Here is a 71461-nt window from a genome sequence, read left to right as displayed (position 1 = left end):
CTATTATCTTTTCTGCTGAGTTTACATTGAACAGGGCTGAGGTTAATTTTTAAACCACTTACAGTTTTAGAAATCCCTTTCTGAATGTTTTATCAAATATTTATTTGCATTGTAATTATTTTTATGTCTCACTGAGTAATTTTAAAAGTCACATTCAATAAAATGATCCAGACAGATTGGTCAAAACGTTTCCTATCTAAGGAAACCCAGTACATTGCATCAACTCTTGACAAGCAGCATTCACTCCTCATGAAAGAGCGTTGAGCCACAGTGGACAGCCATCTGCATTGTCCATGGCTTTGATGTCCTAAGCCTAAAGCTCAATATGTACAGGGATGGCTCAAGATAACCTAAGCCACTCTAACTATAAATTTGTCAAAAAGGAAAGTTTTAAGCCTAATCTTAAAAGTAGACAGGGTGTCTGCCTCACGGACCAAAACCTGGGAGTTGGTTCCACAGGAGAGGAGCCTGATAGCTAAAGGATCTGCCTCCCATTCTACTTTTAGAGACTCTAGGAACCACCAGCAGACCTGCAGTCTGAGAGAGAAGTGCTCTGTTAGGAACAAATGGGGTAATCAGAGCTCTGATATATGATGGAGCTTGATTATGTGAAAAAGATAATTTTAAATTATATACTAGATTTAACAGAAAGCCAATGAAGGGAAGTTAAAATTGGAGAAATATGATCCCTCTTTTTGATTTCCATCAGAACTCTTGCTGCAGCATTTTGGATCAGCTGAAGACTTTGAACTGCATTTTGTGGCCTTCCTGGTAGTAAAGAATTACAATAGTCCAGCCTTGAAGCAACAAATGCATGGACTAGTTTTTCAGCATCACTCCTGGACAGAATATTTCAAATTTTGGCGATATTCCATCCATCCATCTATCCATCCATCCATCTTCTTCCGCTTATCCGGGGTCGGGTCGCGGGGGTAGCAGCTTCAGTAGGGAAGCCCGGACGTCCCTCTCCCCGGCCACTCGGGCCAGCTCCTCTTGGAGAACCCCAAGGCGTTCCCAGGCCAGCCAGAAGACATAGTCCCTCCAGCGTGTCCTGGGTCTTCCCCTAGGCCTCCTCCCGGTGGGACGTGCCCGGAACACCTCACCAGGGAGGCGTCCAGGAGGCATCCAAACCAGATGCCCGAGCCACCTCAACTGGCTCCTCTCGACGTGGAGGAGCAGCGGCTCTACTCTGAGTCCTCCCCGGATGACTGAGCTCCTCACCCTATCTCTAAGGGAGAGCCCAGACACACTACGGAGAAAACTCATTTCGGCCGCTTGAGGGTAGGAACGTAGATCGAACATAGATTTGGCGATATTCTGAAGTGAAAAAAGGAAACTCTGGAAACATGTTTAATATGGGATTTAAATGACATGTCTTGGTCAAAAATAACACCAAGATTTTTTACTTTATTAACAGAGGCCAATTTAAAGCCATCCAGATTAAATGATTCATTAAGTTTATTTTTGAGGACTCAGGCCCAAAGATTATAACTTCTGTCTTGTCAGAATTTAATAGCTAAAAATTTAAGATCATCCAGGTTTTGATGTCATCAAGACATGTCTGTAGTAACTGACTAGATTCATCAGGATTATTGGATGATTATTGTTGAGTTTCATCAGCATAACAGTGGAAATTAATCCCTTGCTGTCTCATAATGTTAATTAACTCTTTTGCTGCTTTTTGTTGGATGTGTGCTCTTTTGGTTTCTAATGTTAATATCAAGTTTTTTAAGAACTAAAACAGCAGGTACTGAAAACATTCCAACTATGTTTTATTTTGTGCCCCTTAATATAGGGATACAAATTATTTACAGACAAAATACAAAATGAGATACACAGCTGATGACAGTTTTCTATGTTATTAAAGATGTCATGATAAGGTTTATTTCTCAGCTGTGGACCTTACTGGTGGCTGAGGCTGACAGCATGGTTTGTGAAAGATGCCTTCCAGGGTTTAGGTGTGTGCGGGCTGATAAATGAATGCAAAGCTGGGTGGGCTTAGCTGGCTGTTTCCCTGGGCGTTGACTTTTCCCAACAGTACGTAGTTCTGACCTGAAGGAGAGAAGAAAACAAGAACAAATGTACAAAAGTGACAAAAGCCTGGTCCTGTTCACATTTAAGTGCTAATGAGTTAAATCATGGACCAATTATGTGAAAACTTGATGCCTCATAACCCATCCAACCATCCATTTTCCAACACTGTTGGGGTCGTGAGGGGTTGCTGGTGCCTATCTTCAGCATTCAACGGGCGAGAGGCGGGGTACACCCTGGACAGGTCGCCAGTCAATCGCAGGGTAACACATAGACAAACAGGACAAACAACCATTCATGCACACACTGACACCTAACAACAATTTTAGAGAGGCCAATTAACCTAACAGTCATGTTTTTGGACTGTGGGAGGAAGCCGGAGTACCCGGAGAGAACCCACGCATACACAGGGAGAACATGTGTAGTGGTGGCAGAAGGGGAGTGTTGGCCTAGTGGTTAGAGCAGTGTGCTTGCACTCAGAGAAGGATGCAAGTACCCGGTTCGAGCCCAACTGCCTCCACCCTAGGTCCCTGAGCAAGACACTTAACCGATTGCTCCCCAGGCGCCACACAGTGGCAGCCCACTGCTCCCCAAGGGGATGGGTTAAGATGCAGAAGTGAATTTCTCCATTGTGAGATCGATAAAGTTCTATTATTATGTGGAAGAACATCTAGGATAGGACTGCAACCTAGGACCTTCTTGTGGCAAGGCAACAGTGTGCAGCCCCGCCTCATAACACAGAATTAATCAATTGTTTCCTACTCTTTCATATGATAGAAGATTAAGAAAAGGAGCAGGTGCTTTAGCCCCACCTAGTGTCTATCTGTGCACGTCCTTGGATGTAGTTACTGAACAGTACAAGTCAGATTGGATGAAGTGTGTCAGTAAACAAAACTTTTCAAGTTTTGGCACAGATTCATAAATTGATTTAGGTCTGGACGTTGACTAGGACATCAGCCCTCGGATACGTTATTTTCCAAGATTGGCCTGTCTTTTATTCATTCAGCGTCATCCATTGTCTGATCGATTCTGACCGGCTTTCCTGTTCACACTCAAGAAAAGCATCCCCACGGCATGATGCTACCACTGTCATGTTTTTTAGCGCTTTAGCCCACATGCAGAAAGTATTAGGGAGACCAGCACTCAGTTTAAGAGTTTTTATTAAAGGAACAGATCAAATACACGGAGCTATGACTGGACGCCTGGATCGAGGCCTAAACGTCTGGGCGGGGTTGACTGTAAAGGAAGGAGACCAAATGAGAAGATGATGAGAACAGCGAATTGTGGATAATGCGCGGCTTACCCTTAGTCGGTGAGTGTCGGACTGGGCAGGTTATGGTCAAGGTACTACTGTCTACTCTGATGTGTGGGTGGTGATTGGAGGGCGGCAGATGGAGTCTGGCGAGGAACCCGAGGCAACTACCGCAGGCTGAAGAGACAGATGGAATGACCAGAGGGCTGAGCAGGCGAGCGTCCGTGGGCATCCGGGAAGGGGGTCTCACCCCGGCTGGGTATTTGCCAACTAGTTTGAGGAGGAGAGCCAGCGCGAAAAACTGAGCAAAGGAATCCACGGATCACTCTTCACAAAAATCTCCGGAACAGGTATGTGCATCCAAGCACGCAAAACTGTAGCCAAAACAGGAAAAAACAGAAGATAATCCAATGTAGCAAGAAAACCAGAACAGACTCACGAATAGGTATCCAGGACTTGGTCGGCCTTGTCGTACCGCGACTGGTTAAGGCTCCGGCGTCTTCCATCTGTCACAGCTCTGCTTAAGAAGGCCGCAGATTCTGCTCCCGATGAGCCGCAGGTGTGGGGCACGCCCCCACAATCACCAACACCACCTGTGAGAAAGACTCAGAACCAGAGCAGTCAGACAGCACCCTGACAACCACCACCATGTTCGACAGTGACAAATGTGCGTTCAAGGCAAAATCCAGTATTGATTTCCCTCCAAACTTTCACACCTTCATTGTCACAGGAGATCATTGGCCATTTTATTTCTTTATCTATTTTGTGGCTGAATAACAGCTTCGTGAAACTACAACTTGTGCAGGGAGACCCTTCACATTTATCAATATCTGTCTCAAGACCTCTAAAGCCTTATATATATATATATATATATATATATATATATATATATATATATATATATATATATATATATATATATATACAGGCCAGCTGACAGCTTTGCTAGGGCCCGGGACAACACGCACTCTTTTTGGGGCCCCCCCTCCACACCAGCCACCACGACACACACACACCAAAGAAAGTCAACTTAACTGTATATTTAATGCCCTGGAAATCTCTGTATTTTATACTGGATATTTTCAACCCATCAATTGAATTTAGTGCAGTGGTTGATCTTTTCTTCATAAGAGAACAGCAAGCACTGCAACCAAAATATGGCCTTTTTTGACCTGCTGTATATTAGCCACTCCCTAAGATTGATGTATCATGAAACTGTTGACCTTTCGGGTTTTGTGATTTTTTATTTTATTATTACAATTAAATAATAATAATAATAATAATAATAATAATAATAATAATAATAATAATGTTATGTTCAGTGTTTTTTTTTTCGTAATTCATCTATTATATCTTTCAATCCTTATGTTATTTTGTCTGTATTGTGTGCACCTGCCTGTTGCTCTAATCCTATTATTTTCCCCGTCGTGGGATAAATAAAGAATTAGCTAATGTTATCTTAAATAACACTTTTTAATAGGATATATTATGTACCGGGTTCTTTCAAGGTCTCAATTACATTTTCTGTGTGGGCTCCAGTAACATATTATAGATAATATCTGCTTTGAAAGTTAACATGAACTGCTGCTGAAGATGACCACTCTGATCTACCTGGATGTTCTCTGGAGGACTGAAATGCCTCAGTCAGTGACGTCAGTCTGTGGGTCTGGGTCTGTCGGTGCAATGACAGAAGTTTCGTCTCCTCTGTCCGTTTCTTTTCTTACTCATGGTTTTTCACCCGCTTATATAAAATTGTTGTGTTTTCACTGAATTTAACCAGCTTTTTACAAAACATATAGCTCGATTTCATTTACGGTATTAAAATAGAGCCAAACGGTGCTACTTTCCCTCTTCATGTTTTTCCGCTGCTGTGGTCTCTCTCTCTCTCCGTGTCAGGAGCGCCCGCGGCGGTTGTTTGTGTGTGTTGAGTGGAGAGAGCAGAGTGGGCAGGCCAGGTTGAGCCTATGTGCTGATTGGCTGGCGCCGCTGAGCCATGTACGAGAGGGGAGGGGCAGCAGCAGAGCAGAGTGCTGTGACACAGACGGGGAAACTGGTGAGGCTGCTGCAGTCGCGCAGGCGCTGACTGACACTCTGACCATTTGCCCCCCCCCCCCACCCCTCTGTCGTGGGCCCTGGATAACTGACCCGTTTGTGTCCCCCCCTGTTGGCGGGCGTATATATATATATATATATATATATATATTTATATATATATATATATATATATATATATATATATATATATATATATATATATATATATATGTATATGTGTGTGTGTGTGTGTGTGTGTGTGTGTGTGTGTGTGTGTGTGTGTGTGAGAGAGAGGGAGAGAGAGTGAGAGAGAGAAAGATGGATAGATAGATATAGATACACATATACATATACATACAGATATTGAAGTTTACGGATGTAAGGTGACAACATGCAGCAGCTTGGTCGGATACATGTTTTGTTGGTTTTGCATGCCCCCTGCAGGTCAGAGCAGTGGCAGCAGCTGAGCCGGGCAGACAGGGAGAAGATGGGGATTTCTGATCGTGACTTTGGGGAGTTCTGGTACCACCTCTTTTAGTTAAAATCTTAAAATCTACCATAAACAACGTGTGATGAATAATTTTTCCTGCAAACATCCAAGTGTGTTCATGCTGATTTATCTCCAAACAGGATGGATTTCCAGGACTTCTGCTGCTACTTCACAGACGTTGTGGTGTGCCGGCTGGTGCAAAGGACTCTGCTGCGGCCGAGCTCACACTGGAGAGAGACGCAGATCTATGGGGAGTGGAGTCCAGCTCCAGCTGACCCCACCGCAGCACCTCTTTCATCAGGGAAGCACAGCAGCACCGCTCTGACCCTGAGTAAGAGCAATGTCAGGCTCGAAGGGACAAAACGGAGAGGGACCAAGGTCAAGGAGGGCAATCAGGAAGGAAGGGAAAGGGGAGAAGCTGCTGAGGAGATGAACAGGAGCGGTCAATGTGGGCGATGTATCAACCACAGGGACACCTTTCTGCACAATCCCCAGGTACAGCTGAGGATAAAACGAGTCCTAACAAACACGAGAATGCTGAAAGTACCCCTGACCTTCTTTTTTAGTTCATGTTTGAGGTGCAAAGCAAAGAGGAAGAGGTGCTGATCTGTCTGCAGCAGGAGGATCGAAGGGTCCCGAAGAAAAACGGAGGAGAAAACCTTCCAATTGGTTTTGAGGTACTGAAGGTGGGTAGACACCCTGAATAAAACATGAACTTTTCTCACTTCTTTAAACTTTGTTCTCTGTACAACCATCTCATCCCGTTAAGGTGGAGGCGAACCGCTGAAGGCGGGTGCGGCGCTTTGTGGAGCAGATGTCCAGCTCCATCTATATGTGACTCTGAGAGGCTCTGTGGGACCTGAGGAGTTTTCCAAACTACATTTCATGTTAGGGTGCTGAAATGCCATGCATAAAAATGGGTAAGAAGCTGGTGTCCTGCCAATATATCCCACCCATGCATTTAAAGTCATTGTAAGAAAAAAGTCCACCATCTTTAATTATAAGGAGTTTTAAATCTAAGCTCAAGATGTGTAAATCTTCAACAGTGTAAAAGCACCCAACAGATTCCACAGCAAATTACTCAACATCCCACAAACGGACAAACGTGTTGCAACAAGGCCAGGCACGTTTATCTTTATAGCACATCTCAGTAACAAGACAATTTAAAGTGCTGTACATGAACATAACGTAAGTAAGGGAATCATACAGAGGAAAGTACTTGCCATGGAATAATAGCAGCAGATCAATATAAGTTGGACTACAAACTTAATCTAATGAAGTTAAGCAAACTACAGCAGTTTAAATTGAACCTTAACATAGAAAGGCGACTCTAAACAAATAGGCTTTTACCTTTATTTAAAGGGACTCAGGGTTTTAGCACTGTTACAGTCTTCTGGAAGTTTGTTCCAGATAAGTGAAGCATAAGAACTAAATGCTGCTTCTCCATGTTTGGTTCTGGTTCTGGTTCTGCAGAGTAGGCTGGAGCCAGAAGACCTGAGTGGTCTGGGGGGTTGATACACAGATAACAAGTCTGTGATGTATTTAGGTGCTAAGCCATTCAGGGATTTATAGACTAACAGAAATATTTTAAAGTCTATTCTCTGAGATACAGGGAGCCAGTGTAAGGACTTTAGAACTGGGGTGATGTGCTCTACTCTCTTAGTCTCAGTGAGGACACGAGCAGCAGCGTTCTGGATCAGCTGCAGCTGTCTGGTCCACTTTTTAGGCAGGCCTGTAAAACTACAGCTGCAGTAATCAATTCTACTAAAGATAAACGCATGGATTAGTTTTTTAAGATCCTGCTAATACATTTGTGCTTTAATCCTGGAAATGTTCTTCAGGTGATAGAAGGCCATTTTTGTAATTGTCTTTAGATGGCTTTGAAGGTTCAGGTCAGTCAATCGCTACACCCAGATTTAAGGCCTGATCAGTGGTTACTGGCCAAAGCAGCTGAAGCTGTGTGCTAACTCTTGATTGCTTCTCTTTCAATCCAAAAATTATTAGTTCAGTTTTGTTTTCAGGGCCGGCCCGAGGCACAAGCAAATAAAGCGGCCGCCCAAATTTTTATTTATTTATTTAATTTTTTTTAAGGAAAAGTCCTGTCATATTCAGAATTCAAACTTCTAAAAGTACTTTGAATATGAAATTATTACATATTTTTCAATTAATTATAATTTTTTAAAATTAAGAGTAATTTTCATATGAATGTGCTTTACTGGAGGCATCCCTGTTCTTCAAAGAACAATACTGCCACCTCCCAGTTTGTGACGTCACGGTGCGATATCAGCTGTTGAGTAAGTCCTAATGCTCTTCAAATCCGACCCGTCCCAATGCTCTATCTGGTGTTTGTTACTACGCGCTATTATCCAAGATGGCAACGACCAGTGCACTATGCGAAGCAGAGAGTAATGGATTAAGTAGCGACAGCGATGGGAGTTCTGTGGATTTCGTCCGTCCGTCTTTTTCCGCTTATCCGGGGTCGGGTCGCAGGGGTAGCAGCTTCAGTAGGGAGGCCCAGACGTCCCTCTCCCCGGCCACTTGGGCCAGCTCCTCCGGGGGAATCCCAAGGCGTTTCTAGGCCAGCCGGGAGACATAGTCCCTCCAGCGTGTCCAGGGTCTTCCCCTGGGCCTCCTCCCGGTGGGACGTGCCCGGAACACCTCACCAGGGAGGCGTCCAGGAGGCATCCAAACCAGATGCCCCAGCCACCTCAACAGGCTCCTCTCAACGTGGAGGAGCAGCGGCTCTACTCTGAGTCCTCCCCGGATGACTGAGCTCCTCACCCTATCTCTAAGGGAGAGCCCAGACACACTACGGACAAAACTCATTTCAGCCGCTTGTATCCGGGATCTCGTTCTTTCGGTCACGACCCAAAGCTCGTGACCATAGATGACCACGTCATCCGCGAATAGCAGAGACGCAATCCTAAGGCCACCAAAACGGATCCCCTTAACACCTTGGCTGTGCCTAGAAATTCTGTCCATAAAAGTTATGAACAGAATCGGTGACAAAGGGCAACCTTGGCTGAGTCCAACTCTAACTGGAAACGAGTCCGACTTACTGCCGGCAATGCGGACCAGACTCTGACACCGGTCGTACAGAGACCTGACAGCCCTTATTAAAGGGCCCGGTACTCCATACTCCCGGAGTACCACCCACAGGATCCCTCGGGGGACACAGTCGAATGCCTTCTCCAGATCCACAAAGCACATGTAGACTGGTTGGGCAAACTCCCATGCCCCCTCCAGAATCCTGCTGAGGGTATAGAGCTTGTCCAGTGTTCCAGGACGAAAACCACAATGCTCTTCCTGAATCCGAGATTCAACTATCCGACGGACCCTCCTTTCCAGAACCCCTGAATAGACCTTACCAGGGAGGCTTAAGAGTGTGATTCCTCAATAGTTGGAACACACCCTCCGGTCCCCCTTTTTAAATAGGGGGACCACCACCCCAGTCTGCCAATCCAGGGGAACTGCCCCCGATGTCCACGCAAAGCTGCAGAGCCGCGTTAACAAACACAGCCCCACAACATCCAGAGCCTTAAGGTACTCAGGGCGAATCTCATCCACCCCTGGGGCTCTGCCACCGAGGAGCTTTTTAACAACCTCGGCAACCTCAGCACCAGAGATGGGAGAACCCAACCCAGAGTCCTCAGGCTCTGCTTCCGCAATGGCAGATGTGTTGGTGGGATTAAGGAGGCCTTCGAAGTATTCCGCCCACCGAAACACGATGTCCCGAGTCGAGGTCAGCAGCACACCACCCCCACTGTAAACAGTGTTGGTTCTGCACTGCTTCCCCCTCCTGAGACGCCGGATAGTGGACCATAATCGCTTCAAAGCCGTACGGAAGTCTTTCTCCATGGCCTCTCCGAACTCTTCCCACGCCCGAGTTTTTGCCTCGGCGACCAGCCGAGCTGCCTGCCGCTTCGACTGCCGGTACACATCAGCTGCTTCCGGAGTCCCACAGGCCAAAAAAGCCCGGTAAGACTTCTTCTTCAGCTTGACGGCTTCCCTCACCGCTGGTGTCCACCAGCGGGTTCGAGGGTTGCCGCCGCGACATGCACCGACAACCTTGCAGCCACAGCTCCGACTAGCCGCCTCAACAATAGAGGCGCGGAACATGGTCCATTCAGACTCAATGTCCCCCGCCTCCTTCGGGACATGTTTAAAGTTCTCCCGGAGGTGGGAGTTAAAGCTCCGTCTCACAAGGGACTCTGCCAGACACTTCCCAGCAAACCCTCACAGTACGTTTGGGCCTGCCCGGTCGGACCGGCTTCCACCCCCACCATCGGAGCCAACTCACCACCAGGTAGTGGTCGGTGGAAAGCTCCACCCCTCTCTTCACCCGAGTGTCCAAGACATGCAGCCACAGATCAGATGAAACGACAACAAAGTCGATCATTGAACTGCAACCTAGGGTGTCCTGGTGCCAAGAGCAAATATGGACACCCTTATGCTTGAACATGGTGTTTGTGATGGACAATCCATGACGAGCACAGAAGTCCAGCAACAAAACACCACTCGAGTTCAGATCAGGTGGGCCATTCCTCCCAACCACGCCCCTCCAGGTCCCACTATCATTGCCCACGTGAGCGTTAAAGTCCCCCAGCAGAACGAGGGAGTCCCTAGGAGAGGCACTCTCCAGTACCCCTTCCAGGGACTCCAAAAAGGGTGGGTAAAAAAAATGGGTGCGTCTGTGGATTTATCATCATCATTTGATAGCGATTTGGAATATATAGAAAACTTTCTTGGTAGCAACTTGACTTTTGATGAAATACAGCTATACCAATTTGAGCCAAGGAGACCAATAAGGGACAATGTGAGTTGAATCTGTCTGCTGCAGCTGCTTCATGAATCGGAAAGGTGAAATAACTACTGTTTTTTTCACTTTTACCCGATGTATTGCAATGGGTAAAATTGCCATGCAGGTGGACATTTCAATGGTGAAGTCCTCACAAAATCCGAAATAATTGTTGTTGATCACAGGTGTGTATTATAATTCCTATTGAATTTGCTTGTATAGGGTAGTTCACGCATGACGTCACGCGTGACGTCAGCGCTACATCTGGGTCCCGCGGGTAGGCAAAAAACAGTACTGTTCTCGGCTACTACATGACAAAACGGGTGATTTAGAGCATCCTTTTAGTACGTTTCTGTCGTTTACCGAAGGAGGAAGGACGAAGAAAGAAATGGATATTTTCAATGAAAAGAGCGCAGGCAGACACAATGGACTGGGGGAGCCATCATACCATGACAGAATTTGCAGTCTACACTTCATCTCCGGTAAATGCAACTTAATTCTGCTCTAGTCATTGTTCTACTTAAATAGCGGCGGAGGGGAGGTGGCGATCGCTACACGGGCCGGAGAACAGCAGGCTGCTGCTCCAGACAGCGGCGCAAGTACTTCTGTGTTTACGCTGCAATGTCGCCGACACCCCCACCCATTTTAACAAGACAAAAACACCAAAATAATCCGTACTGAACAATGTTTTTTTCTAACCTACCAGGCGGGTCTTCCTCTCTGCTGAGACGCGGTCTGTGTCCGACGCGGCTTTGTGCTGTTGCACAAACGTGTCAACAACATCCATCCATTTTCTGACCCGCTTAATCCCTCATGGCGTTGCGGGCGTTGCTGGAGCCTTTTTCCCGGTATAAGATAATTGTAGCCGTCCAGTGGTTTCAGGGTCTTTCATGCTCTCTCGTCTGTACTGGCCTGCCGTGTTTATAAGGCAGCTGTATATGTCGCCGTACGGAACACTTGGCCAGCATTTCACAGACTCGCTCCTTCCCTTCAGGCTTTTGCTGTGTGGATCTGGCAATCTGATACCATCAACCATCAACTTACTCTTAAAACGATCTTGTGATACGTTATCTAAAGAAGAAAAATATGTGGAGAACTCGTCAGTTTCTCTGTTTGCGTCCGCCATTGTGTTCGCCTTTTGCCTACCAGTCCGGCGCGCATGCGTGAAAAACCCGCATCAAAACAATAACAATGAACTACCCTATAGCGTGGAGAATTGCCCTTGACGTACCACACCGTGACGTCACTGCCAGAACATGTCAGGAGTGAGGTGTTACCATATTTGGACATTAATGGCCGCTCTCAGACAATTTTTATTTTTTTACTGAGTAACCCCAAATTCATTAAATCACCATGAATGTATTAGTTTTAGGTATAGATAATGATCCATTGATTCTTCCTTGCTGACCGGACTTTTCCTTAAACAATTAAATAACTTAAACAAGTGATATAAATGAATGAATGAATGATGATGAAATAATTTATTTAACATATTTTGTGACATTTATATTGTCAGAAGGTTTAATAAAAGAGTGAAGTATTTTAGGTATCGTTTATTTATTTATTTTGTATTAATACATAACCTTACTGTATTCGTTTATAATATTCTCTATAACATTATAGCGTGGAATTTGTGTCAATAATCTTCTAGCATAGGTGATTCTGCGTGGTGGGAGGGGGGCCCCCAAATCAAATTCTGCTTAGGGCCCCCAAGAGGCTCGGGCCGGCATTGTTTGTTTATATTCAGCTGAAGAAAATGATGGTACATCCATCCATTGATTTGTTCTAAACATTTACTTTCTGAGCCTTCTCTTCATTTCACCCAAATTCTAAAAGAATGGATCTGGTCTGCTGGTCTCTCAATGCAATTGATCAAATATTTTCGATTGGAAGGAAGAGTAAAGGGGACCCATCCTGTCCTGACGGAACACATATCGTGGGATACACCATAGACTCCTGGAACAAGTGGAGAATGGTGTGTTTTTCAATTTTGTCAGTCGAGGACTCTCAATACAAAAGTGTATTTTGGATTTTGGCTTCCCCCCTTATCAAAACTCCCCTGGATGTTATGCCGGAAAGGCCCAGAACTGCCCCCCCCCCCCCCCCCCCCCCGACACCTGTGGATGCGTTCAGAACTGTATCAGCGGTTGATAAACTTTCCATCATATCAAGAACAATGGACATGGACAGCATTCATGGAGAAACTGCACACACTCACTCACACAGACACCACTCATGCTAAATACTAAATAGTTTCACATGTGACACCTAAGTCTCCAAAGTAACCTTCTGAAATGTTGTCTCGTGATATGTGCTTTTCTTGTGGTGAGTTTTTTTTACGTATCTCAAACTGTACCCTGTCAAGGATAAAGTGTAAAATATGTCTGTTTTTCCTCTCCCTCCCCAAATGTTGCTCCTATCCTTCCACAGAGATAAAGGCAACGCCCTAAGGAAACTGCATCACGGAGGGCTCCTTGGCAGCCGAAAGAATGCGCCTATTGGCAGGGTTCTTTGGCACGCATGGCCTCAGTCAACCGTTCCCCTGTCCACCTCTCCCCCCAAGTTCCAAAATGTATGTGATGGACGGTTTGTACTGAAACTGTTATCCTGATTACAATGCAAATTGTAGTTGACAATAAAGATTGATTGATTGATTGATTGATTGATTGATTGATTGATTGATTGATTGATTGATTGATTGATTGAAAGGGTTCATAGTCACCTGGTGACTATGAACCAGGTGACTATGACAGTGATGGAGAGCTGTGTCGTCTGCATAGTTATTGTAACTGATGTTTTTGTTATCTAAGCTAGAGGGAGCATCTAGGTATTGAATGGGGGGGGGGAGGGGGGGGGACCCAGGATGGACCTTTGGGGAACCCCACATATGATTTTTGTGGTCTTTGATGTAAAGTCACCTACTGACACAAATAAATCCCTGCACTTCAAGTAGAATTTAAACCAGTCGAGTTCTGTACCACTAAGGACGACAGTTTTCCAGGTGATCTGATAGAATGATAAACATTGTTGAATGGTGCAGTAATGTCCAATTATACCAGCGTTGTGGTTGTTCCACAGTCTCCGTTTATACAGATGTCTTTGAACATTTTGACAAGGACAGTCTCTGTACTCTAATGAGCAAGGAAACCTGATTGGATGATATCAAAGAAGCTCATCATTGTTAAGCAGGTATTTAACTGTTGAAACAAAGCTTTATAATAATCTCACTAATGCAGTGGAGGTTGAGTTGAGCCCTTTAGTTCTGTAGTAGCAGCTTATCCAACAGAAAATTGCTGCAAAAGAAAAGTGCTGCAATCACAGGAAATAGAATGATGCAAACACCAAAACACACAAACAAATAAAACGACAAAAACAAATGCAACAGAAACACACTAGGGGGGCATTGACCATCACGTCAAATAGAACCAGACACTGAGTAAAGACATAAATATTTCCTGTCTGGGACCACATCAGATTACATTGTTACATTGTTTTTCATTTCAATAGTTTACATAAATCGCTGCTGAATCTTTATCCTGAAAAATAGTGCAATCTACTGTGACGTTTTAGAGTGATTTCTAGAGTGATGTTTCATTTTTTTTTCAAGCTGTATGCAAATGAAATTTCGTTCTGTGCATACAAAATGACAATAAAGATATCTATCTATCTATCTATCTATCTATCTATCTATCTATCTATCTATCTATCTATCTATCTATCTATCTATCTATCTATCTATCTATCTATCTATCTATCTATCTATCTATCTATCTATCTATCTATCTATCTATCTATCTATCTATAATTAGTTTCACGGACCGCCCAATGACAGGGTTTCTGTCATGGCTCTTCAAGCTGGACCACACAGAGCTCCACTGCGTGAATGCAGACTGAAACAGCAAAACAACAAACCTGTTCAGTCTTTGTTGTCCATGAGTCAATATTCTAATACATTTTCAAGTGGTACAGGAGAAACATATAGTTTTCACAGAGTGCCCTCCTGCGACTATCAACGGTAATGTTTACACCTTGGTCAATGTTGGTCAGTATTAATTTAAAAACATGTTTATTTTATATACATCAAACCTGCCTATAAGTTGCAGGATCAGTCAAACTATGAAAGAAAGTGTCACTTATAGTCCAAACAATATGGTAGGCCCTACCATTGCAACTTGCTCGCTTAGTTTCTTGCCACTTGCTGCAAGTTTTATAACTGGGTGGAATCACGGTCAGGATTAGAGATTCCTGGATAGAAATGTTTTAGAAACGGGCATTATAAACAGAATGTGACTGTTGTAATAAAACAAGGTTCCAAATCTTAATTTAATTTGATTACAGTTTGTTGGATCATATATTTCTCTTTGTAGACTAGATTTCATTGTCATGTAAAGAGTCTTCAGGTGCCATTTGTTGTGAATTGGCCCTTTGTGTAAACTGTAATAAATAAAAATTTCTCGGTGGCAGTTACTTATAGAGATGAGTTAATTTCTAGTGCTCATCTCAAGACCCTAAATCTTACTACTACTACTACTACTACTACTACTACTAATAATAATAATAATAATAATAATAATAATAATAATAATAATAATAATAATATATTTTATTTCAGAGCACCCAAAGACAATAATTCAAATTTTAAAAGGTAGAAGAGGTATCTTCTTATCTTGTTGTTTTTTTATCATGTGATTACGGGAAAAGGTTATGCCTAATTCCCTCCTTCCCAGACAACAACCAAGGATCAATCATATTCCAGTAAACAGGAAGAACAAAAGCTTCCTTTTTAAAGGTCCGTTGGTTGCGCTGTGTGACTAAGCCCTCAGGCCTACTTCAGGAACCCACAGGCCTGTCATCGCACAACTGTGAAAAACTGTCAGAACGCAGACACTTCTGAAGAAGAAAGCAAGAAGGTGAACTCTGACAGAGCTGCAGGTAAGTTTCTCTCCTTCCAGTGATTCTTTAAAGGAGGACCTCTCACTGGAGACTTTCAGGGCCCTTAAAGATGATCAGGGAAAAAGAATTGGCATAAATAAAGGTATAATGTCATGCCTTGATCTTAATTTAGTTTAGTGGGGTGTGAGGGGAGAGTCTATGCTAGGAAGTGACCATTTTCCAGTAAGCACAATTATTAAAGATAATTTATTCAGAAAAGGTGAATTTAAATTAACAAGATGGTGCTTTGATAAAATTAAATGGCAACATTTTAAAGCAATATGTGAAAAAACAAGTCATATATTAACATTACAGGAAAATATTGATCAATATACTAAACAGGTAACGGAACATACTAAATGCTGCAGAACTTAGTATACCAAAAGCAACAATTGAAGGAAAAGCAAAAATGGCACCATGGTGAAATGAGGATTGTAGTAAAGTCATTAAAGAGTGAAATAAAGCATTTATAACATTACAGAGAAATATGACAGGAGACAGTCTAATTTAATATAAGAAAAAGGGCTGACCTTATAAGACACTTAAAGATGCTAAGACTTAAAGTTGGTCTTCCATAGGAGCAGAAGTAAAATTACAAATGTATGTTCAATGTTTAAGAAGATGAGTGGGAAAAGAAGTCCCATTAGCGGTCAGAAAATAGAGGTATTAAATGAAGATAAGACAGATATTCTGGGTAAGGAATTTGCTGCAGTGCACATTGGGAAACATCTAGGAAATACACATCGGCTCCAAAAAGAACAAAAACTCAAAGTATAAAGGTAGATCTTTGTAAGCCTTTGATGAAGATGTAAGCATGAAATAAATTAAAACGGTAATAAAAGATACAGGATGCTCCACTCCAGGAGATGATAACTTATGTTACGCTCTGTTCCAAAAGTTTCTTGAAACAACATTAAAATTTAAATTAATATGCTTTGTAGAGAAGGTATAGTTCCAAGTATATGGAAAAGGGCAACAATCCTTCCATTTAATAAGCCAGGAAGAAACTCATCAGACACAGACAAATACAGACCAATAGCATTAACATCCCACTTGTGTGGATGGATGGAGAAAATGTTAGTAAATAGATCGGTGTTTATTATAGAACAGAAGCAGCTATTTAGTAGTTATCAGTGTGGATTCAGAACACGTAAGTCAACAATGGATTTAACAGTGAGGGTTAGTAACGATATAGGAAAAGCACAAAAAATAAAGGAATTGATGATAGCAGATATCTTTGACATAGAAAAAGCATATGACTCAATGTGGAGGGAAGGATTACAGATAAAACTGGAAAGTATGGGAATAGTTTGGAGAATGTACAGTTAGATAGCAAAATTCTTTACAGACAGGAAAATAAGAGTTAAAGTTGGGGATGAATGTTCAAGAGATTTTAAATTAGAATATGGCACTCCACGAGGGAGTGTAATAACCCCTGTACTGTTCAATCTTGACCTTGAACTGTGTGGGGGAGGGGATGTGAGCAGCGCTTACACAAAAGTGACTGACACTGCTAGCAACCAATCAGAGCCAGACATTCTGCCTTGCTCTCATTGGTTATTTCTGGCCGGGAGCGGTGTATTTCTGCAAATGGCAACACTGGGCTGGGCCAGAGGACCTTGATTTTTTTTTTTCACAGACTGTCTCATATTTTACTGTCAGGACAAAGTGACAGTTTTGACTTGTTAAAATTATAATTTTTTTTTTTAGTTAACAACATTGCAGTTATTTTGCAAAAGGTTTTGCTAAAAGATCCTCCATTATTGGAAAATTATATACACAAGTAATGTTTCTATTCACAACTGAACCTTATGGAATAAATGGGAGGATAGCAATTCACAGGAAGTCCCTTTCAATGAGAAGTGGTAGTAAGAAAATATTTTGTTTGTAAATTATCTATTGCACTCTGACGGTAATCTAATGGATTATAAGGCATTTTCTAATGAATGAAATCTAATCCCTTAAATCCAGAGGGGTTTAGGAGCAATTTCTGTCCGAAATTACATCCTTGAAATAAATCAAGTAGAGCTGTACAGTTATAAAGTGTAAATGTACGTAAACCTTTAGTATTTGTGTAAAGCTAAGGCATTGAAGAATATTATTCATGTGGATCCACAATTGCAAATGCCACTATGTCTGATTTATAGGTGATTACACAAAGAAAAAAATAAAATTTTCTAAGACTTGCCTTAATATTTTTCAAAATAAATATTGCAAAACTAAACAAAAACCTTTGTAAAATATAGGAGAAGCCACAGACTTTGTATATCCACAACTTGACTATAACTGCAGCAAATCTGGACCGAAGCATATTTTTTTTCACAAAGGTTTAAGTGGGCACACTATTTTGGCACAATTTAGCCAAATGTGCCAAAACTGTCCCAAATGTGTTTTTCACTGTATAAAAGGGAACCTAGTCAAATAAAAGTGCTGAATGCCATTGTAACACTTCTGCACATGACAAAACCTTTAATAATAAAATCTACCCTGTGTTTCTTCAACATGTACTATTGTGTACAACATGCTTCGGTAAAACGACTAGAAAACTCATAAATCATAACTCATCTCTTCTTAAGGGTTACAAGTACTCACCATGCTGTTTGGTGTGTACCACGCTGAACATGGATCACAGGAAGTGAAGGAGAGAGTTGTCTCAGGAGATTAGAAGGAAAATTATAGACAATTATAAATTATAGATAATTATATTTAAAGGTAAATGCAACCATCTTCAAGCAGATTCATCTTCCTATGACTGCACTTGCACACATTATTCACAAGTTTAAGGTCCTCAAGACTGTAGTTAACCTCCCTGGGCAAGGTCCCAGGAGGAAAATGTATGACAAATTGAAGAGAAAAATACTAATGGTGTTATGATTTGGGTTTTGTTCTGGTTTATGTGTGTTCTTTGATTAATTAGTTCACTCTGCTGCCTTAAATTCAGTTTCGGTTTTGAGTTTTTTCTTGTTTGGTTTCTATCATAGCTTGTGTTTTGTTTAGTCTTTGTCTTAGGTTCTGTATCAATTTTGGAATAGTTTGGGTTTTATTGTGGTTTGATTTTATTTTATGTTATAAGTTTTTCTGGACTGCTCCGATCACTTCTGTCACCAGTCTTAATTCAGTTCACCTGCTAGCATTCTTTCACCTCTTAGTCACCACCCTGTTACTACCCTTCTCCAGTCACCATCGTATCAGCTTCAGTTTACTTCCAGTCACTTCCCTGTTCCTAATTAGCTCCACCCATGCCAGTAATGAGGCATTTTTTTTGCCTGTTTTTCTCGGTTCCTGCTCACACCTGTTTTTGGAAATAAACCTTCTTAAAAATGTACCTCTTGTCCGGCTGAATACTGGGTCCATCTGTCCCTGATCTTGACAAATGGCAACCAAAGAGCCCAGAACAAACTCCAGATAAATCAAAGGTAACCTCCAAGGTCAAAGTACATTGGTGTCAGATCGCACCATCCATTATTGTTTAAGCCAAATTGGACTTCATGGGAGACATCACAAAGTACACTGTCCCTGATGTGAAACATGGAGAAGGCTTGGTTATGTTCTGGGGCTGTTTTGCTGCATCTGGTACCGGGTGTCTCAGATCTGCAGGATTTAATTAAATTAAAAGACTATCAAGGCATTCTGGAGAGAAATGTGCTGCTTAGTGTGAGAGCGGTTCATCTCAGCTGTAGGTCATGGGTCATCCAACAGAATAATGACCAAAAACACCCAGCTAGAACCACCAAAGAACGGCTATACAACTATTCTGAATGGAAAAAATACATTAACAAGATCGTTATTGCTCAACACTTAAGCCTGCAAGTTTGTTCTTGCGTGCCTGCCAAAGTAATTACTTGGTAGGTACCGTTGAAAATACCGTCTCACCAAGGAAGCAGCGCAGCAATACCGGGAAATATGCTGGATGACGTCACCGCTCATTTCACCAGGCTTTAGGAAATGTTTCTGTTTTACTCTGGAATGGGATTATTTCCACATTTATATTGAATAATGAAGTGTTCAAAATAAAAGTTCATTTGACAAGTTTTAAGTGTACATACATATTTCAGAAGAAGTTTCAGTACTAACTTAAAACCTTTGAAAATAATGAGCTAAAGCTTTCATTTTTGATTATAAATAAACAAGTAAATAATTATTTATTTTTCAGATTTCTGTTTCCGATGAAACATGATCAGCCACTAAAAAAATTTAAATCTTGGCTTCCTCTAAAAACTATTTGCTTATACATTATTTGTCTCAACTAATATTAGCAGATGATGACCAGTTTTAGAGTTATACAGCTGATTAATTCCTCCCATTATCCCTCCAGTTTGCACTGGATCCACTAGCAGGAAGATTTGAAATAATTATTTTCCTTTTTTTACCAAACAGCATCTGGCCATTGTTGCTTCATAACTGCATAGTTAATTTAGAGCGACTATAAAACACTAATTAACACATGTATTTTTAACATTCTACAGCATAAACAAAATGCTTTATTTAAAAAAGACTATTTGAAAAACAAAATCCTGTCATTTTGCGACTTCAGGCTTTTTTTAAGATGTAGATTTGTTTTAATTTATCCTTAAATTTTATTAAAAAATATAACGTAAAAAAATATATGTATTTTTTGCCCGTTAGAAACAATTGCATTGTGGGTCATGTAGGATTTGATCTTTTTCTATTGTAAATTGGAGTTTGCACTAAAGTCTAAAGAGTCGTTTCAGCTCTGATAATCAGTCCCATATGGTTTGCTAAACAACCTTTAGATAATTCATTGTACTTGTTATTTTGGTCAATATTTTTATATATATATATATATATATATATATATATATATATATAGAGAGAGAGAGAGAGAGAGAGAGAGAGAGAGAGAGAGAGAAAGAGAGAGAGAGTTTCAAATGGTTGCCAGTTATTAAAAGTTATATTAATAAAAGCAAAGCAAATTTTGCTCTGTGTTCTTTCTGGTTGGATGTGGACTTTTCTTTAAACTCAAAATCCTCTCCAGATCACGTCAACCCAGGCAATCGCCTACAGGAAACCCCTTTTTCTAGTAAAAAATTAAATATAAGACAATATAGAGAGTAGACTGATTAAATGGCTTGAGTGTCTATGAGGAGACTAGAGGATAGTCATGGTGAACCACAATGCACATATTGTTGTTGTCGGGGTTTTTTTCAGTTCTTGGCTTTAACACATCAGGATGTACTAACAGTGATCTGGTTCTCACAGGCTCTGTAATAATTTCAGTCTAACCTCTGGTGTAGAAAACATTCACAACTAAACAGCCTCCCCACTAACAATGTTTTAGTTCTTTAATAATTGCAGCCATTTGTTTATGCACAGCACTCTTTAGGCTGGGGTCTGAACTTTGACTGGACCACTCCAATGCCTTGATTCTTTACCTTGTTTTTTGGGCATTTTGTTGTAAGTTCACTGTCCTGCTCCATGGCCCACGGTCAGCCAAGCTTCAGCTGTCCTTTTCGATGGTTTATTCAGAGTTCAGGAAAAGTGTCTAGGCCATGTGACTGCAAGCCCATGTCATCAGCCCTCTACAGCGGGCTTGACTGCTGGTGAGAGGTGTTTTAATGGTTATGTTGCATTCTGACCAAACGTCACTCTTTTGGCCCTCATCTGTCCAGAGCACTTTGTTCTGTAACTCATCTGGTTCAATCAGATATAACTTTGCAAAACTACAATTTGCTTCCAAGGAGAAACATATTCCTTTGAAAAAAAGTTTCTGGTATCACTTAAAATCCAACATGCTGACTGAAGGCAACAATTGCTTCTCTAAGGGCATTTCTATTGTCTTACCAACCTGCCGCTGTCTTAAAACACACACACAGTTGTTTGCAGCAAATGGACAAAGGTCCTGCTTGAAAAGAGGAGGACACGGTGATGATGATTAAATCGGTTATGTATGACCAGATTATTTTTAATATGTTGTGACGAACAAAGCTTTGATTTTGAAAGTAGGGTGCACTTTCTATTTACAACATCTAGTGTGTTTATTTTCCTGGAAATAAGGTACTGTGACAGAAACACCACAAAAGACTTCTTGATCTTTTTAAAGCATTTTTTCTGCACATTTTTGTTTTTCTTGTAAGGTCCCTGTTCAGGATCGTATGCAAGTTCTGAATCATCAGGTCGTCAGTGATATCCATCAGTTTCATGATTCTTTGTTCCCCTCTGCAGGTGAGCACCATCGTCGCTGAAAATGGCTAAAACACGGAAAAGAATACAGGAAGGACAACAGAAGGTGAAAGAAATTGTTCCTGAACCTACACAGTTCAAACTGAGTGAGTTCCTGTTTCCTGAGAGTTTAACATTTTCCATTTCTGTTCTGCTCTGCTCTGAAAATTGAAAACAAGTGTTTGTTTTTTCCGACAGTGAGTTCTATTCAAGTGATTTCCTTTTGCTTGGCCATCGCACAGATTTTAATTGGTGAGTCCCTGCACATCTCTCCATTTGTTTTATTCAACAGTTTCCTGAAAAAAGAAAACTAAATCTCTCTCCTCTGTCCATCAGGCGCGATATACTTTGACGAGTGTCCGATCCAGAAGAAGATCCCCATCTTCCTGATTGTGTTTGGTGTCGCTCTAGTGTTTACTACTGTGATTATCGACCATCGGATCGTAGATTACTTGAAGCAGAAGGGCCTTTCCCACTTGAAAGACATACCGATCCTGTTCCTCATCTGTTGGTTCACTGCGGGTGAGCAGCTCTTCTTTAAATTTATATCAGCCGTGTGCCGAACCCAGGAGGTCCGTCCGTCCGTCCGTCTTCTTCCGCTTATCCGGGGTCGGGTCGCGGGGGTAGCAGCTTCAGTAGGGAGGCCCAGACGTCCCTCTCCCCAGCCACTTGGTCCAGCTCCTCAGGAGGAATCCCAAGGCGTTCCCAGGCCAGCCAGGAGACATAGTCCCTCCAGCGTGTCCTGGGTCTTCCCCTGGGCCTCCTCCCGGTGGGACGTGCCCGGAACACCTCACCAGGGAGGCGTCCAGGAGGCATCCTGACCAGATGCCCCAGCCACCTCAACTGGCTCCTCTCGACGTGGAGGAGCAGCGGCTCTACTCTGAGTCCTCCCCGGATGACTGAGCTCCTCACCCTATCTCTAAGGGAGAGCCCAGACACACTACGGAGAAAACTCATTTCAGCCGCTTGTATCCGGGATCTCGTTCTTTCGGTCACGACCCAAAGCTCGTGACCATAGATGAGGGTAGGAACGTAGATCGACCGGTAAATCGAGAGCTTCGCCTTTTGGCTCAGCTCTCTCTTCACCACAACGGATCGGTACAGCGCCCGCTTCACAGCAGACGCTGCACCAATCCGCCTGTCGATCTCCCGCTCCATCTTCCCCTCATTCGTGAACAAGACCCCAAGATACTTGAACTCCTCCACTAGGGGCAGGACATCATCCCCAACCCAGAGAAGGCACTCTACCCTTTTCCGGTTCAAGACCATGGTCTCGGATTTGGAGGCACTGATTTTCATCCCAGCCGCTTCGCACTCGGCTGCGAACCGCTCTAGTGAGAGCTGTAGATCACGCCCTGATGAAGCCAATAGGACCACGTCATCCGCGAATAGCAGAGACGCAATCCTTAGGCCACCAAAACGGATCCCCTCAACACCTTGGCTGCGCCTAGAAATTCTGTCCATAAAAGTTATGAACAGAATCGGTGACAAAGGGCAACCTTGGCGGAGTCCAACTCTCACCGGAAACGAGTCCGACTTACTGCCGGCAATGCGGACCAGACTCTGACACCGGTCGTACAGAGACCTGACAGCCCTTATTGAAGGGCCCGGTACTCCATACTCCCGGAGTACCCCCCACAGGATCCCTCGGGGGACACGGTCGAATGCATTCTCCAGATCCACAAAGCACATGTAGACTGGTTGGGCAAACTCCCATGCCCCCTCAAGAATCCTGCTGAGGGTATAGAGCTGATCCAGTGTTCCACGGCCAGGACGAAAACCACACTGCTCTTCCTGAATCCGAGATTCGACTATCCGACGGACCCTCCTTTCCAGAACCCCTGAATAGACCTTACCAGGGAGGCTTAAGAGTGTGATTCCTCTGTAGTTGGAACACACCCTCCGGTCCCCCTTTTTAAATAGGGGGACCACCACCCCAGTCTGCCAATCCAGAGGAACTGCCCCATTATTTCTTACCCAGGAGGTAAGAAATAATAATACTGGTTGTCTGGCAACAATTTGACTAGAGTTAAAGCAAGGCAAGGCAAGGCAAATTTATTTATATAGCACAATTCAGTACAAAGACAATGCAAAGTGCTTTACATGATTAAAAAACAGCAAAATAAAACAGAATAAAAGCAAGTAGGAATAAAATGTATATAGAAAATAGAACTTAAAAAAACTAGTGGTGTTTCAGTTAACTAGAACAGTTGAAGGCAATCCTAAACAAATGTGTTTTTAATCTTGATTTAAAGGAACTTAGGCTTTCCGCACTTTTACAGATTTCTGAAAGTTTGTTCCAGATAAGTGGAGCATAGGAACTAAAAGCTGCTTCTCTGTGTTTGGTTCTGGTTCTAGGTATGCAGAGTAGGCTGGAGCCAGAAGACCTTAGTGGTCTGGAGGGTTGATACACTGATAACAAGTCTGTTATCAGTGTATCAGAGACTACATTTTGGAGGGTCACCTTAGCTGTGTGAAATAGGATCCAGAGTTTATGACTTGGATTAATCATCTCCTCTCTGTTCAGGTTATTAGCATTACGTCTTGAAAAAGGACGAGATTTATTACTGAAATCGGGGGGGGGGGGGGGGGGGGTCTTTGTCCCTCTATGGCGGGAGACATAATCTCTAATCTCATTCTTTTCTCTCAGTTGAAAAGCAGTGAACTCTCAGTCTAACCTGCCATTTAAGATTCCCTGTGTGAATAATGTACATCCCAATGAAAAAGTCGTTTGTTTCAGCAATTAAACTAAAAACATTAAATTTGGATTTTACACAGTCAGTCAAAGGTTTGGACTCACCTTAATCATTCACTGACTCGATTGGTTGTGTACGTAAACAGGTTGAGCCAACACGGTTATGCGTGTTGGGCATTCATTCCTGTCAGTATGGATTGTAAAGGTCAACTGTAAGCAGATGAGCAGCAATGCATGCCACACTTTTTGTTTTGTTTTTTTATGTCAATTTTTATCGAGGACCACCTGTTGTTTTTATTCGGCAGGTAACGATTGGATTTACTCCGTTTACCAGCCCAGCTACATCAAGAATGCTACGGATGTGAGCTCCTACTGCAACAAGAGGCTCTACCGGTTCGCCTTCTGGAACATGACGTTTGTCTACATCATACTGGGTTTCTTACTTGTGTTAACCATCAGCTTTTGCCTCTGCATTTGCTGCTGCACTTCATGCCATGCCGCCCCTGCCGCCCCTGCCGTCCCTGCCGGCGATGACGTCCCTGCCGGCGATGGCGTCCCTGCTGACGGTGACATCTTTGTAGATTCTGCAGAAAAAGTTTAAAGCAGGGTCCCACAGAATTGATGGTCGCGCATCAGTTGAAGCTTTTAGTTTCTGTTGTGTTGGCCCTCCAGAGCCCGTATCTGTCATTACATAAAATTACTTTCAACGCTCAGAGGAATTATCTTAAATCCCCCCAAAAAAACAGAACCAGTTCCACCGCGTTGATGTTTACACCTGCTGTATCTCCTACCTTTACTCCTAGGTGACGGGTTTTAACACTGCTTGTGGACGTCTTCATTGTCCACTTTGCTATATATTGTGCAACACTGTGAATGAATGAGTATTTGAATTTCTGTTTGACTTTCTATATCAGCCATGCTGATAGCTATGTTTGGTGAGGGGTTTACATCTTGAGCTTTATACAGAGAGCAAGAGGAAATGCGTTTCATTAATTTATTGATGGTTATATGGTTTTATTGGCAATGACATTAAACACAATGATAAAGAAGGATCTAAAATGCTGAAAAATATCAAAATCTCACAAATGGCAGCTGATTTTTATTAAAGAAGAGCACGAGGTGGTTTACTTTTAAAGGGACTGTTATTTTTATAATGCCTGTCACACGAATACAGTTTTTACAATAGAAAACTTTAAAATCATGAAAAGGTGCTTTTGATCAGCTTTAGAGACAAAAGGTGCCAGTTACCACAAATAACCACATTTTATTAAAAATGCATTAGGAACATGTTTTTGTTGTCCTCCTCTGCTTGTTTTTATCTAACGTTGAAACAATCCTACAGACTAATGTACACATGTGCCCTTCATGCCTCTTCATCCTCCATCTTGGTCTTACTGGTGTAGAGCTCAGCTACCAGGCTGCAAAAATAAAAAAATAAAAAAAAACTTAATCAATCTGGACATGCTCCTCTGTGTTTTTATTTTATTTTTTTATCTTTATTTGTTTAAATGTGTTTATATGTGTGCATGAATAAAAATGAAGAAGTTGTAAAGATTTTAATGGAGTATAATGGTTTTTTGAGGCATTTTTTATTCTTTAGAAGAAACCCCCTGGACAACTGAAGACAGTTGTACCAAATGATTACAGTACAGGGGTCTTCAATCAGGGTTAGTGTTAACCCCTAACCCTACAGGAGGGAAGGGAAAACAAAGAGCGGGCATGGCAGTAGCTCCATCAAAGACTCCTTCCATGCACAGACCCAGCTAAACACTGACTTGCTGAGCAATTGTGTTTAAGCATTTTGTTGTGAGCATTTTTTTTTAAAAAGGAAAACCCATCAAGAGAACACACAGATAACACGAGCAGTATTTACAGAAAAAAGGTACACATCAGGATCAGGGGGAGGACATATAGTTAAAAAAAAGCGTTCAGTATGTGCTCCTGCAACATGAGCCCATGGCAACATACAGAACAACCTAAGCCTCTTTAACTATAGACCTTTATAAATCCTTTATTAGTTGAACTTTAGCTTAATTTTCCCCATAACATCATTATAACCTCCTGTAGGGTTAGGGGTTGACCACAACCCTAAATGAAGACCCCTGAACTATAATTGTTTAGTACAAGCGTCTTTAGTAGTCCTGGAGGTTACATCTAAAGAATATAAAATAAAGAAATTCTCAGAGATGGCATGAGTTTAACAGTTTGCCTAATAAATCAAAAATGTGCAAACAAAGGAGAGGGGAAACAGAGAAAGAGAGAGGTTAACAGATTGTTCAGCTCCTCTCAGCAACAGAAAACTCATTATAACCTATTTAAATCTTTATAAGTTTTGCATTTTTATTAAAACACACACATGAACACATTTTAAATCAATAAAGATTTGCAGAAAAAAGGTAAACCAGAAAACAGGTCTAAACAGACATTTATAATATTTTAACATTTAATTCAGGCTCCCACAAACTCAAAAATAAACACGCTGTCTTGTTTCACAGACGGAACGTGGAGGGAAGCTGACTAAAAACCAGCTGTTCAACTTGGGAAGTACAGTATGTAAAAAGAAAAAAACCCACCAAGACCAAGGGAGACGTTAAAGCAGAAAGACCGGAATGTCTTAGCTTTACGCCGTAAAACAATGTTCAGCACAAAGAAATGTGATTTATGAAGGCGGACTTTGATAGTCATTAACTCCTACACAGAAGACAACAAGGGTTCAGTCGGTTGACAAGAAGCAGGCATGACATGTAGATGGTTGGATTAGGCAGCTAGATAATAATGTGAAAGCTGCTTGGTACCATCCTAATCAAAAAGAAAGGTGACTTCATTATTCAGGTATTTTTCTCTGAGATTAATTTATTCAATATTTATTTTTTATTTTTCTATGGGCTGTAAATTACAACATGTGGTAGTTTTTTTCTGCATTTTTGACAAGATGTTCAGCTACAGTCATGTAAAAAAATAAGTACACCCTTTTCAAACATATTTGTATTTAATATAACCTTTAACAACATCGGAACTCCCTCCCCTCCAAAAAATACTTTTAAAAATGTATGCCAAGTAAAGGCTTCTGTTGAGGAATAAATTAGGATTCCTGCCTATAATAGCTGTAATCACACCAGGTATGATGAGAGTAATGATGAGCCGATCATCATTACTCTCCCCATCTAAACCTCCGTCATTTAGTTTGCCGAACTCCTGGTTGTGGAAGTGGACACCGTGGTGAGACCCAAAGATCTGTCTGAGGCCCTCAGAAAGAAGATTATAGCATCTTCTGAGTCTGGTAAGGGATTTAAAAAGGTGTCACAGGAATTAGAAATGAGCCAGTCCTCTGGACAGTAATCAGATAACATTCAAAACAAATGTTTTATCACACCCAGGTCTGACCATCCAAGCAAGTTAACCCTAAGAGCAGAACACAAAATGTTGTGAGAAGTCTCCAAAAAAAACTAAAATGTCATTCTGCACCAACCGCAGGTTCTTGCTGCTTATGATATAAAAGAGCAGATCTCTATAGATCAAAAGAGACTGAAGAAGTTTAACTTCCATGCTAGGAGTGGAAGAAGGAAACCTTTGTCCACTATGAACAGCATGAATTTCAGGCTGAGGTTTGCTAGATAGACGGATAATGAACAGGACTTCTTGAGTATGTCCATTGGACAAATGAACCTAAAACTGAGTTTCTTGGACTCTCGAACAGAGGACATGCTTGGCATAAACCAAATACAGCAGACCAGGAAAACAACCCTACGTGAAGCATGAAGGTGGAGGAAATATTTCAGTAAATCCAACAAGGACCGGCTGAAATGACTGGATGTTAAGTCCTGGACTGAGTCAAAGTCCAGATATTCATCTCATTGCGATTCCCTGGCCCATCCAAGAAGGAACCGAATCAAACGTCTCGTAGCTGAAAGTGTGGAATGGGGAAGACTTCCCTCAGACAGATGTCAGAGACTGGTAGACAGCTAGCAGCACTAGCTAAAAGGGGGTAAGAGTGTCCTAACTTTTCCAACAGCTTGGAAAAATTACATCTCATTTGTGGAGATGGTTCTTCTCTTCATGAATGAAGCAGCAAAGATTCAGTTCCCAGGCTTAAATGCAGACTGGCTGACAAGGAGCTTCAGAATGGAGCTCATTCCCCGCCGCGGGGGCGGGGCGCCCCTGGGGCCTCTGGGCCTCGGGGCCCATGGCTGGGACCACTTCAGCGTAGCTGGCTGCCTGCGGAGCCTGCGGGCTCACCCTCTCGGTTTCTGGGGGCTTCGGCATTGTGGTGGCTGGGGGATTTCCTCGGGGTTTGCCTTCCTCCTTGTTCTCTATACCCCCAGCAGGTGGCAGCAGATGGCTGCTCATACCAAGGGCCTGTTCCAGGTTCATGTTCTAAGAACGTGGTAGGGCTCCATTCTCGCCATACACTTGCTCTGGAGGAGGAATTGCTGCAAAGTCAACGGCTAATCAAACGGTTGGTCTTGTTTAGATAAATTGGGTCCCTGAGCAAGACCCTTGACCACAGATGGTTCCCTGGGCGCTACTCAGTGTGGCAGCCCACTGCTCTCTACAGGATGGGTTAAACGCCAAAACAAATCTCTCTTCTGTGGGATCTTTCTCTTTTCGATCAACAGACATTAAATGATCATTAAACTGTGTTGTAACTGATTTAGATTAACTTGGACTGTATCAATGGATTGAGCTGGAATGGACTTGAATTAGTGATTACTTTGATTTTATATGCTGGAAAGGATTTGGACCTGTTTTGGGACCTGTTTCCTGTGACTTACATTTACTACAATATTTGCTGCAAATTGTCAACAAGTAATCTGGACTTTAATGGATATTATTATATTAATTTTATTCTCTTTGTTTTGGTTTTGATCTTCATCAATTTGTTTATTTATTTATTTTGGGGTTCTTAAAGTCTTGTTTCAGTCGTCCCAACCTTAAGTGGGGTGCAGCAGATAGCAGGTGCTGAGCTTGGTTCTGCTTCAGGTTTATTCCTGTTGAAATCCAGTGGTTTCTCTCCAGTCGCCACATGCTTGCTCAGGATAAGGAATTGTTTCAGAGACCCAATGCGAGTGACTTCTTTTAAATCTGCTTGATTTGTGAAATGATACCATTATGAAGTACTGGTTGGTACTCCTTTCAGTCTCAGCTTTGTTGCTTTCTGTTCTTTTTGCACTCACAGAAATTGGTAAAAGGGCTATTATTTTTTCTGCTGCTTTTATGTTAAACGGGGCTTTTAAATCCAAATTACAAGTGTGTGGGGTTGATTTTATCCCCTGTAATTATTTTTAGAAATGCCTTTCCAAATTCTTTAACATATGCTGTTTATTGGTGCTGTCATTGTCATTTGTATGTCTTACTGGGTAACTTTATCAAAGGCAGTTTTTTGGTATGCAGCCTACTTTGGCCAGGTCTCAGTGTAATATTAGCCTGTAAAATAAAGGTCAGATAAAAAAGACTGCCAGGAAGACAGATTTATTAGTCTGTTCTGAAGTAAATTATTCTTTACTCTACAATTAGTCTTTAGCTCTACGTCACCATGTCACCAGGTGACTATGAAACCTTTCAAGCACTGGGCAAATGCTTAGAAGAAATCGATGCATGGATGTGCCAAAATGTTCATCAACTGAATAAAAACAAAACTGAAATAATACTTTTCAGACAAATAGAGGAGAAATAAAAAGTTACCACACAGCTCCAGTCGCATCAGCTAAAAACCACTGATCAGGCCCTAAATCTGGGTATAGTGATGGACTCAGACCTGGACCTCCAAAAGCATCTAAAGACAATTACAAGGTCGGCTTTCTATCACCTGAGGAACATTTCCAGGATTAAAGGACTAATGACTCAGCAGGATCTGGAAAAACTAATTACTGTTTACTGCAACCGTGTTTTCACGTGTCTGTCTAAAAAGTGGATCAGACAGCTGCAGCTGATCCAGAACGCTGCTGCCCGCGTCCTCACTAAGACTAAGAAAGTAGAGCACATCACCCCAGTTCTAAAGTCATTACACTGGCTCCCTGTATCTCAGAGAATAGACTTTAAAATCCTTCTGTTAGTCTATAAATCCCTGAATGGCTTAGCACCTAAATACATCACAGACTTGTTATCAGTGTATCATCCATCCAGACCACTCAGGTCGTCTGGTTGCAGCCTTCTCTGCATACCTAGAACCAGAACCAAACATGGAGAAGCAGCATTCAGTTCCTATGCTCCACTTATCTGGAACAAACTTCCAGAAAACTGTAAAAGTGCGGAAAGCCTGAGTTCTTTTGAATCAAGATTAAAAACACATTTGTTTAGGATTGCCTTCGACTGTTCTAGTTAAACTGTTTTGCTGAAACATCATTAGTTCAACTTTATAGTCCAACTGTTTTAATAATTGTTTTTAGTTTCTATTTTTCCATGTTTTATTTTGTTTCTACATTTTATTCCAACTTGCTTTTATTCTGTTTTATTTTTCCTATATTTCAATCATGTAAAGCACTTTGCATTGTCTTTGTACTTTGTAGTTTTATGATGCTGTTTAGTTAATTCAATAAAGCAATTGTTTAGTATGTGCACAGGTTTATCCAATTGTAACATTGATGGAAACTGCATTTGGATGTGCCATAAATTGACTGCAATCTGAAGATGAGAGCAATGAATTATTTTGTTTAATCCAAGTCATGTTTTAGGATAATCTCTTAAATTGTAGTGTGGGATGGGATTCATCCTGTGGTTCCACAAAATATTACTCCACCAGTTTTTAATCCATTATGCTAAATAAAGTGACAAATTTTAACACTAATAGTAATGCAACTGGCCAATTCCCTGTGGGAAATCATTAATCGTTATTATTGCCGTGTTTGCTATTTTGTTTGTTGTGTGCTCTGTTAAAGTTCTCATCTTCAGGCGTATTAATAAAAAAGTGTGGTTTTGATTGCCAAAGTAGGGGGGGGGGGGTGCTACCTGCCTAGCAAAAGTCTGTGGACCAGCAGTTTGACCCCTCTTCCATGGAGAAGCAAGGGGATGAACAGGGGGTGGGAGCTGTTATCGGGTTGTCTGGAGATCCTGATTAAGGAGACACCTTCCAGATGGAAAGATAATAGCAGTAGGATATACAATAACTGACACCCATGATATTAGACAGTATTTTTGAGGTGTATAGGTTGTCTTAGTTTGGTATTGGTTGCAAACTTTTTACAGATATGGTATGAAATGTCGATATTTCCACTTTTGTCAAACTACACTGAAGACTACCAGAGATATGGCAATCTAAAGGGGGTGGATTCAAGTGACCACTAGATGGAGTCTGCAAAGTCCATTTACGTTTCGAATTATGTAAATACACAATTCTAAATAGGTAGCGTACCAAGGTAGGATGATCCTCCCCACATGGACGACTGTTCCAGTGAGAAACACCACAAGAAAGTAAAATACCTCAACAGGGGGTGAAATCTCCTCTGTCTTTTTATGAGGTGCCTTTTGGGCACCTCAACAGGGGGATTTGTCGTGATTTTTTAATTTTTGTAAGCTTTTGCGAAAAGGGTAAAGCTAGTTTAATCAGATATAGGCTTTGTGGAGTTATTAATGGATCAGCTCTCCCTGTGATTAAAAATTAACCCACACTGAAAAACAGATAAGTTCTCCATGAGGACACATTCCTTCTACAGACATCATGTGAGGTGTCCATCCCCTTTGGAGGGGTGTGTCTAAACTTAGAAAAAGTTGACTTTACTCTTCATGTTCTGTTTTATTTTAAGAGTCTAGTGCTATAAACCTTCTTATTGTTTCTCTGTTGTATTGGACAACAATGCAGACGACTCTCCCTGTGGCTCTACGCTTCTCCAGGAGTGAATGCTGCTTGTCGGGACTTTGATGCAATCAACTGGGTTCCCTTATATAGGGGACCAATCTGTATAATCTGATCCAATCTGTATAATCTGATTGAATTTGACTTTGTAAAGTGCCTTGAGATGACATGCTTCATGAATTAGCGCTATATAACTAAAATTTAATTGAATTCAATTAGACTAAATGGTAAAACTAAACTCTGAAGTTGAGTCATCCTTAGAGGGTGCTTATAGTGGTAAGCAGCTTGGAGAAGTTAACAGAACCGGGGGAGCAGCCATGATCTTGTGTTACTGTGGGCAACCTCACATAAATACTAACAAGACCCTAAGTTTATTTTCATCTCCACTATCTATCTCAAATTTAGAGATGACAAGTATTATAAACAATAAAAGAGGTGGGGGATCATAAACCCCCATCTCTGTATCCTACTTACTGATTACAGCAAATAAATGTTTATTTACTCCAAATAAAACTATGAAAAAGAGTCACACTTTGGACCTATTAGTTTAATACATTCAGGCTTGTATAATTAACTTTTTTGCTGCTTTTTGTTGGACGTGTGCTCTTCTGGTTTCTTATATTACCATCTAGTTTTGAAGCCCTAAAACTACAGAAACTTAAAACATTCCAACAACTGTTTTATTGTGCATCCCTTATCATAGAAATACTTTTCCGTTAATACATAATTTACAGACAAAATACAAAATGAGATACTCAACTGGTGTACATTTAAAATGTGACAACTTTCCATGTTAGTAATGTGTTAAAATGCTGGTGAAGATTCTCAGTCATCCAGGTCAAGCTTCCTGGAGAGGAGGCGAAACGTCTTCAACTACAAAAAACAAGTCCAGTTGTTTTGTTTTTTACTTTTTTGGAATGTGTTAAAATCTAGCAGGATATCATTAAAACCTTTGCCACTCCTCGTAAGGTTTATTTCTCTGCTGTGGACCTGACTGGTGGCTGAGCCTGTCAGCATGATTTGCGGGAAAGGTTCTCCAGGGTTTTGCCGTGTGCGGGCTGATAAATCAGAGCAAAGCTGGACGGGCTTAGCTGGCCGTTGCCCTGGGCGTCAACTTTTCCCATCAGTACGTAGTTCCGACCTGATGGAGAGAAGAAAACAAAAACAAATGTCTCAAAGTGACGATAATCCTGGTACCGTTCACACTGAGATGCTACTGGGTTAAATTAAGGGCCAATTATGTGAGAACTTGATACCTTATAACACACAGTTTATCTTTTTTTCCCCATTCTCATTTGTATTGTAGTGGATTGTTTATTTATTTAAAAAAACATAAAAGGGGAAGAGCCAAGAACTATATTTTAATAAGTAAATTATCACATTTGTGATTTGTGTAATTTGCTTCTATGTTTTTCATTTCCTTTCTGTCTTTGGTCCCATGTTTTTACACCCTGTAACAGACTTTCTAATTTTTTTTATACCAAAATTACATACGTGTGCAGGTTAAAGAGTAAAATGCAAATGTTTAGTATTCATTTATATTCAGATATTTCCAGAGTCAACAGGCTGTTACTATGGAACCTGAAAAAAACAGACTGGATGGATGGGTGGACGGATGAAAAGATGAATGGCTGGATGGATGAGTGATGTTACATTTATAGGGAAAGTTTAGATAACTGAATTGGGGTTCGTTGGAGTAGGCATCAACAGTAAATATCTTTGTAATAATCCTTCTCTGAACTGTGGGAATTTTTAGGGTGTAAACTGAAGACATTTTGATTTAATTTATGAAATGACTATTCTCTGGTAATAATGATATTTGAGACTTACAATTAAAATTACACATTGGTTTAATGTGGTTTTGGGAGAGAAAAGCCTGTAAAATGGCCAAATCGAAGCAGTTTAGCAAAACATTTAACGAGACTCTCCTGTTCTTAGTAAATTAATAACTCCTCCAATGTTGCATTCAATTATTAGCCTCAGATACAAAGGAGGACAGTCACAGTGAATGGACAGCTTTGTGTTGTACCTTTGACAATCCCGGGACATTTCTTGCAGGAGGAGGTCAGGGTGACTGACTTGATGGGTCCTGATTTGTTGATGTTGAGGCGTCCTGTCTTATAGGCTCTGATCAGGGACACCTCCAAAGTTGCTGAGCCGCCTGGACCAGGACTCAGAGAGGTCACCTTTCCTGTGATCACTGGAAAGGTGAACAAAGTGTTAAGATGGAAAACAGAAATCAATAACATTTTAAAGAAGAGAGATGTGGTTACTAAGCAATAATCTTTCTTACTTAGGATGTTCATTCGGGGAAATAGAATTGAAAATTAGGGCCTGTTTTACAAAAGGAATATACATATATATATATATATATACATATATATATATATATATATATATATATATATATATATATATATATATATATATATATATATATATATATATACATACACACATATATACACATATACATCATGCGAGATATGGGGTTCGAATACTGCATGGGGCGTATATATGCATAAGTATATAGTGTGTATATGTATATATAGTGGGCTTATAGCACCATCTAGTGTTGGTCCTTGGGCAAGACCATTTCAGTTAACTACCTATCTACCTCATATACATGATGAGAGCGCATAAACAGAGAACCAGGACACTTTGGTGACAAATGGGCTATTGGAACACGAAGGCAATAGACTTGAGACGACAATTAGGCACTATTGGAATGCTACTACTCCAGTAACCCTAGTCAATGGGGCTCCATGAAAAGACGGTGGGAAACATGGATACTTCGATGCGAAACAGCTAGTAACTCTGTGTTCCAACACTCCAACAAACGGCAGCTGCTTTCACAACTATAGATCCAATAGATAGTTTAACAACTAGAGCAGGGGGGAACTAAGACACACAGTCAGATAGGGGGAGTTAACATCAACACCCCAGAGATTGGGTACCAAGCCCCAATGATGCAAGAAAAACTGAATAAGAGAACGTCTGACCTAAGAGAAAAGATCATGGCTAAATTATGAGCCTGTGAATACAGCACTGAGTACAATCCCTACTGTGACCATCACATAAACCAATGAGCTGATATACAGTACAGCACTAGTGAGCCTTGAGATGCTTGGTAAAGGTACTGTTAAGAGTGGCCATAATGGACAATGTCCACCATGGAAGAGAAGGTTGGAAGCCAAAATCAAGGCAACATGGAAAGAAGTAATCCAATTGTCAGTCTGGAGTTCCTTTCTGGATGCACCATAAAGGGAAACCAGAGATCCAAGCAGACTGAGCAGATAGAAGCCAAAAGACTAAACAGGCTGCTCTTCACTGAACCAGCTAAAGTGTACTCTCAGTGGCAGGGTATAACCACATGAGCCAACCCTCCAAGGCAAGAGACTGAGAAATACTGGAAAGGGATATGGGAGAAAGATGTGTGTAAGAAAAATTAACAATAAAACTTGTGACTTTAATAAAATGTAAAATGTATCAATTTATATGTTAATGCGTAATACCATGCCTATCTTTGTTTAAGAGGCAAAAAACAACAATTTTAGCATGAAAACAGGTGTTTATTTACACATTTTCTTACACACTGTAACACATCAAGGTGTTATGATTAATGATTTAGCCATCATTGCATGTTTTTAGTGTCATTTATTGAAATATTGCATATTAAAATGTTCAAATAGGCTTTTACACTTTCAGAAATAAAAAGATAAAATATGCATTTAATAATATATATATATATATATATATATATATATATATATATATATATATATATATATATATATATATATATATATATATACACACCTGCCACAAGACCTCAGTTAGATAACATCTTTCAGTTGGTTGTCGACTGTAAGCTGGGTTTCAGCTTATTGTCAAAGCACATTGTCAAACAATCTGTTGATCTTTGGTGTTTTCTAAGAACTGTGAAGAAGTCGTGTCTTTGGGAGAGACAGCTGACTGTAATGACTGAGCCAGAAACCTGATGTTCGAATTGTACACCGTGTTGCGTTTTTTTAAAAGGTTTATTGTAATGAAGGGGATGGTGACAGGCAAAACAGGCAGTGGATGACAGATGGTAGGAGATGACAGAGACTGGCTGACCAGATGATGATGGCTGAGGCAGACTGAAGGCAGGAGTAGGCCAAAGGGGAAAAGGCTAAACCACTAACCAAAGGTCATGACTAGATAATGCAGCTGATGAGTCTTCAGGGTGGCCAGAGTGAGCGCCAAATCTACTTAGGGACACAATGAAGCAAGGGGTGCACACAAGCACTAGTACAATTGACTAGTGAGGTCAGGGAAAGCACAGGATTGGAAGGCTGAGCACACAGGCGTAGAGGAACAAACATGCAAGCTGAGACAATCTGACAGGGAATGACTGTGGGAGACAGGTATAAATAGGTGGAGTAACAGGTGAAAAGACTTGGGCCTAATTAGCAGCAGCAGGTGAAACTGATTAATGTGAGCTGAGCGGCAACTGGGAAGAGTGAAGCATTGAATGGAGAAGAATCAGCCGATCAGCCCCAAAAACACAACAAAGGCCCAAAATCACGACTGATCTTTGCCACGTTTCCTGTAGGGTTTTTCCATCAAAGCAGTTGCAGAGCTAAACTGGTGACAATTTGTTAGCACCCACTCTTTCTGTTTCCACTGATACAAGCGACTCAGCTGTACAGAAAAAAAAAAACTGCTTGGCCCTGCCAAGAATGTGAATAGCCTTGGAGGAGACTGCTGCATTTTGTAATGTACAAAAAATGTAATGTATCTGCGTTTAATGTTGAAGAGGATACAGTATTAAGGCACTACCACATTTATTTACACGTAAAATTGTACCAGCTAATTGTACGCTTAGCTGTATCATCTCCATCATTTTGAAGAAGGTTCGACCTCTGTAGACCATAGACATTTAGTATTGTGAGCCCCATTGATGAAATGAGAGTGAACGCCATGTTGAGACCCCAAAAGATGTCTGAGATGTTCAGCGAGAAGATAGCAGCAGCTTAAAAGATGTTGCAGGGTCACTTTATATTTGTGGTACATGCACAAAACCACTTAAACAGCTCACCCCTGAAGGTGAGGAGTGAGAAAACAACAGCTTGACATCAAAGACTGATGGATGTTCACAATAGGTGTCTGGCTGAAGATATTTCAGCCTAGGAGAGCAACACTGGCTATGAAGGGGTAGCGTCCTAACTTTTGTTGAATGAGTAATTTGCAATGTTTAACTGAAAATAACTAACATTTCCACAGATATAAAGGAAATTAAACAACAATGTTTGAGAATTTCTTTGTAAAGAACTTGGTATTTAACAGGGCATCCTAATTTTTTTTGTTCATAGCAGTAGAAGAAAGGTGTTTTGCGAAAGTGTTTGAGTTGCTGCTCACCAAAGTCATGCGGGCAAAAGTTGGACTGGAGAGTCCCTGTCCTCGCGCAGAGTTGTGGACACAGTGGGTTGAGAGGTAAAGCTGGAACAAGCCAATACACATAGAAACATGAAGTACTTGACCTAATTTAGTAATTTGGGTAGAAAGTACAACTCAATTTCACTCACGTGTCTTGTTGACAGCAGGCTTTTTGGTCACAGTCCTGCTTGGTCCTGGTTTGGAGGTTGGTTTGGGTTTTATCTTAGGTGTCATTGTTGGCTTGAATCCAGTCTTTGGGGTTGGCTTAATGGTTTTGACTCGAGGTCTCATGGTGGGCTTGGGTTTCATCCAAGGTTTCCGTAAGGGTTTGTCCAGGACTCTGGGTTTGAGCGTTGGCTTAATTACTTTGGTTTTGATTGTAACTTTAGCCCCAGGTTTAGCTGTGGGTTTTCTTACTGGCAACTTGGGTATGGGTTTCGCTGGTTTGGGTTTAGAAGTGGGCTTTACTGGAGGCTTGCGAGTAGGTCTAGGAATTATAGGTTTCTTTACCAGCGGAGTCCGTGAAGATGTCTTTTTGGGTGGTTTAGGTGTTGGTTTAGAACGGACACCAGGTTTTGGTTTTAGGGGAGGTTTAGGAGTTGGTTTAGAGGTCAGTTTAGGGTTTGGTTTGAGAGGTTTAGCAGATGGTTTTGGTTTGAGAGGGGGCTTCAAAGTGGGTTTAATCGGTTTTAACAATGGTTTTTTACTTGGTTTGGATTGTGGTTTTAAGGGCGGTTTCGGAGTTGATCTTAGAGCTGGTTTGGTAGTTGGTTTTGCTGTTGGTTTGATGGGTTTCCTTGGCCTGGAGGTTGGTCTCTGCGGCCTGGAGGTTGGCTGAGGTCTGTGAATGAAATCGCCTCCAGCTGTGGGAGTCCGGGACTCACGGGGGACGCTGGAGTAGTGGGCCATGAACCCATCTGAGGTCACGCTCAGATCAGAAACAAACTGGACAAGGAGCTCGTTGCCATTTGTCACTATATTTCTAAAGATCAAGAAAGTTTCATTTAAAATCTCAAAAATAACTCAGGTCTATAGGGAATGCAAACAATTTAGCAAATCTAAAATCTGTATTTCTTAGCAATAATCTCACCCTGGTGGTCTGTCTCCGCAGAATTTTCCAATCCTCCTCGAGTCATCGCTCTCTCCTCCGTTAAACAATGCCACATAGTCATAGCGACAGTACAAATCAGACTCCAAATCCAGCTTCTCAAACTTCACTTCAATCACCTGGAGGACAGACAGGGGAGGATGCAGGCATGTTTATACTTTTTATTTTCATCAAGCGAGTACAGTGCAGCCATGGGGCGGTAGATCTAGAGGAGCATGGAAATAAAAAGGGTCATTTAGTTCTTTCTGGTGCCTTTGGGTTCTCCCCCCATTTCCTTCAGGTCAACCCCTTGGCCCACGTGAACACACCTGCAGGAACTCAATGAACCCTTTCATTTACTTTTCATTACTGGGCCACTGTCCCACTTTTTTCCTCTCACAAACACACATCCACATGCTGTTTAACATACATCAGTAAGAGCATTTTCTATTAATGAGCCTGTTCACTGTTGTTTGCATTTTCTCCTGCAACAGCAACCTACCTGGCAGCACATAAAGTCCAACAGAAATCTAAGTTTGTGCATTTGCATTAGGTAATTCATATTTTATTGGGAATCTGAACTGCACAGTGGTAGTTGTGTATTAATTTGAAGTAGAAGAAAACTAGATGTAAAACCCATTTTACATCTATTGCAGCTGAATGGTGTGTAATAATAATAATAATACATTTAATTTATACTTCACTTTCCATCAAAATATCTCCAAGTGCTACAGGTAAAAAAGAAAAAACCATAAAAAAAGCTATTTTTTAAAAAAAAAAAGCTATTTTAAAAAAAGCTATTTTAAGCTTATGTGTAGGTGTTTTTTGGGGTCTGTCTCTACCAGGCAAGGCAAAATCCACTGTTGATTTCCCTCCACACTCAGCAATTTGCAAAAACAAGTATAAAAGGTGATTGTTATGGATGTGAAAAGATGCCTTCAATGTATTTCAAATCTCTGGCCATCATTCTTTGACAACAGCTGGCCTCTGTAAATATTTTAATGGTTAAACAGCTCACAATTCAAGTAAACCATTTGCTCTAGATGTCCCATCCAACTCAACTCAGCTGGAAGTCCGCTGCTATTTGCTGCAGGTAGTGATAAGAGCACCAGTACTAGCAGAATCAGCTAATAGCAACATGTCCTCTAACATTTAATAAATAAATAAATAACTGCATAAGCCCTTTAAGTACCAACTGTTGAAAGCACCATGATTGCTAAATACTTTAATGACATAGAAACTATCAAAAGCACCAATAGTTCATTACTACACTTATCTCTACATTTTAGATACAGGGCAGCCATATTGGATGTTGAGGTCAGAGTTGGTGAAAACATTTCCACATTGAAATCCCTATTATTCAGTTGATTTTCCAACCCAGACATCTTACATTATGGCTTTTGTTACGAAACTTTGTAGCTTTGTCTTATCAGCCATCTGGACCACCTAGCTTGAGAAGCTAGTTTACTATTTTTTTCTAAGTGAATCCATTGCTACCAGGTTTTCCACCGAAAGTAAAGATAAGATAAGATAGACTTCATTGATCTCACAGTGGAGAAATTCACTTGTCACATTGGCTCAATAAGTAAAAGACGGTGCCAAAAGGAGGAAAACGTGCATAAGGTGTATACAGTGTGTCCACATATATACAGTGGATTGAAAATAAATAAATAAATAAATAAATAAAAAAAGGCTATAAAGCAGAGATTTAAGAAAATTAGCCACCAGTTATTATTCTTACTGGATATTATGTAATTTTACTTTAATGATCACCGAGTCATTTTCACCCCACTTCTTACTAACAGCATGAGCTTAATTAGCAGTGTTCCCTACAGTATTTATTATGGGGCGAAGCTTAAAAACAAGAGCCAGTTTGACCTTATAGCTGATAACATTACTGCAATGTATCCAAGTCAGCATTACCTAAAATGTAGAAGAGTACACTTAGTTTTCCACGTAGCCTAAAAAGTGCCATCCGGGAAAATGAAATAGAGCTTTATGGAAATGCTTTTTTCTACTGTATAAACTGCGAATACAGGCTTACATTAGTTATTATGCACTGCAAAAGAACATGACTGCAAGTTCTCAGTGGGATCAATAGATCTTTAAAAAGCACAGTTAAATCATAGATCAGACCTTGTTTTTTTAGTGACAGAAAAAAAGATAATAAACTGGAAGCTCTTTTTGATCTAAGAGTTTTTGACCTTCTATGGGCTTTGAAAAACAACATTTTTATCTATGTATTACTATAGGAAAGTGTTGCCTTTGAAACAATCCTAGTTTTAATGGTAGCTACATTGTAAAATGTGTCAAGCGTGACAGTTCTTACTATGTAGCTACCACTAAAACTAGGATTATTTCATTAGTAGTGAGACTTTTGGAGAACTTTTCTTGATGACACCTTTTTTCCCTATTTTCATTAGTATTGATTAAGTGCCACCCATGTAGACATTAGTACCTTCCTGACCCTATTAAGACAAAACTTGTATGGTGTTCTTGAGAGCTTCGTATCATTAAAAAATTATTCAAGCTGCCAGTTCTTTTTCCCATTACTTTAAAAAAACAGCCGAGGCACTATCATGGAGTATTTGTAAACAAGCCGGAAAAAAACACTATTCCTGAACAACCTGTGCCATTTTGCTGCTTGATCTGAGTTCAAAGATAAATTAGTCACATTACCATCCCCGTTCAGAGCATAATGATCCGCTTACATTGTTCGGCTCTACGGTGATGTGCCAGGAGCAGCTGATACCTGCTGGGTAATTTGAGTTGGGCCAGTTGGGCGTCTTTACAGAGCCCTGTGGTTTGGTCAGACGGCCTCCGCAGAACTGGTCCTCTGTGAAGTCAAAACAGCAAATGCTCTTTTCCAAGTTAAACGCAAGCACACATCGTGACTTCTAGCGGCTTTGCTCGTACAAGATGACGCGATTTTAGACGAATTATGATTTTGTGATATGAAAAAGACAGCTGCAATTTCTTCCTCCTAAAGATAATTTCATAAACATTACAAACGAAAACACAAAATCTACAACTGTATAACTGGATAATAAAGATGGTGTAAGTTCAGTTGACAAAAATTAAGACGCCCAAACCGTCCATATGTGGCTTCCCCGCATTGAAGGAAGCAAGAAATCCCCTCCCTCCGGTGGCGTCGTCAGACACCATCTCCAGCATCATGGTGTTGGAGGTGGAGATGAGGGCGCCCGGTCTGAACGTCCCACAGAAACGGCCCAGCTTCTGCACGAGGCGCGAGTGACCGTTGTAGACGTCCAGGTAGTCGTAGCGACAGGTGGGGTCAGCCTCCATGTCAAAGAGGCGGAACGAGAGCATGACCACGTGACTCTCTGGGACCTGGTGTGTTAGAAGGGGACAGAAGAAAAGTTTCAAGATGTTTGCGTAATTTGTTGAGTTTAAGTGGTAGGTTCAAAACACAATGACACACTTTTGTTATGGCACAAAGCTCTATAAATACTGTCCTAGTGCGGTGGAGATTCAATAGCAGGCAGAGTGTGCTTAAACTGCGCAAATTAAACCCAGATGCACAATATTGCTAAAATTTGAAATATTTTGTCCAGGAGTGATGCTGAAAAACTAGTCCATGCATTTGTTACTTCAAGGCTGGACTATTGTAATACTTTACTATCAGGAAGTCCACAAAATGCAGTTCAAAGTCTTCAGCTGATCCAAAATGCTGCAGCAAGAGTTCTGATGAAAATTTACAAGGGATAATTTTTCTCCTATTTTAGCTTCCCTTCCTGTTAAAGAATAGAACTTAAACTTCTCCTTCTCACATATAAAGCCCTTAATAATCAAGCTCCATCATATATCAGAGCTCTGATTATCCCGTATGTTCCTAACAGAGCACTTCGCTCTCAGACTGCAGGTCTGCTGGTGGTTCCTAGAGTCTCTAAAAGTAGAATGGGAGGCAGATCCTTTAGCTATCAGGCTCCTCTCCTGTGGAACCAACTCCCAGTTTTGATCTGTGAGGCAGACACCCTGTCTACTTTTAAGAATAATCTTAAAACTTTCCTTTTTGACAAAGCTTATGGTTAGGTTACCCTGAGCTACCTCTATAGTTATGCTGCTATAGGCTTAGGCTACTGGAGGACATCAGGGCCTCTGTTGAGTTCTCCTACTGTTGGTCAATTGGCATTGTTGGTTGTTTAGGATTTTAACTTTTTGTTCTCAGTAATTTTTTTCCTTCATAGTAGATATAGCTGGTCTCGAGTTCTGTTAGCTGTGACACCATCCAGGAGAGGCAGATCATCTGCCATTACCATATAACATAGGAAGGATTCCTGGATCAATCGGTGCTTCTGTGCTTTTTGTGTCTCTGCTCTGTCTTTTCTAACCCCCAGTGGGTCGAGGCAGATGACCGTTTACACTGAGCCTGGTTCTACTCCCCTGTTAAAGGGGAGTTTTCCTCTCCACTGTCGCTTCATGCACGCTCAGTATGAGGGATTGCTGCAAAGCCATCACAATGCAGACGACTGTCCACTGTGGCTCTACGCTCTTTCAGGAGGAGTGAATGCTGCTTGTCAAGACTCAGGGATATCATTTGGTTTTCCTTAGATTGGAAACTTTTTGACCAATCTGTATGATTTGATTGAAGTTTGCTCTGTAAAGTGCCCTGAGATGACATGTGTTGTGAATTGCCACTAGATAAATAAAATTTAATTGAACTGAATAGATCACGAATACCTTGTATTTAAAGGACCGTCATGAATGCAATGATTGCTGGCAACAAAATTTCAGTTTCATTAGCTTACGTTTTGCATGCCAATAAGATATTCAGGGTGACTGATAGGTTCTCGTTGCAGTGAGTGTCCACACCCAAGACAAATTACTGGTACATGTAGCTAAATGTCTCTGAAAGCACACATAAAAGGGAAGTGAGGAGAATGTGATCTATTACAGCTATCATTGAAGAGGTCTTTAGCATGCCCAGTCATGCCTAGAGGTATCCCTCAACGCTTATGAAGTGTTGGAAGTTTCTCAAGATTGATTGATTATTAGTTTAGGTACGCTATGATGACGATCAAAGATTTTTGAATGGAGCCAGACCAAGCTTCATCTTCATCTCTACCATCGTGTCTTCCTTTTGACCGCTACCCGCACGATCCTCATCTCCTTCTCCAGAACATCCTTGTCGTCATTCATCATCATCTCTGTCAGCATCATGACTCGCCATCATCTCTGTTATCTCCAGGGTGTGTGCTTCCATCCTCACCAGAAATCAGGACAGCCACCTTCATCATCTCTAGACTTATGCTCTTAGGGCCCTCTATGCCCAGCATTGTTATTTTTTTGGCCGTAGGTCCAAAAGATTTGGAGTCTGCGATTTCACCTCAGGTTTTGCAAAAATAAAATAAATAACTGATAAACTGTAAGAAGAATTTATGTCCTGCATGGCCCTGTATCTGTTCTGTGACATTTAATTGGTTGTTCATTTAGGGAGCTAAAAGAACAACTCATTAATAGACTTTTACGGAACTTGCTGATAGGAGAAAAATCATCAATTCTGAATCTAGTGTGTAGATCAGGGGCAAAACATCGAGGTCTTCAAGCACATATATGGCTTATCTCTGCTCTCCTTGCAATATGTTTGCTTTGAGAACTTTGAATGTATCCCTGATGACAAACGGAGCCTCAAACATTAAAAGCGATTCACTCACAGTGATGTACCAGGTGCATTTACTGTTGGGCTTGTAGAAATTGGGGAACCCCTCACTGGCCACGATGCCCGAGTCTGTGACGAGGTGACCTCCGCAGAGGAACGTGGGCCTGAAAAAGACAGGAGAAGAAACAGTGCAGTGGACCACAGCAAATGAATCTCCCCTGATAATCGGCTATACTGAAACCTTTGGAGGTAAATCTCTGCATGTAGTGACCGCGTAGTTAAACACACGCGCTGCATGCAACAGTAGCAGCTTGTGTTCTTCAAGGCTAGAGGGAGGTGGAAGTGGGGTGTTTTCACATGAAGCTTGCTCAAACCAGGCCGGCCAGGCTCTGCCTTTTATATATATATATATATATATATATATATATATATATATATATATATATATATATATATATATATATATATATATATATAAAATATACACATACAGTATGTGTGTTGTGTGCAGGCTGGCTGCACCACAAGAAAGTTGACAGGAGACACACTCTTCTGCAGCAAATAGGCACCCTTGAACTGCACAACAAATGCTCACACATGGAGCCTGGTGTCCCCCCCCCCATGCACACACACACACACACACACACACACACTCAGATAAACACACATCAAAGCTCTTCCAGCTTCAGCTTTTAATTTTGCTGCACCCACCGTGCACAGATGGAGTAGTGGACTTCATGGTCATCCAATAAAATGTATCGCTATATATGCATATGTTTGTTCCAGCTTTGAAATTTCTGTTTTTGCTGAAATGATTGGTCCATCTGAGGTTCTTTCCCTCTTTTTTTTTTATGTGGTGTGTCTTCTGCGGTGCTGTACGGCCACAGTTGGCTGGGCTATCCCAGTGGTTAAAGTCCCTCCCTTCGTACCCTCTGGAACTTAGCAGCCCACAGGCATTTGTTTGTTGCAATTTACACCCTGCGTGTTTGTGAAAGGCCAGGCTTCGCCGAGATTTTTTTTACAAACAACATAAAATTAAGCTCCAAAGATGGAGAGTTCTGATAAACTACCGGAGCCCTGCATATCCAAAGGCGTCCGTGGACGTGGCCGGTGTGATTGCTACAGCGGTTCCAACGTGTGTCATTTTCCTCTGTACGTGTTTACGGGAGGCCAGCCACATCTTAACACTGATACCTCCCTTTTCCACTGCACTCCCACTGATCCCAATAAAGGAATGAGGACAGACTACCAGTTCTGAGCTTGAAAATGGTTCACCAATTGCACACGTGGAGGTAAAAAAATAATAATAAAAAAATACAAGCTACAAGAAGGAGAATGGTATCAGCAGATAAAAAATCTTACCTTAAGTCTGTGTCGTTAGCCTGACTCTGCCCTTCCGTCCATCCTAAAGCCAAAGAAATTACCAGGAGACACACAGGAGACACTCTGCCCTCCATCCTGCTGCCCTCGAAGAGTAGGAGAGATGGCAGAGGAGGAGGAGGAGGGAGGAAGGGAGGTAGAAGTCAGGCAGAGGCGTGGAGAGCGGCTGAGGTTGAGAAAGGGTGGAGAGAAGTGGTGAGGATGAAAGGAAAGCTGGGAGAAGGAGATGGGGTAAATATAAGCATCCTGTCTGTTTTTCCCATATTGCAGCATATACAGTGTGCTTGCTTATTGTGTCTGAGTTACAGTTGCAATGGACTACTAAAATCCAGCACTTTGCAGCAGGCTACACTTGGCGATCTAATGCTTGGATGCAGCTGCTTGGCCGTGGAAACCCATTCCATAAAACTCTTTATGCTCTGCTCTTGAGCTAATCTGGAAGCCACATGAAGCTTGGAAAGGTTCAGTCCTTCTTGGCCAAGTTGCTGCTGTTCCCAGTTGCTTTTAATAATATGCCATAACACCACCGACGGTCGACTGTGGACTATTAAGAAGCGAGGAAATTTCACATCTTGACGTGTTGCACCGGTGGCATCCTGTCACAGACCTGTAGGCATCTCCCCTTTGTTTCCGGATATTCGTACACTCACAAAACAGCACAGCCTGCCCTGTTTTAATCGGCTGTCATAGGCTTCACCGAACAAGGGAGGCAGATTTCAAGGCACATATCGGACTCTCAGGCAGAGGAGATGAAATAAGAAAATATTAATGAACATGAGCATTATTGTAGAAAGAGAAGTGTTTTTACCTTAGAAGTTGGAAGAAATACCCACTTTTAGAAAAAAACAAAACACTTTTACATGATGGGCAACAATGCTCTCCCGTACAAAACTTTGTAGCTTTCTCTTTTCAGTCATCTGGACCTCCTAGCTTGAGAAGCCAGTTTATAATTTTTTTTCTAAGTCCATCATGTTAAGAGGTTTTCAACTGAAAGCAAATTAGCACCCGTTATTATTCTCATTGGATGGGCAACAATGCGGTCCTGGGCAATATATTGTTGCTTAACTGTCCTTGCAAAAAGCTTTGGTACTGAAGAGCCCTTTCTCTCTGGGAAAAAACTCTTCTTCTACATGGGAGAGACTGGTCCACTTGTCTTGTCTGCAAAGTCTGTGAAGCTCTCCAAAATAAAACAAGGCCCTTTAATCTTCACTCCTAATATGTGAATTTTAATATGTTTAATATGTTCTCAAACAGAAATAAAATATATATTTTTCATCTGAAATGAAATAGTGAGTGTGGTTCAGTTTCCTAAACCTAACCAAGTGAAAGTGAAAAACATCCGTCTTAGCTTGCCAAATATAACTAATCTAAATTAGGACCCGTGGGCTGGTAAGTCATTCAGTGCTTCCGCTGTATGATTGACCAAAGGCCTTATAGCGGTTTTACTCAAATCACCATCATTGGGTGATAAAATCTTGATACCTTTTTCTTTTAATTGAGGTTTTCCACTGTCTGCCACACCCAGTTTGAATTTCTGCACCTAGCAACTAGCAACTCCAACTGCTGTAAAAGTCCTGCCTTGTTATCTGTTGTACTGAAACCGTCACTTAGAAAGTGCCAGACTAAGCAGCATTCAGGACTAAACTAGCATAAACATAAATTAATTGTGAAAATAGTAGCTTTTGGCCTTCTTTATGGGCCAGCATTTTAGAGGGTGGCGCTAATTAGCTTTTATCCGGTTAGCTATGACTGAAAGTTAGCATGCTGATTATATAGCGTACACATACTGCTTAAAAGTGGGACTTTCTGAGTGAGTTCAAAGTTAAAAACTTTGGCTATACCCATGTAAAACAATAGCTGTGATAACTCTGTTTATTCAAAACTCTGTCAGTTTCAGTCTCATAAAACCATCTACACACACAAATGTACAACAAATGTTAGTAAAAGTGATGTTCTTATGAATGTCTAATATTTTTGTATCAGTTTCTGTTGCCATGACCCTCAGACTAAGAATGATTATTCCAGATAAAATAAAAAGTGATATAATAGAAGATCAGCTGAGGTCAGAAGGTGGAAATGGAAAGCTGGAGATATTTAAGCCACCATTAGCTCAAAATCCATTATGGCTGCTGCACATTTAAAATGTGATTGTTACTGCAGTTGTTTGTTAAGGTGACCACATTTTGATTAGATTATGCCTTTTCTGTGTGGTTAGAAAGAAGAGTTAAATAATCAACCTCAGATTGGCTGTCATAAGTCAACAAGTAGAAAAAAAGACTTTAGAACCTCTGTAATTAGATAATTATAGAAATAATGACCTTTCTGTATTAGAAAATGACTTGCTACAATAATGGTTCACATTTTGAAGCCTATTTTACTCATTTCCTATTAGTTTCTTTTGTAATAAAAAAACAGCCTTTTCACAAAAAATGTGTGCACGGCAGTCTTTAGTTTTCTTCTTCGTCCTTCATGTCCCAATTACTGATTACCAATCACTAAGCTTTGGTGTGCATGGAAGGTCTTTGAGGCCTTGAAATCTGTTTTCATTAGACATACCAGAGGCCAGGTCCAAACACTGGGGTGATCAAGCTTTCTCCGTGGCAGCACCCAGACTCTGGGACGAGCTGCCTCTGGATCTACTTTGCACCACTTATCTAAGTGTTTTCAAATCAAACCTCAGAACACATTTATTCAGGCTGGCATTTATCAGTAAGTATACTCTTTTCTTGGTTTTTATTCTTTATTGCCTACTCTTATGGTTTTGTACTATTTATTGTTTTCAACTGTACAGCACTTTGGTTACCTTCATTGGCTGTTGCTGGAGTTATCTTTGAAATTATATTGCACAACAGTGCAGCTGGTGATAAATGAATTAATTTAATAAAAAATAACCAATTAGACACAAGCATGAAGTCACATGGAAGCCTAAAGTGGTGCGATGTACACACACAATCTGAGGCGATAGCTACGTTTTGTTTTGAAAATAACGTTTACTGTGTCTACACGGTTTTCCTGTAATTTTCATGGGGACAGCGCTGCAATTATGAGAGAAATCGTGTTCTGAAGGAGTACATCTATGGGTTATATCTCCATAAATCTACAGTAAAACAGTGAAACACTGATTTTGGACATAGTACAAGTGTTTCTTTGGTGGAAACCAAAATGTTTTGTGTCACCCTTTAGGAGCTGGAAGAATTATTACCCTGAAAATTAAACAATGTTCACGCCACTTAGTAGGAAGGATGCACGATATATCAACAATAACATCGGTATCGTTAGTCATTTTCTAACATATCAGTAATGGTCCAATGAGTAAAACTGGGCCGATATTAACAATGTTCATTTCCACCGATCTGCCCTTTGTGCCTGTGCTTCAAGCGGGGGAGGGGAGGGAATTGGTCATGCAGTTGTTGTTTGGTTATTTGACAGAGACACGTCGAAGCTTGGATTGCTTTTTTTTTTCTTTTTTTTTTTAAATAGCGTGCAAGTCTAGACTATAACCCACGTTGAAAAATTCACCATAGTTTTCAGTCGGTACAAACGTTTTCAAAATTTGACCATATCAGAAACGTAAATGTGTGTGCGTACACGGACACATCAGTAAATCTTGGTTATCGGATATAACAGCAATATTAATATCGGCCCAAATTTTTAAATCGATGCAACCCTACTTAGCTTAGCGCAAGAAATTTAAAAAATATTACCTAAAATGCAGTGTAAGCATATTTGTATTCTTGTTTATTCTATTCTATGTTTTTTTTTTCTTAGATACCATTTGACCACCTTCCATTTTGTTGTGCAACTTCTGCTGGTAGGTGCAGCGTTTTCATTTTAGTTTACCTTTTTCACTCAGCTGACACGCCGGCAATCACAAATTTAGACTGCTGCTGTGCAAAGATGGCGCGGCCAAGAAAAGCACAGTATATAAGAGGGTTAATCACAGGGACAAAATTGCTTTGCACAGAACGCATTGTTGGAAACCAGGGGGTGAAATTATTAAAGTGCAGGAAAGAATGCCAAATAGCTAGAAATGAAACGAACAATTAAAGTTTAAAAAAAGTTCAGCCAATTTAGCAAAAGCAGAAAGCTTTTAATTAAATAGACACGCTTTCAGCTAATTTATTAACATCTGCTTTCTCTTAACTGGTTCCACACACAATAAAAACCATCATTGTCATTACTGGGATCAACGGTTGCAGGGAAGTCAGCGCGGTTTTGTCTGAACGAGGAGATGCCTTTGTCTTTTTTAGGCTGCGGTGACCACTTTGGGTTGAAACTGCAGTTTGAATAGAGGGAGACTGTGGTCTGCTTGGAAAAAAAAAAAAAAAAAAAAAAAATAGCAGCTGCCCTGATCTGCTCCCGGCTTGCAGCTCCTTCTGGACACGTCTGTGTAAGCAGGCCAACTGTAGCAAAAACCCCCACTGACAAAAATCAGACTGAAAGGAGACGCCGGAGAAGAAAATAAAACGATGGTTCAACGTTTGAGGACATTTGACGTGATTTTATTGTTTTGTTTTTGTACAAAGAACTTCACAAAATGTTTAAGCAACTGCTGCAGATGCCACCGACGTCGTGAAGAGTAGGATATCACATGACCAGAAGAGCACCACAGAGAGAGAGAGAGCGAAGAAGTGAATAGAAAATAGGAGGAAAAAAAAAAACCCGTCAGGGTGTTGATAAAGAAAAGCATCGATCTCTGAAAACCCACTTAAAGCCACGAGCATAGCACTCAACACGTAAGCTGAAAAGTGATGACCACTTAGGCAAATACTGTCTTGTCATAGCAGCATCGTCGTCCACGTGTAATCTCGAAGTGAAGAGTCGGTTAAAGTGCCAGTCAGTTATTTTTTTCCTGGTGATTGCCACCGGGCCGCACCAGCATAGATCAAACAAAAGTGCTCGACTGTTGGGGTAAAAATAGCTTTTTTTTTTCTGACAGGAATTCACAACTTTTTTTTTTTTTCCTCTCCATACATTTTCTTTTTACATCGCAAATGATAATTTTGTGGGCATTTTATCTTCTGTATCTGCAGGTGTTTAAAGTACAAAAATATATAAAGTATATATATATATAAAAAGAATTAGGGTTTCTACAAACATTCAATGTGATGGAAAGTCGCAGAGGAAACCGTCTTTATTTCTAACACATTCGCGCTCAGTCCTCTTGAGAACTTTACAGCTTCAATAAATATGCCCACAGGAACAGAGGTCAAACAGAAGGGAAGAAGAAACTAAAAAGGTCACTCTCTAAAACTGAGTGGGAATATCCGGAGGTTTTCAAGGCATTTCTCCTGCAGCCACAGACCGCACGCCTGATGTCCTGTGATCACGGGCCGGTCTGACCTGCCCGGCAACACGTGGCAGTCGTGTGGATCTCTCTGCACCTTGATGTACCAGAAGAGCGACCAGCTCTGAACGTCCTGGAAGGAAGGTGCGTGTGTTTTTCGTTTCTGCAGAGCAGCAGAGACGTCCTGATAAATGTCAAAGTGAGTTTCGTTTTTATTTTAAGTCTCTGCGTCGTCCTCCACTGTTTCTGCTGACGCTCTCTCCTTCTCCTGCGTCATGTCTTCGGCGTTTTCTTGCGTTTTGGCGTCTTTCATTTGTGCCTCCTCCTCCTCCTCGTCTTCGTCCTCTGCCTGAACGTCGTCCATGGTCGTCTCTGCCAGAGTCTTCCCGTCTTTGCTGGCGCGCTCGTCCCGGGTTTTCAGCACGGTGCACAGCTCCATGTCATGGATCTCCACGTCGAAGGGGGTGGCGGGAGGTACAGAGGGGGGACACTTGCACCCGGCGCAGCCCTGAAACCACAAAGAGACATGCGATTCATTGCCATTCGTGTCGCTCCGTGTGCATTCTGCCGGCGAAGCGTGTTGTGCTTGGGAGCTTACGGGGATGTTGATGGAGCGGGGCAGGCGCCCCGTACGGATCCAGGGGTGGACCTGGCTCAGCTCCTTTTTCTGCTCTTCCGTGAAGCGAGGCTGGTGCTTCTGCATGTTCCTCAGAGCTTCACGGTCCTCCTGCAGCACCGTCTCCATGTCCCTGTCGATGAGCAACAGAGAGAGGACGTTTATTCATTTCAAATGGACGTTAATACACATCAGTAACATGGAGAGATGTAAATATGCCGTCACTTAGCTGGTACATTTCTACAAATACTCCAAATAATATGCTCTTGGAGAACCAAAAAGACCCCGGGAAGCCATAAGCGAACCTAGAAGAACATCTAACGATGCCTCGTCTCTTGCCGTAGGTTCCGAGTTCATGTTTAAACCATAAGGACAAAACCACTGCGGACCAAAAAGAAAACAAAGGCCTCTTGATGCTCCCCAAGAAAATATTCTGTACACTGAAACACGGGGGCTTAAACTCTGCTCTTCATTCTGAGGGCTCCTAAACTCTGGTTTAAGAGCAGGATTTTAGGCCACAGCAAACTTTAGCAAGTCCACCTCTGAAGGTTTGGAAGGGCCTAGTCAAAGTCCAGACTCAAATCCACTGAGATGCAGCAACACGACATTCATGCTGGAAAATGCTCCAATGTTGGAGATGTTAAAGACCAGTCATGCCAAATGCTTGATGGCAGCAGGTGCTGGTTGTTAAAAGGTTGGCACAACCATTCATCCAGGTTTAGGGGGGCAATTACTTTTTTGCATATGCCCTGGTGGTTGTGGGTTGCTTTTTTCCCCCCTCCATAATCCATAAAATAATAATTTGAAAATGGCTTTTTGTATTTAATCAGTCGGAAATGTGTTTGATAATCTAAAGCATGTACAAAAAGAAACAGTTTAACGGCACTATGGCACCAAAGTTGTCACATCACACAATCAAGTGTTTCCAAGGCAACAGGCTGCACGGTCCACCAGCAACAAGGAAGAGGTTTATTTCCTCAGAGAAAGGTTTGTTGTGAGGTGAAGTGGTGTTACCTCAGGTCATAGAGGATGTGACTCGTAGTACTCTGTGGTTTGTCACTATGTTTAAAACAGAAATCTGGTCGCCTGATGCGACAACTGAAAGCGCATACACGGCTATTTTGGTTAAGAGTTGAAAAATAAACGTTATCTTCAACTAATCTGACTCCAAATCCCAGACAAACCCACTATTTAAAAAGAAAAGAAAAGAAAAGTCCGTCCATCCCGTTACACTGAAACACAGCAAGAGCCCTGAGTAGGGTCGGGTCGTGTCGGGCGGTCGTGGTGTACCTGACGGGCAGCTGGTACGTCATCATGACCTTGTCGTCGGTGTTGGCCATCAGCAGCCAGATGGGGTCCTGCAGCACACACTTGATGAACTGATCCTCCCCTCCGTCTCCTCCTGCGCTGCTGCTGCCCCCTGCTGGCTGTTTACGGGAGTGGTCATTCTCAGAGGAGTCGATGCTGCCAAAGTACTTGCTGGTGTGGCTGCCCTGGCTGCTGCCTGATAAGGGGGAAAAACAACAACAACAAAAACAGTTAAAGTCGATTGTCACTGACTCAGTTAAGGAGTTTGCTATATTTACATTAATGAGAAATTTCATCAATGCATTTTCCGTGGAAAGTGTCTCTGCGCTAAATCAACATCGCAACAAAGATTATGCAACAATCTCTTCGGGTAAGTCCAGAAGATTTCTGTGTGGTTTCGTGAGTCAAACTGAGCAGCAGCGAAGTACAAATGTGCCCACGCATTCTTTTGGCCCTGCGCAGCTCTCCATATGCGGCTCTTTCATAATTCTCGATCACATGCTGCACATGTCTGATTTCCTCTCCACGGCTAAAAGATGCAAAGATGCTGATGTAGACGCCGTCTTTACCACAGCGACGTAATCAGACGTGCCGATCAAAGCAACATCAAAGCCAGACACGGCTTCAACAAATAATGAAACTAAAACAGTCATCTGTGAAGTGGAGAAAAGCAAATGTGCTGGAACCAATAAGAGACCAAGCAGAAAGTGCTGAGTGGGGGGAAGTGACAGCAGCGGTGTGCTCGGAAAGCTCAGACCACACCTAAGAAGTCCAAAGAGTCAAGATAAAAGTCATCTCTAAATAACAAAACCTGTGTGGCACAACAGAGCAGTCATTTATTTTATATTATATATAAACACATTAGGCACAGCGAATGGGGCTGGACGATATAAAAAATAAGCATACTGATAAAATAGAAATATTGATCAATATTGATAATTACGAAAATATATATTTTAAGTGCACCCCTGGCCATTTTATATTGATGCTTAATGACCTATTTTTATATGAAGAACACTGAATTCAAACTCGACCCTTTATTCAACCAACGTTTAAAAAAAAAAAAAGAAGAAAAATATAACGCATGCTCTCTAAACTCTGAGCTGTGGGGATCAATAAACAAAAATGATAAGCCATCTAAATATAAATGGGTTGGGGAATGTAGAAACCAAACCAGGTTCAAACCCTTGAAAAGGAACCAGAACAAAAATGTAATGATGGTTCATGGCAAGGACACACTGACTGCAGATAAAGAAATGATTTCTTTCAGATAGAAACATTTTAGAGCTGAACTCTCTAGGACGCCACATCCTCACATCCATCATCCAGGAAGGACAACTTCAGAGTCAGAAGCAGCGGAAGCAACCCTAACCCGGCACAGCTCCCCTATAACCTGAACCGCGGCCGCTCAATGACTCTGGTCTACATGCAGGACCTTGCAGAAAACTGTAAAAACTGATTTCCCTGTCCTGCGCTGGTCTGTAAGCGAACGCAGCGAAGTTTCCTGATATATTGTGACAAAATGACGGAGGGTTCAGGGCGCATTAAAACCTTCAGAAGGTTAACTGCTGGAAAGAAAGAATCTACTCACAGGTGCCGCTGGTCCCTGAGGAGCTGCAGCCGTTGGACCCGGAGCCCGATCCTGAGGACCGCGTGCCCGAGGACCCGGAACCGGAGGCGGCCGAGCCGGTGCCCGAGCGAGAGTCTTCCTGAAGCAGCAGGTCCAGCAGGTCGCTGGAGGTGGACATGGCGTCCTGGTTGGACTCGACGGCTTCGACCTGAACGTAAGAGCAAAAATTTAGCTCATCTTTAAAATTTCTAATGTTTACGGTTAAACCGCGAATTATGTAACCGCAGAAACTCCTTACGTTCTCATTTTCCTTGGAGGGATCGTCTGAGCTCATCTGATTGGCCGGGTTTGGCCCCCCAGCGGCTGCACCCTGCGCAGAGACGGGGGCTTGCTGTGATGCTGCCAACGCCGTGGCGACCTCTAACCGGTTGCTCGGCGACTCCTCCAGCTGCAGCAGGTTGAGGGGGGAGGAGCATCTCGACTGGAAGAGGGGGGATTCAGCCCCCTCGCGCTCAGGGGGCGCCTGAGTGAAGGACTGTGGGGTGCTGCTGCGGGACGGGGCGAGGGTCCCCGCCATGGGCATGGAGTTGTAGAGAGAGGGGACAGGGGGAGGGGGCACCCCGGGGAAACAGTAGTTGGGGTTGTAGAAAGGTCCTGGGGCAGCGCCAGGCTGAGATATGGGCAGCCCCATTTGGGGGAACATGTAGTTGGGCATAACAAAAGCCATCATGGGAGGTACCATCTGGGTGGGGGGGAAACGTGTTGGATCGTGAATGGGTAGCGGCTGGGCGAGCTGCGGGTAGATGGGGTATATCGGAAGCATACCAGGGGGGAAGGAAGTGGCGGGGATGCTGGCCTGGGAGCCCACAGAGGGCCATGAAGGGGAGTTCGTTGGGGGTCCGAGGGGCACGTTTAGGGGGGCGGGGGCTGGGTTTGCTCTAGGGTCCTCACGATTCACAGGCAGAGAGCCGAGTTGCTCTGACGACTCCTGGTGTTTGAGTCTCTTACCTCCACGGCCGCGGCGGTGACCGGCGCGGCCTGCAGCTGCCGGGTAATCCCGAGAGCAGCGAACCCCTGAGGAGAAAGCACAGACCGCGTGAGCGTTTTCTAATCCACAAACTCACCTTCCAGGCGTCTATTGGCAGAACAGAAAACTCGAAACGATGCCCTAAAAATGGCAATCAAACAACCGTCTAACGTTTGCATCCTACCTCGTGACGGAGCAGCAGGGGAGGCGGCGCGCGTCGTCAGAGACGCCGTCTGATCGAGGACCCGCAGCTTACTCAGGTCGTTGAAGCGATCGAGGAACGCCTGCTCCTCCTGCTGGGTGTGGGCCGACAGCACCTCCTTGGTCAGACCCACCCGGCCGGGAGCCCCGCCTCCGCTCCTCCAGCCGTCTCTCTCCGGCTGACTGGGCTGAGGGTGAGGAGGAGGGGGAGGCGGCGGGAAGGGGGAAGTGGCTGCGGCTGCATTAATAGGAGCTGTTGGGCCCAGTGGAGCCAAAGTCATGGTAATGGGAGGTTTTGGGGCGGGAGCGACCGGGGTTGGTGTTGCAGGAGCATCTTCCATTACGATGTCTGAGACAGGGGACAAGGAACGATGAGAAGTTAAAAACCAGTGTTATTTTAGCTGAAATAACAAGATATAATACATTTACCTTGATCTATATATATATGAAAAACAAGATATTGTCTAAGAAAACTTAACAGATGGTTTAACCATTTTATTTTTGTATAAGGCTATAAAACCGCCTAAAGGTTCCTTCGTTGAGCTTGTAAGAAGCAAGACTGGGCAGAACACAGCATAGTCCCTAAAATAAAACACTCAGTACGACTGGGGCATCGCAGTCCAACAACACTTGTAGCTTAGTGATCTAAAATGCTAACACTTACACCTGCACATAAGCCACATGTTTGGCACTTGATCCCAAAGACCTGGACCTGGGTCTTTTTTTCTTTTGGCAAAGCTTAGCACTTGATGGGCCTGATTGGAGCTACTGTACGTTGTCTTCTTTGAGCCGTCTGTGCAGAGCCGTTTGTTAAACGCTGCTCGGTTTTGGAAGACGGTAGCTTCCAACGCTGCACTTTCACGGCGGGGGGGTTAGGGGCGGCTTGAAGTCGCGCCGCGAGGCCCGCAAGTTAAACATTAACAGCTGCAAAGAGACGAGGAGAACGTTCCCAGCAGGCGTTCTTGCACGAGTTGGCCGTAACAAGTCCTTCCTCGACACCATTTTACATGGGCACCGTCGTTTCTCGGACTTCCCAAGACAACTGTGAGCGCACAATGCAAAGAAAGCTTGATTTTACAGTGCAAGCAGGATCAGTCTGACTCTAAAAGAGGGCAAGGATCTCTACTTGAATTGGTTAACATCTCCAAATTGGTATAGCATCATCTGAGCTGTTGTTTTTTTAGGGGTGGAATGATTATACAACTATTAAAACTAGCAATCATTTTCAAGATCCAAAAAAATGGGTGCAAGATTTCTTTAATGCGCATTATCATAAACATACGAGGAGGTTCAGATGTATACATACACGCCAAATAACATGTGAACCGTCTCTTAGAGACGTGCAGGAAACCCTGTAGCCGTCGACAGGTTTCTGGTGATATTTGAAAAGCTTTCCTGACGAAAACCGGGAAGTTATTTAAAATTAGCCGATTTCCTGAGGTGCACCAATGACTTGCTTCAAATTAACGGACCTTAAAACTACAGCAAACGTGTGCGCAGGAAACCAACCACTTTAAATAAACTATTAAATCTTGTAAGAGCAGCCAAAGTGCCATAATCGCACCAGAACCTTGTTGATGTCTACAAAAAAAAAAGCATGTGGTTGAGGTCCAGATCGCTAGAAGACATCAAACTGAATGTTAGTGAGCATAACGTATATATTTGAGCCTGTATGTATCATCTCGAACGTGTTTAGAAAGAAAATCTGTAATCAGCCCATTCCTGTTCTTGAAAACCATCGCTGAAGTAATTAGTTGAATAATGATTCCCACCTGGGAAGAGAACAGTTCAAATAAACACCCTAAATAAGCCCTGAAGTTAATGCCCAAAGAACTTCTGTGTGAACAACTATTTTAACTGCCACTGAGTTTAGTAATAGGTGAACATAGTTCAAATTGCATTTTTGCTTAGAATAAAAGTTTTTCTTTTCTACGACTAAAATAAAGATTGCTTTCATATGTGAATAAATCTATCATCACACCTACTACTACAGCACATTTACACAAGATTTTCAATAGCTTAGCTTAAAAAAAAAAGCAAATATTAACTTTTTTAATAGTACAAAAAGTCCTGATCTACTCTGAAAATCTGAGGATACGCTGACAGAAATCAACATGTTTCTAATTTGAGTAGCCAGAAGGTTCTTTTCCTAGCATCTACTGTAAACCAAGCTTAAGAACATGTGAAGAAAAAGCAAAGAAAGATCTTCGAGGCTCGTGGTGTTTTTCCTGTAGAGACCTGCGGAGAGTGAGAGTGATGACGGTGCCCACCTGACTCGGGAGGTTTCTTGTCTCCTACATGGACGATGGTGCTGCTGAAGCTACACTGAGACGTAACTGAGGCTACACTCTCTGCCTTCGAAGCCATGGTCAGGGGAGGCAGAGGAGGTGGTTCACCTACGAGGTTAACTGAACCACCTGAAGAGAGACCAGCGTTGAAGTTCAGATGCACAGAGACATTGAGAGCCAGATTTGTTAGAAAAATCAGGACATGTGCAGAGTCACGAGACAAGCTCACATTTCTGTGTTGGGACTGCAGGTGAGGTTAGTTAAATGTATTCTGCTTCCAGTCACATTAAAAAGATTTAAGTAAATGAGCGGAAGACGTCAGAATATGGCTACCTTTGCTGTTGCCGGCGGCGTCCAGCTGCTTGTCGTCGTCCGACGTGGACGAGGCGGTGCAGGAGGAGGAGCCGCACTTCCTTTTCACCGTGTTAGGAATGTTGCAGCTCTCCAGGTACCTGCACAAGAAAAGTGGGGATAGTGACGGCACTGCCGGTAAAGATGGGAGGCGGCGGTGGTGGACGGTTCTCAGCCTGCGCACAGACCTGATGATGCTGTCCAGACAGTTGATCTGCTGGTAGGAGTAGCCCGTCGCCGGCTCCTTCTGCAGGAGAGCTGCAGGGACCAAGGAGCGGGGGGGCTGGGTCATGTCCTCTATCAAACTTCTGATCGGATCACTGTTCGCGCTCCTTACGCCCGCCGCACCTGGACAAACACGAGAGGAACAGACATGTAGTTTTTCCCCTTCTGGATCACAAAAGCAAGTCCTGCAGCCAGCCGGCCTGCCTCGTTACCTGGGCTGCTGTTTTTTCTAGGCGGGGGTCGGTTGCGGGACTCGATGAAAACCTGCTGGCCGTTGGTCTTCACCATGTGGACGTCCTTGCAGATTTGCTGAAACGTCATCTGAGAGGGGAAAAAAAAAAGAAAAGAAAGAAAGACGTATTCAGCACAAGAACTGCGGGATGTATCTAAAATTAGTAAACAGGTCCATTAACTGTGTTTCGTCAACAGCAACGGCGTCTCAGACTCACCGGTTTGTGCGTAGCTGCAATGGCGACTTCGTCCATGGCGGGGCCGTTGCTGTCGCTGGAGGACGCGGCCGAGGCACTGGGGTGCTGCTGGTGGGAGCGTCGGGAGCCCCGGGAGCCGCTGGAGCCCAGAGAGCTGTAGCCCTGTGAGCTGCCGCTGTGAACCGGCTGAACCAGCACCCGGTGGATCTGCTCGCTCAGCTGGACCACGTCGGGCGTGGTCACCCGACTCTCGCCGGCCATCGGCGCGGTGAACACGTCCTCGTTCAGCGGGCCCCTGCAAAAGAGGGGGAAAGGACAGTTCTCACACTCTGCTGAAACCTTACTAAGATAAATACTAAAAAGTGGCGTCACAACCGTATAAAGAACCAACTTGTGTCTTGTTAACAGGAAATGAAGCTTACGTTCTGACTTTGTGCCGTCCGACAACAAACGCCACCTTCCTGCTCCAGGGATTGACGAAGGAGGACCAGCTGGTGTCGATGGTCACGTATTCTCCGCTGCGGGCGCACATCCGCAGGGGCGAGTAGTCGAACGGCTGTCCTGCGAACTGAAAGACTGAAAACGAACCACGGCGCTAGTTTAGATGGAGCGTAAAGACGAGAGTGAAAGGCGGACCACAGGGGGACGAGGAATCTACAGTAAGTCGATTACTTTTAACAGACGTGAAACCAGAGAAAAACGTTGACGGCCATGCAGGAAATCTGGACAGCAACTGATCAAGATCACAAAGACTAGTCAAATAAAGAGAGACAAAATAGCCTCACTTTTCTCATGAATGGCAACCATCGTTGGCCTGTCCTCTGGGTGGATGTGGAGCAGGATGGGGGTCCCCACCAGATCCTGAGGCAGGTAGCCCAAAAGTGGCACCGCCCTGAAAACACACATTCAGATCATTAGAATAAATTAGTTGAAAAAGTTCATCGCGCATATGCTATCCGTCTTGCTTGAGGAGTTTTTGTATAAACTGCCATTTTAAAACACAGCTTGCAAACTGTATTATAGTTTACGCAGACAATTTTATCGATTGTATCTGTTCCTGTACTGATGTTCACGCTGATAATCAAAGGTCGTCGGTCTGCAACATGTCCCGGGCGCTCAGACAGCACAAAGAGCAGCCGAAACACATCATTAAGTTTTAAGATGATCAAAGTAAAGTGCTTAATTAATAAAAAATAATAATTCCCCTCAAACTTCTGTCCACCGCGATTACCTGGAACGGCGCTGAAATACGTTCCGTGCTGGATGATCAACAAGTCATATCAAAACAGAAACATGCTAGCGTTAGCCTAGCCCCTTTAGCTAACAGCTCGTTATAAAAGCACCGTCAGCAGGAGTGGGAGCATCTTTGTTTCCAGTCACTATGTTACAACAAATGATAAAGTTTATTTATGTTGGAGCAACACACATTATTTGAAAGCTTGTCAATTTTCATCCTTCCAACACCTGGAATTGATTTAATTCATTGCCTATAAAGCATCGGACTATGGCTCATCATTATCTGCCGAATTTGAGGGTTAGCTTGCCATCGTCAACAAAACAATCCAGATTAAGACACCAGTGTTTGGGGAATTGGCTAAGAAATGATTCAGAGAAAACCATTTAAGAGACTGAAATGACGAATGGGTCTAGAGTCTATTGGTTGACGTCGCAACCTCCGAGAACACTGCAGGCATACGGCAGCACAACAATAACCGTAATGAGGGGACTGACCTCTCATCGACTTCCTGGAAGAGGCAGTTGGGAGTGTGGCTGGTGGTGAAGATCCTCTTGTCTGGAGGGATACGGGGAGCTGAGAGGAACAGAAGAAACAGATGAATATATGTTAAAGGCTCGTCTGGTTGCGTGTAATCCATATTCAGGGGAAGATGGCGCTCTAAAGCAAATCAGCGACACACAGGCTGCCCGTCTGTTGTCCCTCCCCCCTCCCCCGTCCTCTATGGACACCAGGAAAACATGCAGACACCGTGTTCGACAAGGTTGGAGCCGCAGCAATCGCTGGGTGTTTACATGAACTCTGTCCTTGAACGAGAGCTAAAACTGGAGTCCCTGGTTCTGTTTTTTTACTCTAAATTCTGTTTTGTCTTCCTCTGAATCACTGCGCCTACATGTGTTTATCTTTATTATGCCTTTTTAACACCATGATACCAACCTTTTACCCAGTCATGTTCATTAAACTGGTCCTCAATCTAGAGTATATATATATATATATATATATATATATATATATATATATATATATATATATATATATATATATATATATATATATATATAAAACATAGTGTACCATTTTTAAAGAATGTGTGTATTTTTTCACCTTCATATCCGGAGTGGACCTTCTCGGCGATGAGCAGGCAGCAGGGCTGCGGCTCTGCAGCGTCTGAGTCTCTGAGGGTAAGCTGGTAGGGCGTCAGGCGGAACGGGTGGTAGCGAATCTCGCCCCCCTGTGCCCGATTGGCGCTGATCCGGCAGAACATGGATTTCTCCTGGTTGCAGTCGACGGGCGGAGAAGCTGCACGGAGGGCAGAGACCGTCAGCAACGTCATGACTTTTTTTTATATTTCTTTCGACCATCGCTTTGTTTTATAAATCAGCTGACCTGAGCCGATGCAGGAGGCCCAGGGCGGCAGGCGGCAGGGGGCCGTGCCGCTGTAGAAGGTGCTGACGTCCTGCGGAGCGAGAAGCTCCGAAAACACGGTCCCCTGGAGGCACTCCGGCGCGCAGCGCAGCAGGGACGAACACTGGGGGGACACGTACACGACCGTGCCGGTCAGGAATGACACGGCCATAGAGAAAGTGTCCTAGAAGACAGAAAGCAGGGATTAGACAGGAGAAACTCCATGTCGGCTGAAACATGACGGATTCCTAAAGCTTGGTGGGACGAGGACGGCTAAACTGGACGGAAACGATCCAAGGACACGTTTCCTTCACACTCTTTAGGTCAAGCACACGCTGCGCAGTAGAAGTAAACGAGAGGATGAGCTCACGGTGTTTTTGAGGGTGTATTCTGAAGTGATGTTGTCGAGCTCCTCGATTGTGAAGGCCGACAAATCCAGACTGCAGCCGTGACACTCCTCCACGCTCCACTGATGGTAGTACTCTTTGTTGGCTGGGAAACATTTCAAATAAAAACGTGTTAAAAGAAATTCTGCCTTTCATTACAGGAGCAAAGCCTCCGTTGGAAGGCCAATGAAAAAGGCCCGTTATGACTTTCCATGCTGATGCTAATTTTGGCCAAATTTTCTGGACCATTATCCTCAATGAACCTTTTTCAGTTTTCTGGCAGTGCAATTCTTTTTTATTTAATGTGCAGCGGAAGGTTGAATGTATTTTAATGCCTTTTACACATAATTGCCAGTAAAGGTGAAAAGGGCTTTAGCTGAGCTTGCATTATGACCCAGAATAATACTAGCTTAATGAGCAAAGATGAAAAAGGACAAACCCTCAGCCGCTCACCTCGGACCTGTCGGACGCACTGGAGCGCGTACTTGAGGGCGCTCAGGGTGCTGGAGTGACCCTTGGCTTTGCGCTCAGCCGGCAGCCGCAGCTTCAGCTCCTTGATGGCCTTCATCAGCTCCTTCTGCGTCTGCAGCCGGGCCGACTGGTCGCTGCTCCAGCCGGAGGTGGACGGGGGGTTGTGCTCGGAGCTGGTGGACAGCAGGCTGTAGGCCAGCGAGCCGTTGGGAGGGGAGAGGCTCTGGAAGTTGGAGCTGGGTGAGGAACACAAGATTAGGAAAATTACATTAAATCGTTTTGGCACGGCTCCTTTTTGAGACGTTTTCTTTATAGACCGTTTTGGGTCTATCACATAAAATTCCAGCTTCTGCTGTTTTTAGTCATGGTTAAGGCACATAAAGACGCTACAAGGCACGGTACAACGGCGCTGCATGGAAAACAAACACTGAGGCGTGGTTTTACCATTCGTTTCTTTCCTCAGTGTGCTGACTAGGCAGAAACTCGTGTAAGAATGTTCATCAGATGAGTTCAACGAAGAAAGGATGTGGATTTCTAGGAGTCGGCTGATAAGCAGCGGACGGGTTTTGAGACCTGATATCTCTGAAGAACGGGTTCTCGCGTCTAGCAGAGCATTTAACTCCTACGGGTGTAAAGAACTGCTGCTAAAGTGGCTTTAAAGAAGGCAAGATTCAGTTTGAACGGCAACGTTTTTAGCAGCTCTTGGTGTCATGCGGCCTGAAATGATTGTTTGCTGGGCTGCTCTGCCCGTTTCCAGATTTTTCCAGACTTAGTTACTATTTTTCTACTATTGTGGCCATTTGAGCACGAAACATCCATCTGGTTGGGTTTCACTGTCGCCACCCTCACTCCCGCTAAAAAAAATGAAGCAACTGTTCTGGAGCTGGCCTCTGATTCGGGGAGGAAGTAAAGGCCTATTTCTCTCCGTTTGTTGGTTTCTTTTAAATCCAAACAACATTAGACCAGTTAAAATCCCTAAAATCCAACAAAATTTCAACCCAGAAACAGCTTTTGAACAGTGACAGTCACATGCCTTGTTTTGTGTCTAAACTGGGTCCAGTTAAAGAGCTCTGGGTCCAGAAATAAAGTTTTCTAGAGGCCAAAAGAAGTGAATGTGTACGTTTAGATTTTTCAAACAAGCGTGTTTCTCTTTCAGTAAGTCAGAAAACTAAATGATCAATTAGATGGACACCAGGTTATGATGCAGCAACTCAAAGTAAAAAAACCCTGTTCAGAGATGGTGACATATCTTTCAGATGATGGAATAAGAAACAAAGTCTGGAAACACCTTTATGCTCCACACAACACATATCCAGTGTTGTAGAACGATAAAATCTAGTTTTAGACATTCCCTGACTGTAGGAACCCTTCTGTCCTCTAGTGCCTATCCTAATCCGCTGCTCCTGGTTATTTCTAGGGCCAGACATGCGGCAGAACGCGGATGTGGATGCGAGGGGGCCTGAAACGTCTCCTACCTCTTGTTGCTGTCGGTGGTCTCCAGGATCATGCCGGAGTCCTTGCCGTTGGAGGAGCTGTGGCTGTGGGAGCTGGGCGCCGACTGGCGTCCGCACGACGCCCCTCCGTCGCTCGCCGTCCGGCCCTCGCTCTCCCTCTCCCCGGAGTCGTTCCCGCTGGACACGCCGTCCATGTCGTCCGAGTGAGGCCCCCCCTGGTCTCCGGACAGGCTTCTGGAAACCCCCCTGGGGGCGCTTCCCTGCTCCGGGCCGCCGACATTGGAGAGGGCGTGCCCGCGGGCGCTTTTCTGCTCGCTCACCTCTGCCGTGTCGGCCTTAAGGTCCTTGTCGCAGGCCCCCGCCGCTCGGCCCCGACAGCTGCTGATGGGCAATGATGTGGAGCTGTCATAACTCATGCTAGTGTGGGATGGGGTGGTACAGCTCAACTGGAGCGACTCAGAATTAGGTGGGACTGCTATGCGCACACGAGTGAACCATAGCTGGTGGCTTAGAGAAAAACAAAAGGTTTAAAGAATTAAAAAAAGAAAAAAAAAGCTTTATCTTGCTTTGGGCCCTCTGAGGGCAGAGAAGCTCCGAAAGCCTCCAAAGTGTCACTCGGAGCAGCGCAAACAGATGAATCTCTTGTTATGTAGCGGGCCTTGGCGGGAGTCCGCGAGCAGATGGGATGAGCAATGAAGAGTCAGAGCGAGAAGAAAAAAAAAACAGCTCTTGGTGAGAAGAAGTAGAGGGAAAAAAAACAAAAACTCCTGCGCAGAAACGAGTCGCTTCAGCCGCTTAAAGGCCTCCTAAAACAAAACAGAGAAGGGGAAACAGAATTAGAGTCAAACCCTAACACCGGTTGTTTTAAAAAAAAAAAAAAAAGAGACAAAAAAAAAAGCATCCCCTGTTATCAGCTCAACATGCCCCTCTTCCAAGGTAAACCTCCCGACCCGACCCTGAGATGCTTGCCGCCGTGCAGCCTTGTGCGCTCGCTCCGCCCGATGCTCTTCTTGTGCACAGAGAAAGGAAAAGTGCAGGAAGACAATAATCTTCAATTGGCGTTGCACGGTGCAACCGCATACGCATGCATGCTGAATTTAGCAACAAAAAAAAAAACAAACTAACCACGGGTTAGTCGTCACTGCACGGTCCTCTTTTACCCACAACACGGTCAAAATAAACACTGCGTCAAGGGAGGCGAACAAATCTCAACATCAGAGATCTCAGTCATTCATCGGGGCTTTAATTGGTGTGCGGTGCTCATATTTAGCCGCCACCTACGCAAGTAAGAGTCTGGTTCTATTTATTGGCCGCCCGCTAATCCTATAAGAGATCCAGATGTAGCTGAGAGACGCTGCGAGCCGCCGCTAAGCCGCCGGCCCTCTCCGTTTTCTGCCCCCTGCTGCTCCGAGAGACGCCCGCTGACGGGTGATGCTCTGCTGCAGAGGCGGCTTAGACAAAAAAAAAGCCCTCTGCCCTGACGCAGGGAGCGGCTTATGAGGAGGTAACAGGTGTGGACAGCCGGTGACGACCACAGCTCATAAATAACCTAAATAACAGGGGATTGGGTGCATGAGTTCAGTAGTTCTGGGCGCGCTGAGCCGCCTTCATTAAATTGCTAATCAGCGCGATGTTTAGCCAAAAGGATGATGTGCGCTCTGCACATGGCAGGATGCGTGAGCTGCGGCCGGAGGAGCAGAGACGGAGGCCGCCCGCGAGGGAAAGGCTCACAACTGAGGCGGTGTGGATGGACGACGACGCCGGAGGGTCTACAATCTACAGGACCCATCGCGCCCGAACGCCTCGCCGTTATAGTGGAACACGGTGGCGGCAGAGTCGTGCTGCATTCCTGAAAGACGGCCAGAAGAAGTCCTGTTGGCAGTTTTTAGCAGCACCTTCCTTCAGCAGTACGCCTTTCAGAGTTTATGTGAGGAGGGGTGGACATTCAAACATGTTCAAGGCTAAAATGGCCTAGTCAAAGTCCAGTAAATGCAGTTAGAAAGACTGAATTGAAGCCCAATCTCAGCTTGTGCTATTTTGCAAAGTTGCAAGTGGAATCAGGGCGTCTGAACACAGATACGCATTAACTGTGTTTTTATTTCCAAGAAGAAAAACCAAGCATCCCTTTCCTCCCCCTCCACAATGCTGTGCTGCTTTGTTTTGGCCGAGTACGAAGGGAAAATCTGTGGAGAAGTTGAAGGAGCAAGGAGGCTCCTGCAAGGCCCTGCACCTGCCGCCCCAGCCGCTCGGCTACAGGTGCGAAGCAGGGATCCAACGTGATAACAGCCGAGCCTGCTGGGGAAAAAAAAGCAAAAACAAAAAAAAAAAAAAAAAAAAACACAGCAGAGATCTGTGATGTGTCCGGGGGGCGAGCGCGTGTAGCTCCGCGCCGCTAACTCAGCTGGATCAAACCTAAATTTATGCCCGCCCCCGCTCCGATTATTCCCAGCAGAAAGCTTCCTGGCAAACCAGTCTCTGGTTATGCAAGTTGGTGTCTAAGTTGGTGTGGGAAGGAACGGGGCACGACATAAACGTGGCGTTGCTTTCCTGCAACAGCGTTTTCCTCAAAAAAAAAAAAAAAAAAAACTGTACCCCCCCCTCCCCGTAATCCCACCGAAATCTGACACGACATCTGTGCAGCGCCTCGTCTTCCAGCTCTGGTTCTGCGTGAAGCAGGAATACCAGTTCGCTTTCAATTAGACCAAACTGCGCACAGAGACACTGAAGATCTCATAAGAGCCCAAGATCTGGTCGACAAGTCCTAGGAAATGCCATGAAAACCGGTCCCGGGGAGCTTTGCTGGACACAACAAAGCTCTGTAGGGCGACCGCCAACAAGAGGGAACAGCCAAAGCTCTGCCCCAACAGTTGGCCAGAAAAATCTGCTCATTTGTCACAAACAGGATTACAAACAGACAGGGAAATGACTGCTGTGGCTGAGGGTAAAGTGTAAGAAATCAACGACATTGAGACAAATGCGTTGCAAAAGCCGACAACTCAAAACATGAAGCTGCGCCCAGGTAGGACAGACCATGGAAATGATAGGAGACCAAGGACAAGCAGCTATATTTGGCCGTGCACAGACTGAGCATGGAGGCCGCGGCGGCTCAGAGAAGCAGAGCAAAACCGATAAGTAAGAAAAGCTACAAATGAGTTTATGTGGAGACGGAATCAATACACAGCAAAGGTTTTATACTGTTATGGTTTATCGCCGCTGACTGCACAAGTCTGGTCAGCTGGCTTAAATTAAGCTGCTACACTTTGCCCCAAACTTGGCAAAAACACAAATTCAGGTTGGTTAATTAAAGAAGCACCACAGATCAAAATTGTTAAACTGAGGAGGGGTCTATAATTGACATTTTGACAACATCAAAGTATCAAAATAATAATGAATAAAAAAATCCCAGTATCATATCTTTAGCATTTTATCTGTAACACAAATATTGGATCATGTCATTCATTTTTGTCTTTATAACAGTTTTACTACAGATTATAGTGAGAATGTGGAGCTGAAAGGGAAAGCAGGTGTATTTTTCCCAGTAGCTGAGAAAGGCAGCAGAATTTTCTGTGAACTGCCCTTTTTTTTTTTTTGCAAGTGACTCCCAAGTAAAACGCGGCTCTAAAGTAATCACCAAATGTTCTGCTGCGTAACACAAACCTTTAAAGCCCAGTCGGCCACTTTGGCTGCATATGCACAATGCAACTCTACAACACAGACCCACTCTGAGCCTGCAGATCCATATGTAACCAACAGCAAGAGCAAACCACTACAGGTAAGGCGACACTTTTCAGTGCTTGTATCAAAAAAACACCAATCACCTGAATCGGTGTAACCTGAGACTACTCCCCGCTGTGGTTCACAGGTTTGACTCCGCAGGAAGATGCGGTCCGTGCGTGAACAGGTGTACAACTGCTCCACTGCTCGGAAACAAACAACGCCCCTGCGCACAGGTCCGGCGGATGAATCTTCAAAAAAGAACCCTGTTGTACCGCTCGGCTCTCTGCGCAACTCGCACTGCGCATCTCCTCAGCAGCTGGATCCCGCTAGTCTGTCTTGTGTTCTCACACATACACACACATACGAGCACGTGTCCGCGGCGGTGTTTTCCGCGAGCTTAGCAGCTGTCCGATTGGCCGGCGGTCTGGGCCAATCAGAGAGCGCGGTGCGCTGAGCGAGATGAAGGCGGAAGGCGTGCCAGACACTAGTCTCGGCTTGGAGCAGAGGCTTGTTTGTGTGATATGCAGCCCACTGAACTGAATCTAGATCAGCGTTAAATGACACAAAAGCCCACATAATGTGGGAAGCAAGGAAATGTTTCTGTGGCTGATTTAAAGTGGCAATTTTTATCAGTTTTTTTATATTGACAGATACCATATTATATTCCAGATAATAATAATAAGAAGAAGAAGGAGGAATCAGAAAAAAAGCTTTCAAATAGATTAACTGTTTACTTATTACCATCTATCTATTGTCATGGCTTGATTTACAGGAAACCGAAGTAAGTAGGCCGGCTGGTTCCCCCACAAATAGTAAAATGAGTGTCAGTGGGTGGCCTACAGAGCATCTAACCAGCCACAAAAAGGCCAAAAGAAAAAAAGAAACGTGTGTCATTGTGCATCATGATGTCTATCTACAGTGTGAGCATTTTTCAAGGAAGTGGAAAGTTTCCATTCATCTGGTAAATGCAAAGACTCAATGAGATAAGATTTTTTTTTTTTTTTAAGAAAACGATCAGAACAGACCACAATAATAAACTTTAAGCACTGCTACAATAGAAAGATGGGATCTATTACTACGAACATCTCTGGTGCTAAAGGTGAGATTACGTCAACACCAGGTGAGTGTTGACGGTTTGTGTGAGATTCTCACAATATCAAAACTTTGAGAAATAAATATCAAAAACTGTTATTCACAGCCCTTCTAAAAAAAATATAAGTACTTATGTTATCTAGAAGACTTAATTGTTGCTATTTGTTTTTCACAAACATTCAGTTGTAAAAAAAACTCCCAAGTCATCTTTTCTCACAAGAAAAGCTAACTTTGACAGCCTTTTCTTAAACCAGTTGACTTGACGGTATGCAGCAATAGGTGGGGGGGAGAGAATAGTGTTATTGAATGTTACAAATGGACTGAGAAAGCTCTAGCGCTTTCTTTAGAATCTCACTAAGAGGACTTCAAAGGATAACGACGAAACGTTTAGACATGTTTTTCTAAAACAGTGGGCCAACAATGTGCGGCAAAGTGGATTCCACACGATGACAGTCTGTCTTTTCAGTATTTTCAGCTGATTTGGCCATTCTTGTGAGCAGTAACCTGGTTTGAGTTGAGCTTTGTTTTTTTTTTTTAATGGCTTTAACTTGATTCTGGTAACCAGTCTTTGCTTAACCAGCACTTTATCAAAAGGATTTGTAAACATCATGTCTTGGGACATAAAAAGATGTTTTTAATTTATCCCAAAACATTTAATCAGGCTTTTTGTGGATCCTCCTCCGTCGTGCACCGTCCCGACTCTGTACTAAATATTAAACTGCTTTAAGATAACCTACCTCTGCTATGCCTGAAATGTGTGTGATAACGCGACAAGATCCGAGGCCACAGCCAGACAGACAACCAGTAACGCTCTGATCCACATGCAGCCCTGATATGCAGTAAAACGAAGCCCCAAACCACCAAACGGGCACAAGAATCACATGATGCCCAATGCACTGCAGATACTTTTTTTTTTCCAATCTTTGAATCTTTGCACCTTGCCTGTTTTTCCCAGCACCACACATCAGAAGGTCAGGCCACACAATCACGACAGAAACTTAACCACCTTAAAGAAAGATCAGTTTCTGTCATTCTTCCAGCCAGCAAAAAGGAAAAAGGTACAGACATCACTTTTTGATGGCTCAGCGTTTTCGCCACCTCTGCCCACACCTCTCGCCTCCTTTATCACCTGCAGACGGCTTGCTTACCAACAAACCGGACATCATAAAATCATGCAACCATGATTTCTTAAATTATGTTATCAGTCGCTTGCCTGCAAAGATGCCTGCACCTTTATCTAAAAGAAATTTATAAATACTGTAGAGCTGCATCTGTTAACAGTACATGTCCTTCTCTTAAAGCTTCATGAGTAACAGATAAGGAGATGTGCTGTAAAAAATATAAACAATTGCTGCAAAGCTGGATTTATAAAAACTACAGAAGAGAAATGCTGCAGATGCAATTTGATGATGGAGGAAAGATGCAGAATTTACTGCAAAGAGCAACAAATCCCCAAGCATTATAAACAAGTTCAACACCCTTCAAACATATGCAAATACTAAATAATCCACCAGTGCAAAGAACCTACATTATAAAAAAGGATGGATATTGTATTGATTTAATAAATTGCTAAGTTTTAATCATTCAAACGCCCTTTCAGGAAAAGCAGTAAGCAAACGGATCTTTTGTGGGAAAGAAGTGAACATTTGATGAGCCACTTGGATATATGAATGCCAGACTTTTATTGCCAGTCCCAGCAATCGTTAAAATTATCCGACTCAGAATGCCATTTTACGGCCCCTGTTCCTTAAAACATGCAATGTTTTCATAAACCAAACGGCAAAAACAAAACACTAAAACATGGAGGGGCGGCGGTGCTTTCTAAGACCAACAGCCACATCATTAATTCTAGTTAGTGAGCAGGAGTGAGAAGCACTGGTTTCATCTGATTCCCCCTCGGTTCTCATGGCTAATACCACAAACCCGCAGTGTATCCTTGCCATTTAATGGAAGACATGTAGGATAATAAAGATGTTTCACTGCTATCTGTAACATTAAGCTGTCAGCAGTTTAGCGCTACAGCGGCTAGCATGCTAGGAACAAAGCGACGGTTAAAGTAAGGTAATAAAATAAAAAAAATAACCTTACCTTGCCGATGCTCTAACGTAACCACGGTTGGTATGGTATTTCTCCTTAAAGTACGCAAACTTCTTGCGAGAAACAGCATAAATCCAGGTAGTATCGGGTGAATTCGCTTGTCGTCCCAGTGATGGCTCTGCACACACTTCTCAGGTCTAAGCGAATGTAGTTTACACGCACGGTCACACGTGTTGAGATGCATGCATTGGCAAGTGATGTCGAAACAGCAACGCTGATTGGATAGGAGGAGGCGCGTTCCACGCCCACTACACGCCCCTCTGCGTTTCTATTGGCCTGGAGGGGCGTGGCCATCTGCACGAGGCCCGGCGGTCACGTTGCTCAGTGACTGGAACTGCAGTTCATTTCCAAACAACAGTGTGAACACGAGAGAGCCGACCGCCCACAGCAGGAACAGATTACCGTAATATCAGGTGTAGCATGGAACGACAAATGCAACAACCAGGGAGGAACTACAGGGTATAATAATAATAATTACTATAGTAATAAATTATTACTATAATAATTATTATTATTACTACTACTACTAATAATATTAATTAATTATTATTATTACTACTACTACTAATAATAATAATTAATTATTATTATTAAGA

At 42.9% G+C, this 71461-nt stretch overlaps 3 protein-coding genes across 4 annotated transcripts; 1 reads left to right on the top strand and 2 right to left on the bottom strand.

The window, feature by feature from the left end:
* The first annotated feature begins 5803 nt into the window (after positions 1-5803).
* Positions 5804-13188, top strand: LOC118565693 (calpain-5-like). The gene is made up of 4 exons (XM_036146396.1): positions 5804-5839; positions 5948-6302; positions 6374-6727; positions 13036-13188. Exons 1-3 carry the CDS (start codon positions 5805-5807, stop codon positions 6512-6514), a joined length of 531 nt encoding a protein of 176 aa, XP_036002289.1. The 5' UTR covers position 5804; the 3' UTR covers positions 6515-6727; positions 13036-13188.
* A 19675-nt stretch (positions 13189-32863) lies between these two features.
* Positions 32864-45806, bottom strand: pcolceb (procollagen C-endopeptidase enhancer b). The gene is made up of 9 exons (XM_012853499.3): positions 45692-45806; positions 44385-44493; positions 41802-42060; positions 41421-41545; positions 38713-38849; positions 37772-38604; positions 37605-37685; positions 34231-34401; positions 32864-33342 (listed from the first exon to the last, which is right to left on the bottom strand). The coding sequence occupies exons 1-9, from the start codon at positions 45784-45786 to the stop codon at positions 33212-33214; spliced, it is 1941 nt and encodes a 646-aa protein (XP_012708953.2). The 5' UTR covers positions 45787-45806; the 3' UTR covers positions 32864-33211.
* A 4383-nt stretch (positions 45807-50189) lies between these two features.
* per1b (period circadian clock 1b) lies at positions 50190-71024 on the bottom strand. 2 transcript variants are annotated; one of them, XM_012853500.3, is made up of 20 exons: positions 70857-71024; positions 63981-64765; positions 62488-62741; positions 62019-62140; positions 61631-61832; positions 61349-61543; positions 60742-60820; positions 59796-59902; positions 59433-59586; positions 59032-59305; positions 58795-58903; positions 58546-58705; positions 58340-58458; positions 57989-58135; positions 55702-56067; positions 54789-55564; positions 54512-54698; positions 52903-53116; positions 51595-51745; positions 50190-51504 (listed from the first exon to the last, which is right to left on the bottom strand). In XM_012853500.3, the coding sequence occupies exons 2-20, from the start codon at positions 64373-64375 to the stop codon at positions 51214-51216; spliced, it is 4302 nt and encodes a 1433-aa protein (XP_012708954.2). In that variant the 5' UTR covers positions 64376-64765; positions 70857-71024; the 3' UTR covers positions 50190-51213. The 2 variants fall into 2 exon arrangements, with proteins under 2 accessions (XP_012708954.2, XP_021166773.2); XM_021311098.2 differs by lacking the exon at positions 57989-58135.
* Between the last annotated feature and the right edge of the window lie 437 nt (positions 71025-71461).

The sequence above is a fragment of the Fundulus heteroclitus genome, chromosome 14, assembly GCF_011125445.2.
Source record: "Fundulus heteroclitus isolate FHET01 chromosome 14, MU-UCD_Fhet_4.1, whole genome shotgun sequence".
NCBI lineage: Eukaryota > Metazoa > Chordata > Actinopteri > Cyprinodontiformes > Fundulidae > Fundulus > Fundulus heteroclitus.
The sequence above is the reverse complement of the archived record's forward strand: the minus strand, read 5'-3'. Positions and strand labels throughout refer to the sequence as shown.

What these genes read in the sequence shown, in the direction of transcription:
- LOC118565693 (XM_036146396.1), top strand. Translation starts at nt 5,805, where the DNA reads ATGGGGATTTCTGATCGTGACTTTGGGGAGTTCTG. An exon ending in CGTGACTTTGGGGAGTTCTG is followed by an intron (nt 5,840 to 5,947) that starts GTACCACCTCTT and finishes ATCTCCAAACAG; the next exon opens with GATGGATTTCCAGGACTTCT. An exon ending in CCTTTCTGCACAATCCCCAG is followed by an intron (nt 6,303 to 6,373) that starts GTACAGCTGAGG and finishes CTTCTTTTTTAG; the next exon opens with TTCATGTTTGAGGTGCAAAG.
- pcolceb (XM_012853499.3), bottom strand. Translation starts at nt 45,786, where the DNA reads ATGGAGGGCAGAGTGTCTCCTGTGTGTCTCCTGGTAATTTCTTTGGCT. An exon ending in GCTAACGACACAGACTTAAG is followed by an intron (nt 44,494 to 45,691) that starts GTAAGATTTTTT and finishes TGTCTTTTTCAG; the next exon opens with GCCCACGTTCCTCTGCGGAG. An exon ending in GGGGAAGCCACATATGGACG is followed by an intron (nt 41,546 to 41,801) that starts GTTTGGGCGTCT and finishes TTGACTTCACAG; the next exon opens with AGGACCAGTTCTGCGGAGGC.
- per1b (XM_012853500.3), bottom strand. Translation starts at nt 64,375, where the DNA reads ATGAGTTATGACAGCTCCACATCATTGCCCATCAGCAGCTGTCGGGGC. An exon ending in GGTCCACTCCGGATATGAAG is followed by an intron (nt 60,821 to 61,348) that starts GTGAAAAAATAC and finishes TGTTCCTCTCAG; the next exon opens with CTCCCCGTATCCCTCCAGAC. An exon ending in TGTCTGGACAGCATCATCAG is followed by an intron (nt 58,459 to 58,545) that starts GTCTGTGCGCAG and finishes TTTCTTGTGCAG; the next exon opens with GTACCTGGAGAGCTGCAACA.